The sequence below is a fragment of the Lepisma saccharinum genome, chromosome 8 (genome assembly GCF_977018435.1).
Source record: "Lepisma saccharinum chromosome 8, izLepSacc3.1, whole genome shotgun sequence".
In the NCBI taxonomy this organism is placed as follows: Eukaryota; Metazoa; Arthropoda; class Insecta; order Zygentoma; family Lepismatidae; genus Lepisma; species Lepisma saccharinum.
In genome coordinates, this window is record NC_139236.1 from 91,869,616 (window position 1) to 91,941,704 (window position 72,089).

General features: G+C 36.9%; 1 protein-coding gene across 1 annotated transcript; it reads left to right on the forward strand.

Annotated features, from left to right (window-relative positions):
• The first annotated feature begins 20,825 nt into the window (after positions 1-20,825).
• Positions 20,826-60,096, forward strand: LOC145991649 (apolipoprotein D-like). The gene is made up of 6 exons (XM_083127709.1): positions 20,826-20,998; positions 31,927-32,056; positions 33,862-33,992; positions 50,760-50,851; positions 52,404-52,499; positions 58,359-60,096. The coding sequence occupies exons 2-6, from the start codon at positions 31,934-31,936 to the stop codon at positions 58,496-58,498; spliced, it is 582 nt and encodes a 193-aa protein (XP_082983835.1). The 5' UTR covers positions 20,826-20,998; positions 31,927-31,933; the 3' UTR covers positions 58,499-60,096.
• The last annotated feature ends 11,993 nt before the right edge of the window (positions 60,097-72,089 follow it).

The following is a 72,089-nucleotide window of genomic DNA, read 5'->3' on the forward strand; positions in this document are numbered from 1 at the left end:
CGCCCTTGGAGCCTCCAAGTTTGAATTTTAACGGTTGGGTCTTTCTCGAGGTAGAGCCCCAGCTGGCAATCTCCTGGAAACGACCCCGGCTGATAACAATGACGGTGATGGATCGAACGATGTAATCGGGGTGCACGTTGCTTCACGCCTACAAATTTATGCCCGAATCACACGGAACTGCATTTCCAGTAGGAATACCGTAGTTGGCGCTGAACTGGCTACCCATTTGCTAGTTTTCGCCTCGCACGGTACCTGTTCCCGTACTTGTCGATAGATTTTCGTTCCCATAAGACCAGGTCCGTAACCAGCAATTATTTGTAGGGGGGGGGGGGCGAAGTCAATCCTAGAGGGGGAAATTTTTAATATATATTGTGTCGCATTGGCAGATATAGCAGGGTACACAAAGGCACTTGCCCCCTCCCCCAAAAGAGATAAGTAACAGAAAAGGGATGATATCTTGAAACTCCAACGAACAAAAAAAAACTTCGAGCAACAGCAAATAGCAATATTTCGATAATGACCTTTACAGATTGCCAAAGAATATAAAGTTTAACATAAATAGGCTAATAAGGACTGTATCTAGTACTTGATATTTACAGGTCGATAATGTTAATAGACGATTAATACGTACCAACAGCTTTGGGCCTCTCTGCAGAACTGATTAAGGGAGCCCTTTATAAATCATGCTTCATAATGTTTCCCTCTAGTTTCCAGTATGCAAGATTTTTACGCACAAAGGAATCTAACGAGAATCCAACAACACCATTGTGTTGTGTTATGCAAGAAAAATCGAATTAATTAAATAATAATGATTACATATTATCTACACTTTGATGAATTATGTAAAAAATTGTAATACTTTTTTGTACTTGCTAAAACATGGGTCCCTTACTTAGTCCACCACGGACTCTATTTCCTTCAAGGGAAACTCTTGCATCACTACAGACAATGTTTGCCTACTGGTTACGTTAACCATTTTACAAAATATTGTGTGACAATTATAGGTGAAATGCACGTGTTTGAAACCTGACAAACAAATAGGAATCCCTTGATTGATCAGTAAATTGTTTTAATAGGGCGCAAATAATTTCACGGAACGCCATGGCATTCTCTTTAACATTTTTTTCTTCATATAGATTGTTTGACTCCCAGAGCCGACTCCCGCCGCCCCATAGTTATGACTCCTAACTTGGGCTACAAGAATAGGAGAGATTGCGAGCGGAGCGAGCAAGAAAATTTTAAGCAATGTATTCTTATTTGTATAAAATTTGAAATCGAGGGATGCAATTGCCCCTCTGTGCCCCTTGCAAGTGTCCTTGGCCGTCTGGAAGAAAAATGCAAGGAACACGTGAAAACCATCATGAGTACCCAATTGTCCTGCTATTCTTAGATTCTCCTAGTCTTATTATTTTTACTTCGATGTTTGCTTCCCCTAATGGACTTCCGTCTGCTTCCCCTAATGGACTTCCGTCGAAGATCGGTAAGGGGGACAATGCCCCCTGTGGTTGAGTGTCTCTTCATCAATTTCACGTCATCACTCATTGTTGCGATTAGCTAGAAGTGGCAGAAAATACACTCCCTCTCTCTACCACATGAATTACTATTACCAAAAGGTAGACTTGGGAAACAAAAATTTAAGCAGTTCCAAGTTCATAGCAACACATCCAAGAAAAACATCCGAACACATTAGGCACCTTTAATACAAGACTACTCAAAATGTCACAACTGTTCTAGGTAGTGAAAATTGCGAAATCATTTCCCGAAGTTTGAATCTGGAAGGGAATTTTTTCCTCCAATCCTGATACGACATTATACGGAATCCCATACGCCCTAATAAATCACAAAATCAATAAGTGTCTTTGTTATGTTGCTAGAGTAACACATGATATAATTGTAAATATTAGTGAGAATTCCAGGTAGGAATGTGTTTTGTATTTTTTACAGGTGGCAAACAAGGCTCCCAGGGGTGGAAGTTGTCCCCTGCCCCCCCTCTAGCTACGGACCTGCATAAGACATTGCGCAGAGCAGACTATCTAAAAAGATGGACGAGCGATTTGAAGAACGGGGAAGAATTACTACTGCTGTATTCAAAATTAAAAAAAAGAGAAAAGCATGGACTAGAAATTGCTTCGAAAGGAAATATGGTAATCAATGCGTACTTAACAAGCTTTTTAACAAATCCGGGAATGCATATTCATTAACGATATTCGGTCATTCGGAGTATTCATTCATTAAAAAAAAAATGCAACTAAATACTATATCAAGCATTCAATGCACTTGTAATAATTACGATTTTCATTTACGGCTAATCATATTTGTCACGTATAAATCTCATCACTTTGCATAAATACCTAACGAACTGAACACGAATGCGAATCATGTCTTGCTACTTTTTCCTTCATCGAGAAACGAACAAAAACAAGCACTCGGAAACCACAGACAAAAACTTTCCTTCGGCAAACTCACAGATTATCTTCACATGGCCAAACTTCGTTCTGATTGGCTGTTCCACAGAAACCAGTCGAGGAAAGCCAGTTGCAATTAGAACATACCTTTTATGTTGGTGTCAAGGTTTCGGACATCGAAAATATCCTTAATCCGGAGATTTGGCCGGAAAACATTTTGTTTACCTATTTTCACGGTAAACTTAAAATGGAATATGTTCAAAAAGATGAAGTGCCCGAAAATAATTCTTCGGTGGATGATAAAATCCGAAACATAGGCTCTGACAGCCTGGAATTAACTGACTAGATAAATGGATGGATACTTCATCCTCCAATAAGTATTTAAGCTTATATTACCAGAACTTAAGAGGTCTTAATACAAAATATCTTACCATAGAACAGAACATCTTAGTTGATAATTATGATATTTATGCTTTTACTGAAACCTGGATGAAAGATAATCAAACTTATTTTGATAATCTAGTTGATGATTATGCAGTCTTAAGAAAAGATAGGTTAAAAGCTAAGGGTGGTGGCTGTGTCTTTCTTATCAGCTCGAATCTTAACTATGAATTAATAGATATTAAATTTGACAATATAGAGTGTTTCTGGATCAGGGTAACGATAGGTAATGGCATTCCTATAGTCATAGGCCTGCACTACGAGTATATCCCTCCTGGTTCAGATACGCAAATGTTCAATGACTATTTTGATATTATCATTGAGAAGTTTATAGGTAGAAAAGAAAAGGTAATTATACTTGGTGATTTTAACACTCATATCAACTGGGAGTTTGTTGGAAGGGGTATCCCACAGGTTAAGCCATCTTTAAATGATATGAAAATTTTAGAGTTGTGTGACTTTCTTGAATGTAAACAGTACTGTAAGCCTTACAATTCAAACAATCCATTTTCCACACTGGATCTCTTCATCACTGATATTGTAAATATTGAACTTAATTATTCAATTCCTCCTGTTTCCAAGGTTGATATATATCATCCTCCGTTTTTAGCGAATCTACCTTTTCATGCCCCTCACACAAGTTCTGATAAATCATCAGAATCAGGCCAGTTTTTTAGATACGATTTTAAGCAATGTAATTTTTTTCAACTTTATAAAGATCTTGAAAATAAGGTATCCTCCATAGATACCAGCCTAGATTTAGATTCATTAGTAGAACTTTTGCATTTATCTGTTGTGCAGGTCATTAATGATAATGTGCCAACTAGAAAGTCTATCAATCAAAAATTCGCATCCCCTTGGTTCACTACTGAAATTAAAAGATTGCTGAACAAAAAGAAAAAATATTATTATAAATATTTTGTGACAAAGAACATTTCATGGTTTTTGAAATTTGTGTCCACTAGGAAAGCAGTAAAGAAGAAGATAAGAAATGCGAAATTTAATTATTACAATGATTTAAATTTTTGTTTTATGCATGACAAATATTCATTTTGGAAAAAGTTAAATCTTCAACATCCAGTGATTCTTGTATCCTGGATCCTGTTAACGGAATTTTAACTGACAAACAAAATATAGCTGATACATTTTGTGAAATGTTCGAAAAGAATTTTTCTCTTCCTTCTAATGGTAATTATGCAAATAAAGAGTGGTCTACTATGCCAATATTTCCTCCAGTTATTGATGAAAAGGAAATCTTAGATGCTTTTCGTAAACTTAAACCCAGAAGTGATTCCGGCATTCAACGTATTCCTAATTATATTTTTAAGGGGTGCAGTAATTTGCTTGCTCCTGTTTTGTGCAGCATCTTCAACAGGTCTCTATCAAGTGGTACATACCCTAAAATGTGGAAAGAAGTAACAGTTATTCCTATCCCAAAAGCGAGAGGAAACACCAAGGTATCTAATTTTAGACCTATTTCAATTATTAATATTTTTAGTAAGTTGTTTGAACAAATTGTTTTCAAATCCCTCTATTTTAATTTTAAGAATAAGATTAGTATCAACCAACATGGATTTATGGCTGGTAGATCAATAAGTACAAATCATTCAATATTCTTAACTGAGATCTCTCAGGCTTTTAGCAATAGACACCAATTAGATGCTATTTACCTAGATCTGTCTAAGGCTTTTGATTCTGTGAACCATAAAGCATTGGTTGCTAAACTTAGCAACTATGGTTGTACACCGATTTATTGTAACTGGTTTAGTAATTATCTTAGGCGCAGATTATTTAGAGTCAGGTATCAAAATGCTCTCTCGAAACCTGGTTTTATCAACAATGGTGTACCTCAGGGGTCGCCCCTGGGTCCCCTTTTGTTTATTTTATTTCTAAATGACATAGAAGATGTCGTAAAGTATTCGAAATGTCTTTTTTATGCTGATGACTTTAAGCTGTATGCAGAGATTAATGATGTAAATGACCATTATAAACTACAAACGGACATTAATGCAATTAAGAAGTGGTTAGATAATAATCAACTCTCTATCAACTTGTCTAAGTCAGTTGCAATGACCTTCTCACGCAAGAGACAGCACTCCTGCTACAATTATAACATAGACAATGTGAATCTTAGTCTTGTAGAAGATGTTAAGGATCTTGGAGTTTTTCTTGACAGGAAACTTAGCATTAAGGTGCATCTTAATCATATGGTGTCAACAAGTAGAAAACTGACAGGTTGGATCATTAACAAATGGCAAGGTCTGAACAACCTCCACCTTCTCTTAGTTATGTACATGGCTTTTGTCAGACCCATTCTGGAATTCAGTTCTGTGACATGGAATTTTTCCTGTGGTGTTGAAAAATGTGACATCATTGAGAATATACAAAAGAAATTTCTTTCCTATTTATATTTAAACTGTTTAAATTATTTTATAGTTATGACAACCTATTGAACAAGTTAAAAGTTGAATACCTTTCAGCTAGAAGAAACAGAAATGATATAAAATTCGTTGAGAAAATTTTAGAAGGTTACTACTCTGTCCCTACGCTTTTATCGAGAATATCTATACGAGCTACGCCGTATCGAGTACGCACTAAAGGGCCGTTATTGACAACATCCACAGATTATAAATATAATGAGTTTTTAAACTCCATAGTCAGTAGTTATAATGAGTTCCAACGAGCCTAAAGATCAAATGTATTTTAATCATTCATCAGGCCTATTTTAATGACTTATCATGTATATTTTAATGTATATATCATTAATATTTTATTGTACCTCTTATTGTGTTTAGTATTTCTTTTGTACAGTCACAACTTTATCATTCAATCTTGTATTATAAATTTATGACTTTTTTGTTTTTACATGTATATGTACTGCTGTACTAAGGCCAGCCAGGTGTTTTTCAGCAGGATAATACTAGCATAAATAAATAAATAAATATTCCTCAAAAGCAGTCAGGCAGCCAGCCATCACATCCGGGAAGGTAGCCAGTTCAGCAGCAACTAACTGGAAATCCAGTTCCGTGTGATTCGGCCTTTATTTTCTGCATCAATTTTCATTAACAAATATTTTTGAAGTGGAAGTATTCTGATTAGCTTGAATTTTTCGGTGTCCGAAACGGACATGCCAGAACCACCAAACAAATTTAATGATATTGTCAACAGGAAACTAAAAGCTTCCATTAGACCCAGTAATTGTCAAATAATTTTAACCCAATTTTATATTTGTCAATAAGTCTATACATAATCGAACTAATACTCTATGATTATGCCATTATTTATTTATTAGTATTACATTTTAAGGGTACATATTAATTAACGAATAAAGTTTAAAATATAGAAACCTATTTACGAGTAAAATTGTTGGGATAGAGTAGTGGGTTTTACGGTACGGACAGGACGAGAAAGTACGAACCTCTCTCCAGCAGCTTTGGCCATACTTAAAACTTGGTCAACATGCCCATTTGAGTTTTTTTGCTCAAGTGTAGAGCTCTTATAATTTAAGATTTTTGTAAAAATGCCCTCGGGAATTTTTCAGAAAGTACGAACCCCTCCTCAAGCAGATTTGCTATACTTACAAAAGTTGCATTAGCCAGATTTTTGTCAAAAATTGATATATTTTTGGCCACACCAGAAATTAAGCTTATAGTATGTTTTTCTGTCAAAATCCCAGGAATCTTGAATTGATATCTATTGGGTTCTGAGACCGAGTGGAGTGTGGTGCATTGCCTTGTAATCAAAAGGTTCGGGTTTGAGTCCTCATAAAAATCTGATGGCAAAATGTTAATATTGTTGTTTTGTAAACAAAGGGGCTTTGGGTTAGAGTCCTGATAGATGTGGCATTCCATATGTGAGATTTTGCTCTGTTGATAGCTCCCAGATCTTAAATTTGGTAAAAAATGTTATATAACAGAGCAAAATTATTCTCTATTAAGAATCACCAGAGTTTTGTTATCTGGGAGCTCAACAATACGGGGGCAAAACTGCATAATCAATACAATAGAATGGAGGTCAAGTAAACATTGCATGTTCTTTCCAATCTTTAGATCAGTCCCCATGTTTCGGCCAACAATTAATTATGCATGGCCGGGGGTTGTATGCCAACAGATATAATCTATACTGCGTCTTTTCAGAGAGTTATTTATTATTAAAGAGTAATTGCCTTCATTCTGTTTGCCTGAGTGATTATATCTATTAATATTACCTCTATTGTGCCTTTTCCGAGGGGAAATTACATGTTATTTGTCATGGAACTCAAAGAGAAATTCTTATCTATACTATATACTCTTTCAGGGACCATCCATCATATTGAGGAAAATACTAATATTGTCTTCTGGATATTGTCATTGCAAACTGAATTGCATTTAGGTTTGATCTTGTCGCAACAGAATAATTCCAATGGCAAATGTGCTGTGTTAGTAGGTAAAAGCTTTTCTGCTCGTAAGCTATAAAATGGGTAGGTAATATATTTTCTGACGGTAAAGTATTGTTTTATATCCAAAGGGTTTCTGTGTTTAAATCGTGTTTCTAGTTCGAGTTGCTGTTTTAAGTCCATTTTATGCACAGTAAGGCTAATCGGGACTGGCCCTACAGTTTTAAAGTGGGATCCAAACTACTTGTGCCTCCACCGGGTATCGAACCCGGGACCTCTTGATTACAAGGCAATGATGCTACCACTGCGCCATGGGGGAAGCCCTGAATCGTGCTTCTAGAACTGCTCTGTGACTCTCTCATTTCTCACATCATAAATATATGATTTTTCACCTATGAGAATGACACTGCATATGGTATCATCGGGTAAAGCCTCGTGGAATTCACAGATAATTTTAATGTTTGTTCTGTCATTGACCACAACTTGTTTCCTTTTTGAAGTGTTAATTACAAACATGGGTCTCCGTTCCTTGAATTCATCTGGTGTGTAGTACAGGTCTGTATTCCCGGTAGTGACCCTTTTGAAAGCCGAAAAAGCCTCATATAATTTAAGAAAATCATTCTTGGACATGTCTAAATTATAATTTTCCCTAGGAAAGACTTCATTTCTGCCATTTTTAAGATATATGTTCTTGATGTTGCAGTTATCAAATCTACTTGAATTTTTTTCCTGATTATTGTGTCTCCCAGTCTGAAACAGTACCACCACAAAATCGGGCATGTCAAATTGTATGCTGGAGAATGAATTTGTTGCATCAAATTCATAATAGGTACCAGTAGCAACCTTCTGTACGCATTGATATGTGTAAAATTGCAGAGGAACCTGTGGATTTTTTAGGATATCTGCTTTGTATTTAAGAGCGTAACTGGCTTCATACTCAACAACGGGGATTCTTAACTCCATAGTCTGAATAATGCACTTGCCCTCATCAGGTAAGGTATTGGGCAGAGCTTCTCCTGTAGGGTTTAATGTGCTGTACCTCATCAAAGCATTATTATCATTTGCAGCTCTTCTAAATGTAATTCTTAAACCACCCTTCCACATAATATCTTTGTAATCTGAGAAGAATCCTGGCAACAGGCGCATGGGGAACAGCACAGTGTGGCTCTTAGAAATTATTTTATCACCAGCCTCAAATCCACCTATTTTGTAGTAAGAAGCCTCGGTTTTGGATAATTTTAGAGTGGCCAAAGCTGTGGAGGTAATGCCGGGATAATCCACTCTGTTTATAACAACGCCATGCTTTCTGATCTCAATTTCAGAGAACAGATGCGGCACAAAATTGTCTACAAGTCTTATATTTGTATTTGCCGGATAATCTGTTCCATCGAGCTTTACGACATCAAATTTGATGTATAGATCTGCTCTGTGGGGGTGTATAAAGCCATCCCCTACATCAAGATCCACCTCAACCTCCGTGTTGGGTTGATTTAAATTTGCAAATGTCCTCCTGTTTGGGGGGAATGATTGTAGCTCATAACTCTCAATATTTTCCATTGTATGTATTTTTATTTAAATGTTAATCTCTATGATAGCAGTTGTTGTGGCTCCAGCAAAATCAACTAATTCTTCTTTTTCATTAGTGACCATCAATTCAATGTAATCTATTCTATTATGGCACACAGGAAAATATAATGTTGGGGATGGATTGTAGATGATGGGCTCCATGAATTCAGAATTAGGTTTGAATGTTGCAATGATGCCGGTTTGTTTGTGAGTGCCTATGCCATTTGATTTGGTGATCATACCCTCAGCCACATTACAGTGAATATTCAGAGTCTCTATGGCTAAGAATTTGGGTATATTCATAGCAGTGTGTTTGATGGCCGGTTCAAGTTTTGTGCTGTTCTCAAAGCCTAGCAGCTCTCCTATAGTACCCAGATGCACTGTCTCCGTAGCAGATACAATCTCTACTCTGTGAGTGACAGAATTTTGACTTAACACTACACCTCTGGGTAATTGAGCATTTAGAGTGGACAGATTATATTGCCCTGGAGTGATGACAATTTTTTGATCCCCTACTGCAATTGTGTTGTTGTGGTGCGTAATATTAGGTATCAAGTACATGCCGTAAAATGCTCTGAGAGCTATTGTTTTGGGATACACTATGTCATCATGCAATTTGAGTTTCAATATTGAATTTTGGCTGGTGAGATGGAATACCCCCATGATGTTTCAGATACCACAAGGCCTTTTGAAAATTTTCAATTGATGGTTTATTTATTTGAGACATATATCTGAGAACAGATAAGCACAAATGTCCGCAATTAACATCTTTGAAGTTTTGTACACGGGCATTATTGTAATAAAGATTAGGTAATTTTAAATATTTTACTAAATTTTCAGGTGGAACACCTCCAAATGAATCAAACACAAATGCCTCATTGTTTAAATATTTAAGATAACAGATCCAGTGAGTGCCCTGATTTTTGTACTTATCCAAATTAACAATGCCACACTCTTTGTTGAGTGGTTGTTCCGGTAAAAAATCAGACATGTACACACCCCTAAAATTTTTGATGCCCAGTGGCTTGATCAAAGCTTCAATATCTTGGTTTGTAAGCGGCTCTTGTTTTTTTTAAACTTATTCATGGCTCTCTTAACACCTTTGCCTTTTTTCTCCATGGCCAGGTTATGGCGCCTCTGCTCATCTAATTCGGCCCTATTCTTCTTGGCATCTATTACTGTTTTTGCTATGGCAGCTGATCCCCCAGCCAAGCTCCCAACAGCCCCGAGAGCAGCTAAGATGGCAGGGATGGTAAATATGAATCCCCCCACATGTGATTTTTTCCTTGATTGCTGTAATTTTTTTAATTGGGGGGTACTAAGCAACAATTTCATACCATGCCCTTTTGCAATACAAGAATTTTTTTTCTTGCACTGCTTTTTGGTCAAAAGACTGTCAATAGTTTTAAGAGATTTGAGACCTGCATAAGGTATTTGATACATAACACCCTTGGCCTTCATCGTAGGTTTATTATATACATATTCACAGCCCCCACCCCAGTTTTTGTTTGGTGCTCATAGCTATGGTGGTTCCCAATGCTGCTATTTTTTCACTCAAAGAAGCATCTTTGCTTACAAATCTGCCAAATGCAGCCTCTTCTAATTTCTTGTCTGCAACATGTCTCTTGTCAAGATCGGAATGTGTGTTGTATGCTATGTCATGGTCTCTACAAGCAGCATCTAAGGGATTAACACCAGGGTCCCCTCTGTTTAATCTATGATCCAATTTTGTGCCTGGACCACAATATTGATAGCCTGGAATGTGTAGTTCAAATGGCAACTTGTTTATAATGTCATTAACCAGTCCCCGACCCTCAGAAATATTCCAAAATTTAGGTGGTAGAGTATTAATAATTTTTATGAGATATCCAATGCCCTTAGGGTCATTCACTATAAAATTAGACAATTTGGTGCTTATCATGTCCATAATTCCAACTTTTTCATTGTAAAAATTGTGGTTGCCAGCATTTTCCTCCCCAGCTATCACCAGCAACCTATCTACAAGTTTCCTGACATCATCAACCCACACAAATTCTTTGGGCAGGGTGTTGTATTGTTTGATTCCACTGCCAGTCTTGATCTGTGACCATATGGGCTTGATTAAATTATTGTATTTTGCCCCACTGCTCGACTTGACCCTTTTTTGTGTGGGATCATTGTTCTGGTACAGAGCATCTGATTTTATTAATATTTCTTTGTAATGCTCATAATCTTGATCTGTATAGCTGCCAGGCCTTTTCCTAGTCATCAGTTCCCACAATCCAGGTGTGCCAGGATACTTAACAAAAGCACCTTTTTCTCCGAGACGAGATTCTGAATAAACAATGATATCATCCCCCATAAAAGTTACTCTGAAATTACCGATTCTATGAATAATGCTGCCATCAAGCTCTGTGTCAGCATATAAGCCAAAGACCTCATCTTTGTTGTCTTTAGGTGTGGTTAAATATTTTTGAGCAAGAAGACCCAATTCAATAGGATCCAGAGTAGCTTCAATTCTTCTAGGAGCAACAGGACTAGGTGTATGAATGCTGGAAAGTGGGGTGAATGGATAATCTAATATGTTTCTTGCAGCTACAGGCACAAGCTCTGTGATCAAATCTTGATTCTGCTCTGTAACAGTTTTGATATTCTTACCTAAATTATTAATAGCATCAATGACAGGCTGTTCTGTTTGCTTGTGTTTTTCATAAATTCCACGGTTCTCTGATTTCCATCCCTTAAATCTTTTTACAAGATAATCTCTTAACTTAAGATCATCAATGACTGGTCGTTTCATGGTTGTTTATTTATGTCTCAACGTCTAGAAAATCGTTGATTTTATTTCTGTATTTGCCAGTATTGGGTGTTCTTGTCATATCAATTGTGACAAACCCATAACTGTCCTGGTTCCAGCACTTGCTGCAAAACTTGGAAAAATCATTGTAGCTCAAGTCCCCACCTACATATTCATCATGTATGTGTTTGAGGTTGGTATGGTCTTGATGAAACACACATATAAAATTGCTGTTGTCTCGGATCAGTTGCTTCGGTATTTTAGAAAAAGTCTGTGCCAGGTAGAAGCAGTCAATGTTTTTGTGCCGGCCCTGTGTAAAGAAATTTCTAACCTTGTTTTGATTATCCAGTATAATGTCATCAAACACAACAACAGAATTATCGAGACATTCATGGAGTGGCTTAACATCTGGTTCAAATGTGGCTATATCCAATCCATCATATAGCTTCATCAGCTGCTGATATTTTAATTGTTCCAAGCTCTTAGAGAAAACATACAAGTGCCTGTTTTTCCAGTCTAACCAGTTGGGTGCTAATAAAAAATTATCAACCATCAGTGTAGTTTTACCACAAGCAGATGGCCCAACAATAAGACATCTAATATTATCAGGCAGCAACTTGCCATTTCTCTTATTCTGCTGTTCAGGTTCTGGCAGCCTTTTTATAACATCCCAGGTGCTCATATTATCACTTTGTCTGCATCGATCCAGCTGTTTTCCGGATGACCCAGCCATTTGACAAATAACTTGTTGCCTTTTCTGCGGATGATTTTCTCTATGAGATATGTGTCGGGCTGTTTAGTTTTGCTGAGCTCTTGTTCATAGAATCGGCCTTTGAGAATTTCTCCTCGGTGATCTTTTATTATATAAGTGTTAAGGGTCCCGGGTTTAACTTGAACCACTGTAAATAATTCGGTGCTCCAGTTTCTTGTAAAGCCTCTTTTGAATAAGTGCTTATATTTGCTGATTCTTACTTGGTCGCCCACCCTGTATTTGGCCCTTCTTGTTGTTGGCTGGTATCTAGGATAATAAACAGTCCTGATCAATTTTTGCTCATCAGATGAAGTTACTTCAGAGGGTTTCATGTTGATTGTGGAATGGACAGAATTGTTATATTTATGTAGAAGTTCTGGAAGAATATTAAGCCATTTATAATTACCTTGAAGTGTAAATTGTTTATACATAAGATTTTTTAAGGTTCTGTTGAATCTCTCTACAATTGAGGCTTTGAGGTCACTGTAACTCGAGTAATGTTTTATTGACTGACTTTTAATAAATTGTTGAAACACTGAATTATAAAATTCTTTGCCATTATCTGTTTGCAAATAGCGCGGGGATCTTCCTGAATGATTGATGATTGTCCTGATGGCTTCTGTAACACATTTTCCAGTCTTGGATTTGAGTGGCACAGCCCAGGCAAATTTTGAAAATGTGTCTATTACAGTGAGTAGATACTTGTAGCCCTTGTTGATTTTGTCTAAGTTTTTCAACTGTCCAGTTGCTAACTCAATCAAGTCGCTCTGCCATAAATCATCTATGCCTTTTGTGACTACTGGGAGTCTCTTAAAATTATGTCTGGCTTGTCTGTGTAATTCATCAACAATAATTTGTCTAGACATAATACGAAAACAAGAATATTGCAACTATGGGGTGTTCAGCAGCTGATACTGCAGGATTTTCTAAATATAATTTGTCCCCTATTTGTATTTTAAATTCCAAAGAGCCATCATCTTCAGTATAGGCTGTTTCTAATGTATTGGGATCTGTAAAATCCTCTAATTCTACACTGGTGATTTTTGGTTTGTTGTCAGCATTTGTTATTGATAAGGTAGGGTAGTGGTGTGCCTGTGGCTGATGCCAATATTTGATCTTGATTGGTCTCAGTGTGCCTCCAACAAAAAACTGGTAATAAAATTGTGCAGGGGACAGCATATATATTTTGCCACCTGGTGTAAATGGTGAATCATATTCTTTGTTGGGGATGCTGTACAATTCAAGAATTACTGTATGTTTTGGATTCTCGATTATGCCCGTTATTTCTTTTTCTGCTGTAAGCAATCTGCTTGTTACAGATTCAAGGTGCTCATTGATGGTCCTAACAACATCATCATGGCCTGGCTTGATCTTTACGTCCACAGCAAGTCTCTTGTATTGTTGCACAATCTCTTGAAGCTGGGTGGCAAAAACAGACAGAGCATTTGCTTGATTGGATTCCATGGTCCCTAGCTGTTGCTTGATATTAGCTACAATTTGTTGCAAATTTTCAACAACTGCCAATTTTGAATTTTGAGCAGTGAGATCATGGACCTGTCTTCTGATATCCTCAAACAGGGCATGCAGTTCATTAATATGTTGATTGGTTGGAAGAGTGGCCACTGTCTGAGTGAGTTGTTTGATCTCTGCTTGGATATTCTTGATATCTTCTGATTTCAATATCCTATTTACAGCTCTCTTAATATTTTTAAGTTCCTGTGATGTGGGCAGATTTGATACTGTATTTTGCAAAAATTCAAGTGCCAATTTTACATTGTTTAATTCAGAAGCATCAGCCACATTTTGCATAGCATTTTGGAGCAGGGCTATATCTGCTATATCTATCTGATATCTGTCTCATCTTTTAACTTGCCAGGCACCTTTTTGTTGTGGGGTTGAATTCTTGTATGTTCACTGGTATCAAAGTATTGAAGCAATTCAGGCTGTGACATATCTTGATAAACATCTTCTGTTTGAATAACAAGAATAAAACTATCCGTGTCCATGTACAATAATTTTACACGATCACCATAAAAAGGTTTCAACACATCATAATACAATGTTAACATATGTAATTTGGACAATTCCAATATCACAGCCCCTACATAAATAGGTTTATCAAACTTAATCTTTGTTTTCATCATGTTGAAAAGTGCCATGTACTCATCATAAATTCTTCTGTAATTGAAGTTGGGCTTTGCAACCAATTTTTTGCTCCGGCTGGGGTCAGTAATTATTTTAACATCGGTATGTTTTCTGACATTTTCAATTGTTTTGCCATATACTGAATTCACCATCAATTTAAACAAGCCCTTATCAAATTGGCTCTTTGCAGATGTTCGAAGCTCCGTGTTTGTATCAATGTATGGTTTCAACCATCTTGAGTGCCTGAACCTCAAAACTTTGCCAACTTTGGTCACTTGGACACCATGTTTCATCAGGAACTGGAGGTTTTTGTAATATATGACATATCCCTGTTTCGGCTCCAGGGTCATCATGAGCTTCTTCTGTTTAGAACCAGGTGAGCACTGAACCTCGGGAATTGGGGGCAGATCAGAAAATTTGTTGTGTAAATGATCTGGAAATATCAGTTCAGTCTCTAAGAAGAGGCCATATTCACTGTCATCAAAATTCTGAAGATCTTCAATATTGAAATCTTCAACCCACTCAAGCCCTGCATATGGCAGTTTTTGCATCATGGCATGACCATAGAGGTTGTTTGCATCCACATAAAGTATATAATTTGATGGCCGTGCTGGATCATAATCAGGCATATACTTGTTATTTGCTCTGGCATATCTCTGGGAACATTGCACCATCCCCCCTCTTATACATTGCTCCATAAACAGATACATATCTTGATCGTGGATCAGATCCAATGGCTTTTTGGTATTGAAAAACGTTGCGGCCCATGCTAGGCCCGGGGCACTGTAAAAATACACTGGGTCCAGTCCATAATTTTGCATGGAAGATTTTCTGAATGCCTGTATTACATCAGCTGAGATGGTCACATCAAGTTTCAAATAAGCCATGTGATAATCACGAAATGTCTTGCATTTTAAACTCTTCCACATCAATTTGGCATGGTGATAATCTTCATCAGTGATTCCAGATCCTCTGATTTTGCTGTAAAATGCTTCTTGTGGTGGCAGGGAGCACTCATCAAATTTAGAAAAATCTGTAACATAGTCATATGGATATACACCCTTCCGCCTAATTAATTTCAGGTCCAGATTTGGAAACAATGCACGTGTGATTTTGAATTGATCATCAGGTAATTGATTTGCCAGTGTAGCCAGGCTAGCAGGTAAAAATCTGTAAGAATCAAGAAATCTTAATTGAATAGGAACACCATCAACTTTAATTATCTTGCTAATAGATATATATTTCTCGTCATTTTCAGCTAAAATATTTAAATTCTGCTTGTCAAACCCCTCGTACCTGATCAGATGATGGAAATCATAATTGGATGCGCCATGGCAAAATATGGGGATAAATCTTGGTCTCTTGATCTTAATATTACAGCTATTACACAGGGCCATTAAGAATTTACCATCTGTATGAGAATGGTGATGAACCTTGATATTTGTATCTGAAAATTCAGAATCACATACCGGGCATTTTTCTGCATTGTTGAAATCCTCAATCTGTTCCTCTGTTAAAGGCAACATAGGCTTTGATATTAATAAGGTGTTAGATGCTATGTCACGGCACACATTTTCTATTCTATGTGCAAATTCTTTGATGGCATCTTCTCCCATGTATGAATATTCTTTAATAACAACACCATCCCGTACAACCACACAACAAAAGCTGGAAGGTTCATGTTGCTGGTACGGTGTAATTGATGATTCTTCTGGATCTGGGCTACAGAATGCAATAGGTTTGAGGTTCGATTCGAAATCACAGGCAATATATGCTGGGTGTTCCAACAAGGCTTCATACTTTTTGAATTTGCAATTTTCACTTGGATTGGGCATCACCATATGAACAGGTTTATGGTTCCCACAGTATTTCAGATGCTCAATTAACTTGTTTTTAGCAATTTCTGCATTCTCTTCCCGAACCCCCTTCACCATTTTTTGACCATCAAATACAGTCAAACATCTTCTGCACAACTTGAATATTGTATGAGTTTTGTCTAGTTGTGTTCTCACTAAAGCTTCAAGATTATGTATCAGAGTATAATGGCATGTATCATCTCCTTCAATTAAGAGCAGATCAATCGGAATAGCAGATTCATCATCAATTGTACTGATTCTGAGAGGTGCTATCGGGCAATTGCCAGTGGAACAAATAAATATATTAATAGATAATTGTTTGCCATTGATGTGCTTGGCCCTTTTTTCAAATTTATCAATATTCGGAACTGACATTGGATATTCCAAACCCTCCATTACATCGTCAAAATCATGTTCATGCTGTTTGTAATAAATTATTCTCTCAGGATGGCTTGAAACTGGATACAAAGCAGCTAATATACACCACAGAAAACATTTCTGGTCGGCATTTTTTATATTGACCACGGCTCTTTTGTTTTTGATATTGGCAGGCAATGGTACATAAGTAGATCCTTGTAATGGGCTGAATTCAGAAATATTAACATATAACTTGTGTGATGAGCCGCATAGGCTCCATCCTGATTCTTTTGCCGCAAATTCAGAGTGTTTGATGTTCAGTTGATTTATCAAGCTGCTTATTATTGTGTCTGAATTTGCATTTGAATATACAGGTACAGTTTCTGTTATGTGGGGCTGTGTAAATTTTGTGCCGTTTGGCTTCTTATATTGTACAAACAATTTGAGGGACAGTTTATAAGAGCCATTTTGTGCATTAAGAATTGCCTGCAGATCAGAATTTATACTGTTCAAGAAATTCTCAATGCCACATCTTGGCTCTGATACAAACCGGTGATCCTTTAATTGGCCGTTAAAACTGCTACGGATAGGTGCATGGCGTAGCTGTTTTGCTGCTCTGGCATTAACAGGTGCTTCGTGCTTTCTTTTCAGACCAGATGTAGATGGTTGTACAGACCAAGTATCTTTATGTTTATATGTGAAATATTCCATGTTGTATTTTCTATTGCATTTGGGGCAAATTTTTGTGGGAGTTTTGTATTTGTCTGGATTACAAATTTTTTGATGCTTGGCCCAATTAGAGCTGGATATATTTTTATTGCACTGATTACAATATTTTTGATTCGGCATTTTTGCTGTTGTTTATTATATACAATTTCCTGGGTTTCAATTCAAAACTTTATACTGAATAAAAAATATCAGTTGGGTTCAGCACTGTGATTTGTATGTGTATATGTATATATGTATATATACACTTAATATTTTTGGCTTTGGTATTTATATAAAATTTCCTGGGATTCAAATCTAATCTCTATGGATTAATATTATTAATATTAATCTTATGACAGGTTGTAAAGCCAATAGCTTACAAGTGGAAAATCATTCACACTGACCCGGCACAAATGCCTGCACGAACATGCATGTATAGAATAGCAATGACCTTGTTATGTATAACCGGCTGGGGCAAATATAAGCTTGACTCTAAATATGAGTAGATTACAACAAATATCAGATTTTATATTGCTCAATATGAATTTAAACCAGTAAGTATGACAAGCACTGTATCAACACGTCTGTCCCCCTCAGTCAGTCTCACATAACTGGCTGATGCAATATTCAGGAATTTCTGTAAATACTGAGGAAAAAATCAATACTACCGTCTCGGGAATTGCGCACACTGACGCAGAGGAGAAACATGCAAACACGGAGCAATTCTAGAGGTAGGCTCTGCATATTGCATTGTTTTAATATTAGATAAGCAAATCCAATTGAACTTAAACCTGAAGTAAATATGTATAGGTGGGTATGGATACAAGTTTATAGACAAACTGATGCAATTTTTGTAAATCTGCTTGAGGGGGTTTGATATTTTCCAAATTATAAAATTGTTGGGTTAGGCAGGTGCTACACTTAAACAAATAAACATGTTGAGCAAGTTTTAAGTATAGCAAATCTGCTTGAGGAGGGGTTCGTACTTTCTGAAAAATTCCCGAGGGCATTTTTACAAAAATCTTAAATTATAAGAGCTCTACACTTGAGCAAAAAAACTCAAATGGGCATGTTGACCAAGTTTTAAGTATGGCCAAAGCTGCTGGAGAGAGGTTCGTACTTTCTCGTCCTGTCCGTACCGTAAAACCCACTACTGGATAGGCTCACGAAAGTTGAGAACCGATGCTCTAGATAAACTCTAATTTGTGATACGTTAATGCATGCTTCAACTACAAGTGGGCTATACTTTCACCCAGATGGCCCATTAATTTTTAAGCAATTGCAATAAACCATGTGTTTAATTACGGAAACACAGAGGTAAGAATTTCAAAGCAAGTTAAAAAAATTTCGCCACGTCAAACATTTCTGAAAAAAGAATGAAAAGCTACATGTAACATTTTGCTTCTGTTTTTTTCATTACAGCTGAAACGTACAGGAAGGTAACTTAATTTTGCCACTCGAAAAAAAGTACCTGCGTTGCAAGTAACTCTTTACTTCCAAACACCGGAATTGGTACGTCAACACCCTGAGGTTATTTGACCCCATCCTAAACAAGATAAACTACAACGAGCCATCGAATCAATCGAAATCCTGGGTGGGGGGGGGGATTTTTCCCACCAACAATCCTATCTTCCGAACTTACTTATCAACAATCTTCCGCCGAACGTAAAGACAAGTATAAGATTGGGATCATACAGCTTTGAAAACATTACAAAGAACACTTATACACACTACTACTTACAATAATATGCATAAAATATTGATCTGAAACTTTACTTTTCGTCAACTGGATCATTCCATGCCAAATCAACACAGATATGTGCAATTTCCAACCTGACCATCTCCGATTTTCATGAAATTTGGGGAGTTGAAACTATGCATGAAACTTAGTAACTATGAAAATTTTTAGTTTCGTTTGTCTTGTAATTGTTAAATTAGTCAAGGTCAAAGTTAGCACCCCTTTCCTTTGAAATTTTTCGTGGAATTCAATATGGCGGTCAACAATATGCCGGACCTGCGCTTGACACACACGGCTAGGGATCTATCTCCCTGTGCCTAAACTATTTCTTGCATGACCAATTATATCCAAGATAACTCATTTACATTTTGTAGGGGGTTGTTAAGGGAAATTTGACTCGTCATACTTCATGTAACGAGGCTTTTATCAGTCACATAGTTACACATATTATTTTGTATCTTCTGATCCCATTGCAGTCCCAGAATCATATTTTGATATGTTTTAGAGTATGGCATGAGGGACCAAATATATTTTTTTCATGATTTTTGGTGATGACATGTTTTGAGATATTAATGGTCAAAAGTCAAGGTCACGTGACAAAATTATATTTTTATCCAAAGGGAGGCTTGTTATATATCACTAGAATTCCCTGTACAATAAGCTTTATTTGATATTCCTAGGCGAAATAAGGGCGGAGTTACAGCACATTTAGTACAGCTAAGCGGGCTCAAAAAGAGCAATTTATGCTAACTTTGACCTTGACTAATTTAACAATTACAAGACAAACGAAACTAAAAATTTTCATAGTTACTAAGTTCCATGCATAGTTTCAACTCCCCAAATTTCATGAAAATCGGTAATGGTCAGGTTGGGGGCTGTGTTGATTTCGCATGGAATGACTCTTATTTAATAAATATTCTTTATCTATTTGACATTAATATCCTTGCTTTGTTCTTATACAAATTTTGACGATCTTAACTACTTCTAAAAGCTAGATAATGAATGCTTGCTGTTATATATCGAATCTCATACCGTATTTTTACCTATTCGTGTAATAATACAATGTTAATTAATTTACAAATTTTAATGAATTTTATTTTAATTTTAAAATATATTATTTTTAATTAAGAAACCTTGTTCGGACCCCCCGAAATATGTATATCTAGATACGTGCCTGATATAATCATATATTTAAATAATTAGTGATTTTGTTACACACAGACACATACACATGAGGAATATGTGTGTGTGTGTGCGCACCCTTGTTCGAACACTGCATACACCAAAGTTTCCACGTTTGGGAACTAAGTCACGGTCCAAGTGTGGCAAGCGAGCCTCGGTTTGGTCACCCCTGACGCGTATGGCCCACACGAGGAAAATTAGCCATCATCCTATCAAACGTTCTCCTTTTGGTCTCTTCCGAGAATCTCCAACGATTAAAGAGAATCCCTTGTCTCTGACGCGCTTTCACACAACTCTCACGAGAACACAACAGCCCACAGCGGTAACACAGCCTCCCAAACTAGGCCTTGCTATTGTCCAAAACGAGTTCCCCCACTTTTTTTTTTCCCTCGCGAGGAAATGGCCACATAAATTACCCATTCCTGGCAACGCCGATTTCAACATATCCCTCCCGTTCTCTTCGTAAAAGCCCTTTTTCTTGTCACCACTTACCTTCTTTTCATAATATTCATCCGAGATCCTTTTTTTTATTTCATTCAGCCTTGAAACCTCCTTCGCAGCTAGCGACTCCTGTCGGCGAAACCGAGAAGTGCAGAGGACATAGCGGATCTGTCAGAAGGTTCACTGTTGTTTCGACGTGAGGACAAAACGCAAAGAACTTCCGCTATTTTAGAAGATACCACGACGGGATATTGAAGGTAAGTGATGATTTATTTCGCTGTTCTTCTCGCCTCTGTGTACGTTATGAACGGATTCGATCTAGGTTCAACAACTACGCCATCTGTCGTGAGGATGGGTAATGACCGCGATTCATGGAGGTGCATGGTTAGATGCGGAAGTAGCCGGTGGTTCAGATAGGAGAATACGTTTGGGGTGTTTTAAGTCTATTTTATGCTCTGATACGCTAAGTACACCTGAGGCGGCAATCTAAAGTCGAGTCTGAATAACTGTGCAATATGACCCCACCGGGAATCGAACCCAACATCCCGTGATTACAAGGTTTGGGCTGAGTGGCACCTAGAAACGACACCGAAATATATTCACAGTGGAAGAATTTGACTTGAATTGGTGTTTTAAGTCCACTTTATGCACAGTAAGACTAATCGGAAGTGGACCTACAGTTTAACGTGGGATCCGAACCAGTATGTGCATCCACCGGGTATCGAACCCGGAACCCTTTCAAGACAAGACGACGACATTGCCACTACGCCATCGGGGAGGCCCAGGAAGAATGCGTTATGCACACAAGCCCTTGGAATGAAAATTTAGATGGAAGGGGGTGTTTACTCAATGTTCGAGTGTTCACTGATTTGGTTTAACTTACTTCGCTTTTCTGCCTTTTGGCTAATCGCGAAGATGAGGATTAGTGATGAAATTGGTGAAGGGACACTCACAGGGAACACCCACAGACCGAGATTCGAACCCGGGATCCCTGGCGTGATATCGCGCTGTGATAACCACTCTGCCATTGAGGACAGTGGGTGTTTTACTTAAGACCTGGAAGTTGTGGAAGCGGGGCCCTTGCACAAATAATTCTTCCTGGGGGTATATCATCAACCCTCTCTTCGAACACACTATCTACAGTCACCAGCAATAAAAACGCAACACCTATATCCTGAAATACTCACTTTCTTGCAAAGCGTTGTGTGTTGCCTAACTCTACGGCGATCGTAGAACTAGTCAGAGTTGGGGAACACACACAACGCTTTGCAGGGAAGAGAGTATTTCAGGATATAGGTGTCCCGTTTTTATTGCCGATCACTGTACATAAAAATTGCTTCTGGACAAGTGTCGTGTATATTTAATGAGCTTTGAAGATTCCTTATAAGGAAGGGCATCATCACTCTATGATGAAGCTCTATACCTTTCCATAATTCGCACACACCCCACCCCGTACATCCGAAGAGGTGAAATCAGATTTTCTAATTTGTAATTGCAATTTTACGTCGCTTTTATACCTGTCTAATGAAATCGCGACGATAAAAGTGGCGAAATAAAATAAATGAGTTTGTGTGTTTAAGTCCACTTTATGCACAGTATGGCTAACCGGGACTGGACTACAGTTTAAAGTGAGCTCCGAACCACTATGTGCCTCCACCGGGTATCGAACCTGGAATATTTTGATTACACCGAGCAACCAAGTTTCCGGACCGAGGTTCCTTGTCATATTGGTACTTGGGTCAGTCTCCATCCACCCTGCCAGTTTGATTCAAGGTCACGGAAACGTCCTGTGTATATTAGGGTGCAGCGAAAACACACCTCGCCTAATTTCCTACTCCATTATAACACAACAAATCTCGAGTCGATTACGTCACTCTTTCAGCCTTCTCTTTGAATTTGAAAGGCAGAATGAACCGACATGTTTTTCTGCGACTGTACGCATAATTTGATGGGTGTGTGCGCGGTGAACCAAATGTAAACTATAAAGGCGGCTTGAGGATCTTGTTGACGGCCTTCGTGGCGGAGTGGTAAGCACAGTGCGCTACGACGTCAAGGGTTCCGGGTTCGAATCCCGACATGAGCAGAAAGTCAGCAGTGTATATAGATGGAGAAGCCCCTTCCTTTCCAAGGAACCAGCTCCTGGTGCATCTGCCATGATTACAATGTCACTCTGCATTGTTATGAATCAGGTGAGGGGTTCCCCAGCACGAACGCGACCGACGAAGCCTCCTGCCTCGCTAGTTCTCGCTGCTCGCTCTGCAGCCCACACAAGCATACGATAACGTTCTTCCATAAATGCGGTGGGTTGCCCAGGCTCGCTATAAAGGCAGCGTACCGAGTTGTCAATAATTTCAAACTGCACGTATGTCCTTTTTCAGAGAAAATTGTTGACGATAACGTGCCACATGACCCATAAGAGCTTTATAAACAACTTTGTACACCAAGGGGAAATAACTGTACACTCAGTTTTCATGCTACAAGCCCTTGTAATTAAGATTTTTCTTTCCTGTATGTAAGGAACCACGCATGACACATCCATGGTTGCCAGTGACTTTTCAGTTGAACAGCGACACAATTTCTTTTTCTGACAGACTGGAATCTAGACAGTCGTCTGAAATGTGAAGTCATCGCTACAAAACATGTAAGGACATTCATAAATAGAGGAGAATTAAACACGAGATGTAGCATGTGCATGGCGACATACGGATAAAGTGAGAGAAGGTGATAAAGTCCGGTGACTACACCCTGCCATGAGTTTTCATGTAAGGAGTGACCCTCTTGAAAGGTAATCAAATCTTAACCTCTCTCTGTCGGCCCTTTATTCTGTCCTGTCCATGTCCTTATTCCTTACTAATTGTTTAAGAACTAATTCATTCATTCATTACTACTTAATAAGAACTGAAATCGTCTAACCTAGTTCAAAGCTGAGGCTGTAAAGCGGCACTCAGCACACACAAAGGCAACACAACCCCATTAAGGATTATCCTGGTCGTGGGTCCAGGCGCCAGTGTCTCGTTGACATGCAAGGAGCAGTTCCAACTATGTGGAAGTGAGGTTGACATGTGGGTCACCCCTTATACCCTTCGTACCATAATTATGCCCTAGACTCTGATGCAATTGGTCTAGGCTTTATCTGGCCCTGTGCGTCATGTCGTGTTGGACGTAAAGGTGACATTGTGGATTTACAAGCATCTAACACTTGGACGCTCCCTTTGTGAAATTATGTCACGAGAAATTGGTTCTCAAGCGGCGCTGGTGGACGTGATTTCTCATAAAATGTCCGTAACGCGTCGATAACTTTTGCATGTTCATTGAATGGTAATAAAAGAACGTGAGAGTGGACGAAAAGTTTCGTTTTGTTACGGTCGTGAAGGGAAAATTGGCCTTTTGACGCGTTGTCAAAGGAACAAAAGTTGGTGTTGCGTCATAGGACTTCCATACTTCCATATGGAAGTATATGGGGAATCAGGTACAAGTACAGTTTAACATACGTGCAGACAGGACAACTGGTAAGGTTGTTTGGTTCTTTTACAGATGCCTGGCAATATGTGAACAAGCTTGCTTTACGTACAATATAAGTCACGCCCGTAGCCAGGAATCTTTCAAGGGGAGGTGGTACATGCGAATATGTGGGACAAAGATATCAGAAATGCTGTAAGGTTGATGGAATTATGCTACTTTGTGTTGCTTTTCTGCCAAGTTTGTATAATCGCGACGATGAGGATGAGGGATTATATGATGAAATTGATGAAGGAACACACTCACAAAGAACACCTATCCCCAGGCTGGGATTCGAACCCGGAGCCCCTGGCTTCATAGCGCGCTGTGCTAATCACTCCTCCACGACTGCAGTTCGAAAAAGGTTGGGACAGGAATTAAAAGAAATGGACTGCCCGGGTAAATCTGCTAGCCTCGCACCAATGGTTATAAAACTAAACTTCTCCAGTAATGAAGGCTACATACTTCTGGAGCCTGCCTCTCTACATAACAAACACGTTCATGCAACTACAAAATTAAACTTTTTATAAAGTTGAAAAATCGTCGGTTATTTTCGCAACTTTTACAGGTTCATATTTAAAAAATTCCAGTTCGAAGGGGGCATGGGCCCTCCCCTGGTAGGGCCTGATATAACTAGCGTTATAGGGAGAATTTTAGCAGGAAATTTGATTCTTCGTTATTAAAATTAAGATGACACCGCCACAAAAGAGTTTGAAAACATCTTGGCACTAGCCAATGAAATCAACATGACAGATTCTCCTCCTTAATGCTAGTGGACAGTCTTTCGTATTCCATGTTTAACTATAGGCCCAGTCCCGATTAGCTAATGTGAGAAAGTGGACTTCAACTTTAGAAACCATAAAAGATATAAACAATAAGGAATTGGCCAAAAGAAAAGTTTCCAAAATAGGCGTAGCTACCGGCCGGGGTTTCAGGAGGTCTGGCCTTCGTGATTTACTAGCTAGGCTGATGCGTACGTGTGTACGGTTATGCAAGTTACACATAATTGATCTATAACGTCGACCTCCTTGACGGAGTGGTTAGCACAGCGCGCTACGACGCCAGGATCCCGGTTCGAATCCCGGGCTGGGAATAGGTGTTCTTTGCGAGTGCCCTCTCATCAATTTCATCACTCACCCTCATCTTCGCGAATAGCCAATAGTGACAGGAAAGCGAAGAACGCTAAAATCAATAAATAGAAAGTAAACCGTGGACAATTTCCTATTGCCTCCCCAGTGGCCATATTAGAACATTGTACTTTATCCATACAAAGTCTAAAATTTTCTCAAAAAATCTGAACGTACACAAGTACAACACTCGTATGCACAACTCCCTCCACCTTTCTACTGTCCGCACATCCAAAACACATAATGGTCTAGGATTTCAAGATGTAAAACTCTATAACAAGCTGCCAGAGGAATTCAAGAATCATAATCCAACCAAATTTAAAATAACAGTAAAAAGCTTGCTTACGAAGTATTTGTTTTATAGCACAGAGGAGTACGTAGATCATATTTTTCATTAATAGACATAACCTTTGATTTTTCTTCTATTTTTTATGTTATTCTATACTCTTCCATACTTTTTAATATGCATAAGTATGTGTTAATTCCTTTGTACTCAAAATTATGCATGTAATTGACCTATCCCATATAATAGTGCTATTTGTACTTATATGATCAAGTGGATGGAAATAAATCAAATCATATCATTGGCACGAATCCCAGTCCTGGTGAGCATAGATTGGACTTGAAATAAACTTCGGAAATTGCCTAGTGTGGTTTTTGCTGATGATTGTACATAAGAATAGGATCAATGTGGATCTCGCGAAAGTAAACCGTTGCCAATTTTTCGCATGGACAGTTTCAATGTCACTTCATGTTCAATGACAAGTTCTGCGACAGAATTTCGTCCTCGCCTTGCAGGCAATATGAGAAAGGTCAAAGACCTTGAGGGCCATTAGCTGTTCACGTAATACGTGTGTGCAGAGCATGTTCTGACTTCCTTCCTCCTATAACTGCATCTTCAAGCCCGGCGGCAAGTTCTAGATGTGCGCTACCTTTTACCAGGGTTGCCAGAGTTTATAGGTAACATTCAATGCTCTCACCACGGTTATAGGTGGCGACTGTGTCGTCTCCGGTGGACAATTCGAACAGTGTTTAGTTCGTTGGAAAAATATATAGTTACTTGATTAGGAAGGAGTAAACCTTACACCTTTGTACAACAAATTTTTTCACACTATTTCTGCTTTAGATGCATACGTGAGTAGGTTAGGCAGCCAGGTTAGGTGCTTTTAGCATGTATCTCCCAAGTTGATATAGCTGTTGCTAGCCGCTCGTGTTTTCCGTTTTATCTTCCACAATGAAGTACAGTAGTATATATTACGAGTTTTTAAGTCCACTTTATGCACAGATGAGCTAATCAGGACTGAATCTACAGCTTAAAGTAGGATCAGAACTATACTACGTTTGAATTTCAACTTTCAATTTTGGGTGCGTCAGCACTTAAGCCATTTTTCATCCGTCACGTTATACGGGGTCCAGCCCCTTACCTTAACTAAAATAACATAACTGTAATGTTGTATAACTAAAATTTTAAAATATTCTGACTTCCGTTAAAAGCTGAGACTCTAAAGGGGCACTCAGCACACACAAGGACAAAACACCGGCCAACATACACAGTCCTACGAAGATTATACTGCCCGTAGGTTCAGACGCCAGAGCCTCGTTAGTCTGCTAAATGAAGTTCAGGGTGTACTACGTGGAAGTGAGGTTGACTTTTTGGTGCCTTACCAGAAGGTCGTCCCTTACACCTCAGGAGAACCACTACGTGCCTCCGCTGGGCATCGAACCCGACACACCTTGATTACGAGGCGACGACACCACTACGACATCGGGGAGACACATTATGTTTGAAAATTAAGATTTTTTTGTGTGGTGATAGAAATTGTTGGCTTAAATTTAGCAGTAAGGTTATCTCAAATTATTTTGTGAAAGATGTTAGAGGATTTTTGGAAAGGTGTTAGAAAGGGGACGGGGGTAGATAGATAAATCACTTTATCCACTCGTTTCAAACTGAACTATTCAATATTATTAACGTATACAAAATAATTTTGCCTCTGGTTACATGGGGGGGGGGGTAAATGCGGTTAGGGGTGTGATGCTGATCACATCACCCCCACTCACGACCGGATCAAGAAAGTGTGGGGCGTTACCCCCACACCCCCTATACGCCTTCATGACGTGGTGTTAAGCACAGGGGAGCACTTTACTTTTTCTTTCTTTATGTAAAACTGCTTCTAGCAGGAACAGGAAAAATCTCATTATACGTATTTACTGTCAAATATCTGAGAAAAAGTTAAAGTTTAGTATTGAAGGATTTGACGGAAAGTTGACTTGTTAGTAGGCTGTTGTAACTCTAGAAAAAAGATTCCTTGCTCTAATTTAGAACTAATGCAATGTATAAAATTTGAATTGTTATGTATAATACTTTAGCACCAAAACATAAGATCCCCCCTTAAAGATTTTGTGATGCTATGAGTTTTGGAACAATCTATAATGATATTTCTAAAAGCTGGGTTGGCACCACTACTTGATGCAGACCAAAAAACACGAAATCGCATTCACCGTAACTCTTAATACGGAAGAGTGAGTCTGTCTTTAGAGTCGTTTGCACTAGGTGACGGTTTAATAGCTTTCGTGATCTACGGTACGTTGCTTGATGAAAGTACCAACGCAATTTGGAGAGGTATCACAATGCTGATGGCACTTAGAGGACTGTTGCACCACGAAGTATCGAAAACATGTAGCGAAATTGTATTCTTAAAAATTCCTTTAATATTTGTCAGGGAAGAGTATTATTAAGTAATGAAGTCCAGTTTTGGCATGTACTTACTTTTTTCTCTAGCGTTCATCACATCATGTGGCTTTCTCAGGAGATAAGACAAGAATAAAGCCCTCATCACACGGAACTGGATTTCCAGTAGGTATGCCCTAGTTTGCGCTGGACTGGCTACAAATTTGCAAGTTTTCGCCTCACACGATACTTATCAGCGTACCTGTCGATATACTTTTGTTCCCATACGAGGGAAGTTGTAATGGCGGCCGCGTGAGATGTAAACAATGTATCACTTCACATTTTTAAAAGCCGATAACTATTCAACCGAGAGGAATAACGTTTCGTATATAACGTTATTAGGTACAAAACAATGGCCCAGCTTAAATACATGCTTTACAACGTTTACTGTACACGTTTGGAAGAATATTTTAGTTGTTTCAAATGTAAACACCGTGCACTCAGCATAGATGGTGTGACTCAACGCGCCTTTCATGCTGTATAAGTTATACATTGCTGGAGTAACACTTGGAAACCACAGACAAAAACGCTCCTTTGCACACACACAGATTATCTTCACATGGCGAAACTTTGCTCTGATTGGCTGTTCCACAGAATCCAGTCGAGGAAAGCAAGTAGCAATTAGAACATGTCCTATTCCTCCAAAGCAGTCAGCCAGGCGGCCATGATTGCTACCTAGAAAGTTAGTTCAGCGCCAACTAGGGCATTCCTACTAGAAATCCAGTTCCGTGTGATAGGGGCTTAAGTAAAAGTTTAAAACATGGGGGAAGGTAAGTTAGGTTAAAAAGGTTAAAATGCCAAAAGACAATGCAGTTGCCAGCCAGAGATGGAGTAGGAAGGAGTAACAGTGCACTGCATTGTCTTTTGTCAATTTAACCTTTTTAACCTAACTTATCTTCCCATGTTTTAAACTTGGACTATTCTTGTCTTATCTCCTGAGGAAGCCATGATGTGATGAAAGCTAGAGGTAAAACCAAAACCAAAACTGGACTTCATTACTTAGTGAAATGATGGCATGTGGTGTAAGTTATGCCTTATCTAAAGAGTAATATCTCAGACGTTAATATCAGGAACATATTAAATAAAAAAAAATCGGATCATACTTAGGATTCCTACCAAAATGAATAGTTATTATTCAGATAACCAATTTATGCAATTGATAGCTGCTATCCTAATTAGTAGATCACTCTTTAAACTGTAGCCAGTCCCGATTAGCCTTTCTGTGCATAAAGTGAACTTAAAACAACAATTCAATGAATCATGAAACTTTGCTGCTGGTTTTAAATCCCCCCACCCTATTTTACTCCAAAGAGTGGGGACTTGTCACGATGCACAATACGTATTTTGAAATCAGCCCGTGATATGCAGGCTACAGGGAAAGAACCCTTCTTCAACGTGAAGTCCAAGAATTGGGCATTGACCTCATTTACCGACCCGATTTCACAGCGATGAGGGCTAGCAAGGACACGGCGACGTTACTTTGATCCAGAAGAATGCAAGGGACAGTGATTCGATTGCCCGCATGCTCCTCGGGTTGTGACAAATCGTACAGCTAATATCAGCTGGAATAGAATTCTCATCGTGAACTGAAGGTGAGTAGATTTAAGCCCAATAGCTAGGGAAGATTCAATTTTTGACATTTGGTGTTGCTTTTCTTCCACTTTTTGCTAATCGCGACGATGATATGATGAAGGCACATTCACAAAGAACACCCATGTTCAGGGCGCGATTCGAACTCGAGACCAAAGGCGTCGTAGTGCGCTGTACTAACCACTCTGCCGACGAAGGTCGGCATATACAGTGCGGCAATTTGAAATCGAAACTGGTGCTGTAAAAAATAAACAAGTCTTCATAGAAAATTACTTACCAGGGATAATTCAAAGTAGGACACTCCTGCATCAACACATTGTAGCGCAATGCCTACCAGTGCATGGAAGGATTACTGGAATTTATTTTGTGTAACGCTGTTTAAAATCAATGTCGTAGCCTTTTTGATTGTTGGTACATCATAAAAGTAGGAACCTTTCAGTGCAGATTTTGGTTTAGGAAATAAAAAATAATCACACGGAGCCAGATCCGGTGAGTAGGCAGGGTGAGACAACACACACAGAGTCGGTTTAGGGCGAAAACGTTCTTTGCAATCAGTCTTGTGACTTGGGGCACTGTCATGAAGCAGACGCAAGCTGCCACCATCCCAATACTCGGGCCTCACACGTGTTATTCCATGCATCAAATGTTTCAGTACCTCAAGATAAAATGCAACAGTAACAGTCTGTCTGAGATTTCAGTCTTCAGTAATGATTGTCCTCACTTTCTCAACCAATTTTGGTGTTCTCACCGTCCCTGCTACACCTGGATGCTCGTCATGTTCAATTGGCTCCCGTACTTCACTGAAACGCCTGAGACATTCAAATACATGCAAGTGTACATGTACATTTCTTAAAATTACACAATATAAAGCAATTGCTTTATTGCAATTATTGGATAGAAGTTATGCAGAATAATATAAAAAGCTATGTTAAAAAAATATGGAATTTTTAAAATTAAAACTAATTTGCAAGATATTTTAAATGATCCTTAAAATATTAGTTCTGTAGCTTTTGAAAAAAGTTTAGCTCACTAATTTAAGCATGGCCTAGTAATAGGTAATTAGTGTAAGTACCGCTAAGTAAGCGGGCTTCGGCTATGGTTTGGGTCTCCCCAGAGAAGCGTAACAACTTTTCTCCTGAGATTTCGGCCTGTGTATGGGATCGGTGGCCACCTACCATTCGTGAGGAAACTGGGGAGCTATGAATGAGTAGCGTAACCCAGTCATGAAAACCTACAACAATGACTGGGGGTTTGTCGTGCTGACCATCCAGCCACTTCATAACTGGTTGAATGATCTCCCACCTCGGCAGGTGGAAGTGTGACCAGCAGAGGGTAGGTAGGCCCTGGCACTCGCGGGCTCTTGCGCCACTGGTTATGCTATTTTTATGTTAATATTTTAATAACCTTGTACAAATTGAAGGAACATTCCCTCTTTAACAGTATATAACTAAAGAAAAGAGAACTTAAAGTATCTAAGACTGTTTACCATTTGAGAAGCAGCATTGGCTCACTGGTTGTATGGGGTCTTGCATGATAGCCAGTGGTTTGTGTCTAGTTAGGGCTCTGTGGTCATTTTGTTATTTTCCACTAGGAGATTATATTAAAACTAAATTCTACAGAGCATTCCCTGACATTCGCTACAAGACTCGGCGACAAGCTGCCCGGCATCAGCGCTTGTCTTTCCCGGTGAACGGGTCAGCGACAGTCGCTAGAGTCGGCTATTAAAATTACAGTTTTCATATTGTGTACTAACCTTGACTACAGAAGGTGTTGAAAATGATGTCCCTCTGGTGCAACACATTCCTGGCATCTCCGAAGGAAATTGGCATTTACACGTGCAACTTTTTCTACTGTAATTCTCCCGATTTTTCGTGCAATACTATCTTTTAACTCACGGATGGTGTGCGGATTGTCTTTGTATACTTTATTTTTTTAGATTTCCCCATTTTTCTTTCCACTTTTATTCAGAACTGACCCTGTTACTCTAAACTTTTTTACGAGGTTTAATATAAGCAACTGTTGCGGACCCGTTCATCGGGAAAGACAAGCGCTGATGCCGGGTCGCTTGCCACTGAGTCTCGTAGCGAATGTCAGGGAATGCTCTGTAGTATAATCCAGTTCAGTTAATGAACTTAATATGCAAAGTTCGTTAATGTTATTGATTTTTGTTATGATTCAATTGTTTTGTTTGAGGAAAACTTTTGACCTGTTTCTTAAATAAGTAATTTTATTCTCTTCACAGTGGAACCATGGTTAACTTCAGAGTTTTTGTGATCTTAACATCAGGTGCCATCATCTTAGCCAATGCACAGGTTCCTTATCTAGTTTCCTGTCCTAGCTTAAAGACAGTGGAAGACTTTGATCTAGACAGGGTAAGTTGCATAGCATGGTGATGGAGAAATGGTTCATTTTTGGATCATGGTAGCCTGTTAATTTAACAATAATACGTACTCTTTTAAATATACTGTATATTTAGAAAAGATTAGTTTCTAAAATATAAATAAAGATATCTATATTTACAAGTAGTGCAAATTCTATTATTTGCCCACATTTCCACAACAATCTGTGCTAACTTTCTAAATGGAAAAAAGCAGGATAATATCTGTATCTGAGCAGAAAACTATTTGAAGGCAAAAGCTACAGAAAACTCTTTACAATTTTACAATTAAATGGCAGTATGTTAGTTGTATAAATATATACCACATGCATTTTTTCATCAATAGCACAAACATAATACAACAAACATGTTGTGTTAGCTTTTAGGTAAATAGAGAATAAAAAAATGTATGTGAAATAAATTTAGGTATCTATCTTCTATTTACTATGTTCAGAATTTATACGTTAGTCATGAACTCATATTCATATCCAGAAAAATCTAAATATCCAATCAGTACTTAGCAGATAGGTTTTGACATCACTTTGATCTTCTGGATATACTACACCCAGAGGAGAAATCACAGATACATTAGCTGAAAAGTCATGTTATCAACTGATTCCAATAAAATTATTGTCAAAAACCCTAGAATAGTACTTAAAAAGTAATTCTTCTTTGAAACTGATGAGTGGTGAGTGCCATAAAAGCAGATCTGTCTGCCCTCAATGTGTTTGGTGACTACCTACATATGACCATATATCACATACACTACCTTGATTGATTGATTGATTTTCCCTCACTGCCCATCCTCCACTTTTGGATAATCATGAAGATATGAAATTGATGAAGGGACACTCACAAATAACATCTTGCCCAGGCTTGAATGCAAAACAAGGACCCCTGGCATTGTAACATGCTGTGATAACCACTCTGTCATGAAGGTTTGCAACCCCATACGGACTACCTACATGTAACCACATGTCACATACGCTGCCATGGAGATGGAGAGAGCACAAACACCTAAAACGTTGTCGTGTGTATGGTCAAGTACAGCGGTATAAAAAAAACACCCAAAAGAAATTAATATCCACAAAAGTTTGCATGAACTATGGCCTACTACTGGATATTAATTTTGAAAAGCATTAAACAACGCACCCTTTTAAGGAAATTTGGGAGCTACCTGTGAGTAGCTTAACCCTGTCACAGATATCTCCTATAAGGGCTGGGGATTCGAAGTGCTGATCGCACATCACCCCATTACTGGTTGAAGATCTCCACACCTCTAGGTATGATTGTGGGAGGGAAACTGGCAGTCTGAAGATAGGCCAAGGGTGTAGAGCCATGGGCTATCATTATACTAATTTCCTAAAGAACATTGGTATCATATGTTCAAGTAATCCACTAACTAGTCTTAGATGTTGACAAAACACACTTGCTCCAGCGATTGTACACTGGGAAAATACTGTAAAATCTGCAACTTGTAAACGTAATGTATCATCACTTAATGTAGACTACATGAAACAATGTGATTATTTTTAAAAGGATTAAATTAATGTTATATAAAATGTCTGGATATGTAGAAAGTAAATGTAAAGAATTTAGATAAGTTTTAAATTATGTAACTAGTGCATAGTCAAATTATAAATTTATGTTAATTTCATAGCAAGAATTCAGCACTCAAATATTTCTCATGACAATTATTTTTGGAAACCATGTCCAAAATTCTTGAAATGCTTATGATGTTGGTCCTTGAACATGAAGTTTGATTCTTTTCATGCTGTTTTGTGTTACATTTGCTTCCAGTACCTTGGAGTGTGGTATGAAGTGGAGAGGTACTTTGCACTCTTTCAATTTGGAGGACGCTGTGTAATGGCAAATTACACAGACATGGGTAATGGAAAGTTTGGAGTCATCAACAGGCAGATAAGTTCATTGTGAGTGATAAACATTCTTAGGGTTGGGAATACTGTCTGGATCAGCAGTGTTCGCTTTTTACATTTTAGTCTATCTTTTTTACGGGTTAATTGTGAAGCAGAAATGAGGTAATAGAAATTGAATTGCATTTGTAGTGATTAAACTTTTTCTTAGAACTTTCTAGCACATTTTACATGTGTCTTTCTCGAAGAATTATAAACAGAATGTCATGTCAATTATAACAAATGGTCCCACCACTAGATAAAATAATGAACTGCTTAACAGTTGCATTTTTACAAACTGCCAGTAAATAATAAATGTTCAAAATAGTTAAATTGGCACATTTACTTTTGGGATTTAATTGATTTGTGGAATATACAGGGACCAATACCCAGCATATTCCTTAATGGTTATGTATTCAGCAGACCATCCTTGAGGAATGGAATGAATGATTTATTGATTTTGTTTATTTTACTTTGCTTTCCTGCCACTTTTGGCTAATTGTGAAGATGAGGATGATTTGTGATAAGACGGAATGAATGAAAAGACACAAGGACAGCACACAACACGAGTCCCACGAAGGATTATAATGTCCATGAGTCCAGACGCCAGAGCCTTGCTAGTCTGCAAAATGAAGTCTTGGAAGTGAGTTTGACTTTTGGCAGGATTTTTAAAAGTCCAGGATTCAATTCCGGTCCAGGAGAGAAAATCAGCAAGTATAAATGGGTTCTGGCCAAGTTCCGCATTGACATGAACCAATACGCAACATGGGCCGAATTTAAATCGTGCGAGAAAAAAGATTCCGGTCCTGTTACGGAACCCAATGGAATGTATGTGTTCCTGGATCTTTAACAATCTCAGGGTTATTAAAGATCCAGGAATTGTAAATAAATTCAATTCCCGTCTGGGAAAGAAAAATCGGCAAGTGTAAATGGGTTTTGGTCCGAAAAGAATTTTTTTTAAGTTTAAAGTATTTCAATTCGGTCCAGGAACTTTTTTACCAAATGAACTTAAATACAGTCCAGGAGCCTTTCTTTCAGGATGAATTTAAATATAGTCCAGGAACACTTTTTCAATGAAACAGTATGCAACTTAGACCAAATTTAAATTGTACAAAAAAAAAAAAAAAAAATTCTGGTCCTGTTGCGGAACCCAAAAGAACCCATTAGAATTTATGGGTTCCTGGATCCACAACAACCCTGCCTTTGGGTGTCTTCATAAAGGGTAGTAGTGGTATTTGTGGTAGGGACAGGACCAGAAAGTATGAACCCCCCTCAAGCAGATTTGGCTATACTTAAAACAAGCTCAACATGCCCATATGAGCTTTTTGCTCAAGTGTGGAATCTTGTCTAATCCAAGATTTTTGTAAAAAATGCCCCTCAGAAAGTATGAACCCCCTCAGATTGATTTGCCTATACTTATAAAAGGCACTTCTGTGAGATTGTTGTCCATAAATTTGTTAAAAATTTGATATTTTTTTTGGCCATACTTAAAACTAGGCCACACCCACCTATACACACCTACACCCACCCACACCCACCCACACATATTTACTTCCGGTCCACTTCCGGTCCACTTCCGGTCCACTTCCGATCCACTTCCAGTCCACTTCCGGTCCACTTCCGGTTTGAGTTCAATTGGACACCAGGCTCATCTTGCATATCTAGTACTAAGACAATGCAATATGCAGAGACCCTCTAGAATTGCTCCGTGACTCTCTCATTTCTTACATCATAAACATATGATTTTTCCCCTATGAGAATAACACTACATATGGTGTCATCGGGTAATGCCTCATGGAATTCACAGATAATTTTAATGTTTGTCCTGTCATTAACCACAACTTGTTTTCTTTTTGAAGTGTTGATTACAAACATGGGTCTCTGTGCTTTGAATTCATCTGGTGTGTAATACATGTCAGTATTGCCAGTAGTGACCCTTTTGAATGCCGAAAATGCCTCATATAATTTGAGGAAATCATCCTTGGAAATATCTAAATTATAATTTTCCCTAGGAAATACCTCATTTCTGCCATTTTTAAGATAAATGTTCTTGATGTTGCAGTTATCAAATTTGCTTGAATTTTTTTCCTGATTGTTGTGTCTTCCAGTCTGAAACAGTACCACCACAAAATCAGGCATGTCATATTGTATGCTGGAGAATGAGTTTGTAGCATCAAACTCATAATAAGAACCAGATGCGGGCTTCTGTACGCATTGATATGTATAAAATTGCAGAGGAATTTGTGGATTTTTTATTATATCAGCTTTGTATTTAAGAGCATAACTGGCTTCATACTCAACAACAGGGATTCTTAGCTCCATAGTCTGAATAATGCATTTGCCTGCATCAGGTAGGGTATTAGGCAGAGCTTCTCCTGTAGAGTTTAATGTGCTGTACCTCATCAAAGCATTATTATCATTGGCAGCTCTTCTAAATGTAATTCTTAAACCACCCTTCCACATAATATCTTTGTAATCTGAGAAGAATCCTGGCAATAGGCGCATCGGGAACAGCACTGTGTGATTTTTAGATAATATCTTATCACCAGCTTCAAATCCGCCTATTTTGTAGTAAGAAGCCTCGGTTTTGGATAATTTTAGTGTGGCCAAAGCTGTGGAGGTAATGCCGGGATAATCTATTCTGTTTATAACAACACCATGCTTTCTGATCTCAATTTCAGAGAACAGATGTGGCACAAAATTATCTACCAATCTTATATTTGAATTTGCCGGATAATCTGTTCCATCGAGCTTTACAACATCAAATTTGATGTATAGATCTGCTCTGTGGGGGTGTATAAAGCCATCCCCTACATCAAGATCAACCTCAATCTCTGTGTTGGGTTGATTTAAATTTGCAAATGTCCTCCTGTTTGGGGAGAATGATTGTAGCTCATAACTCTCAATATTTTCCATTGTATGTATTTTTATTTAAATGTTAATCTCTATGATTGCAGTTGTTGTGGCTCCAGCAAAATCAACTAATTCTTCTTTTTCATTAGTGACCATCAATTCAATGTAATCTATTCTGTTGTGGCACACAGGAAAATATAATGTTGGGGATGGATTGTAGATGATTGGCTCCATAAATTCAGAATTAGGTTTGAATGTTGCAATGATGCCAGTTTGTTTGTGAGTGCCTATGCCATTTGATTTGGTGATCATACCCTCAGCCACATTACAGTGAATATTCAGAGTCTCTATGGCCAAGAATTTGGGTATATTCATAGCAGTGTGTTTGATGCCTGGTTCAAGTTTTGTGTTGTTCTCAAAGCCTAACAGCTCTCCTATAGTACCCAGATCCACTGTTTCTGTGGCAGATACAATCTCTACTCTGTGAGTGACAGAATTTTGACTTAACACTACACCTCTGGGTAATTGAGCATTTAAAGTGGACAGATTATATTGCCCTGGAGTGATGACAATTTTTTGATCCCCTACTGCAATTTTGTTGTTGTGGTGTGTAATATTAGGGATCAAGTACATGCCGTAAAATGCTCTGAGAGCTATTGTTTTGGGATACACTATGTCATCATGTAATTTGAGTTTCAATATTGAATTTTGGCTGGTGAGATGGAATACCCCCATGATGTTTCAGATACAACAGGGCTTTTTGAAAATTTTCAATTGATGGTTTATTTATTTGAGACATATATCTAAGAACAGATAAACACAAATGTCCGCAATTAACATCTTTGAAATTGAATTGAAAACACGGGCATTATTGTAATAAAGATTAGCTGATTTTAGATATTTTACTAAATTTTCAGGTGGAACACCTCCAAATGAATCAAACACAAATGCCTCATTTTTTAAATATTTAAGATAACAAATCCAGTGAGTGCCCTGATTTTTGTACTTATCCAAATTAACAATGCCACACTCTTTGTTGAGTGGTTGTTCTGGTAAAGAATCAGACATGTACACACCTCTAAAATTTTTGATGCCCAGTGGCTTGATTAAAGCTTCAATATCTTGGTTTGTAAGCGGCTCTTGTTTTTTTAAACTTATTCATGGCTCTCTTAACACCTTTGCCTTGTTTCTCCATGGCCAGGTTATGGCGCCTCTGCTCATCTAATTCTGCCCTATTTTTCTTGGCATCTATTACTGTTTTTGCTATGGCGGCTGATCCCCCGGCCAAGCTCCCAACAGCCCCGAGAGCTGCTAAGATGGCAGGGATAGTAAATATGAATCCCCCCACATGTGATTTTTTTCTTGATTGCTGTAATTTTTTTAATTGGGGGGTACTAAGCAACAATTTCATACCATGGCCCTTGGCAATACAAGAGCTTTTTTTCTTGCGCTGCTTCTTGGTCAAAAGGCTATCAATAGGCCCAAGAGATTTGAGACCTGCATAAGGTATTTGATACATAACACCCTTGGCCTTCATTGTAGGTTTATTATATACATATTCACAAACCCCACCCCAGTTTTTGTTTGGTGCTCATAGCTATGGTGGTTCCCAATGCTGCTATTTTTTCACTCAAAGAAGCATCTTTGCTTACAAATCTACCAAATGCAGCCTCTTCTAATTTCTTGTCTGCAACATGTCTCTTGTCAAGATCAGAATGTGTGTTGTATGCTATGTCATGGTCTCTACAAGCAGCATCTAGGGGATTTATACCAGGATCACCTCTGTTTAATCTGTGATCCAATTTTGTACCGGGACCACAATACTGATAGCCTGGAATGTGTAGTTCAAATGGCAGCTTGTTTATGATGTCATTAACCAACCCCCGACCCTCAGAAATATTCCAAAATTTGGGGGGTAGAGTATTAATAATTTTTATGAGATATCCAATCCCCTTAGTGTCATTCACTATAAAATTAGATAATTTGGTGCTTATCATGTCCATAATTCCAACCTTTTCATTGTAAAAATTGTGGTTGCCAGCATTTTCCTCCCCAGCTATCACCAATAACCTATCTACAAGTTTCCTGACATCATCAACCCACACAAATTCTTTAGGCAGGGTGTTGTATTGTTTGATTCCACTGCCAGTCTTGATCTGTGACCATATGGGCTTGATTAAATTATTGTATTTTGCCCCACTGCTAGACTTGACTCTTTTTTGTGTGGGATCATTGTTCTGGTATAGAGCATCTGATTTTATTAATATTTCTTTGTAATATTCATAATCTTGATCTGTATAGCTGCCAGGCCTTTTCCTAGTCATCAGTTCCCACAATCCAGGTGTTCCGGGGTACTTAACAAAAGCACCTTTTTCTCCGAGACGAGATTCTGAATATACAATCAGATCATCTCCCATAAATGTTACTCTGAAATTGCCAATTCTATGTATGATGCTACCATCAAGCTCTGTGTCAGCATATAAGCCAAAGACCTCATCTTTGTTGTCTTTAGGTGTTGTTAAATATTTTTGAGCAAGAAGACCCAATTCAATAGGATCCTGAGTAGCTTCAATTCTTCTAGGAGCAATAGGACTAGGTGTATGAATACTAGAAAGTGGGGTGAATGGATAATCTAATATGTTCCTTGCAGCTACAGGTACAAGCTCTGTGATCAAATTTTGATTTTGCTCTGTAACAGTTTTGATATTTTTACCTAATTCACTAATAGCATCAATGATAGGCTGTTCTGTTTGTTTGTGTTGTTCATAAATTCCTCGGTTCTGTGATTTCCATCCCTTAAATCTTTTTACAAGATAATCTCTTAACTTAAGATCATCAATGATTGGCCTTTTCATGTTTATTTATTTATATTTCAATGTCTAGAAAATTGTTGATTTTATTTCTGTATTTGCCACTATTGGGTGTTCTTGTCATATCAATTGTGACAAACCCATAACTGTCCTGGTTCCAGCACCTGCTGCAAAACTTGGAAAAATCATTGTAGCTCAAGTCCCCACCTACATATTCATCATGTATGTGTTTGAGGTTGGTATGATCTTGATGAAACACACATATAAAATTGCTGTTGTCTCGGATCAGCTGCTTCGGTATTTTAGAAAAAGTCTGTGCCAGGTAGAAGCAATCAATGTTTTTGTGTCGCCCCTGTGTAAAGAAATTTCTAACCTTGTTTTGATTATCCAGTATAATGTCATCAAACACAACAACAGAATTATCGAGACATTCGTGAAGTGGCTTAACATCTGATTCAAAAGTGGCAATATCCAATCCATCATATAGCTTCATCAGCTGCTGATATTTTAATTGTTCCAAGCTCTTAGAGAAAACATACAAGTGCCTGTTTTTCCAGTCTAACCAGTTGGGTGCCAATAAAAAATTATCAACCATTAGTGTAGTTTTACCACAAGCAGATGGCCCAACAATAAGACACCTAATATTATCAGGCAGCAAGTTGCCATTTCTCTTATTTTGTTGTTCAGGTTCTGGCAGCCTTTTTATAACATCCCAGGTGCTCATATTATTATTTTGTTTGCATCGATCCAGCTGTGTTCTGGGAGTCCTAGCCATTTGACAAGTAACTTGTTGCCTTTTCTGCGGATGATTTTTTCTATGAGATATGTGTCAGGCTGTTTAGTTTTGCTGAGTTCTTGTTCATAGAACCTGCCTTTGAGAATTTCTCCTCGGTGATCTTTTATTATATATGTGTTAAGGGTCCCGGGTTTAACTTGAACCACTGTAAATAATTCAGTGCTCCAGTTTCTTGTAAAGCCTCTTTTGAATAAGTGCTTATATTTGCTGATTCTTACTTGATCACCCACCCTGTATTTGGCCTTTCTTGTTGTTAGCTGGTATCTAGGATAATAAACAGTCCTGATCAATTTTTGCTCATCAGATGAAGTTACTTCAGAGGGTTTCATGTTGATTGTGGAATGGACCGAGTTGTTATATTTATGTAGAAGTTCTGGAAGAATATTAATCCATTTATAATTACCTTGGAGGGTAAATTGTTTATACATAAGATTTTTTAAGGTTCTGTTGAATCTCTCTACAATTGAGGCTTTGAGATCACTGTAACTCAAATAATGTTTTATTGCCTGGCTTTTAATAAATTGTTGAAACACAGAATTATAAAATTCTTTGCCATTATCTGTTTGCAAATACCGCGGTGATCTTCCACTCTGATTGATGATTGTTCTGATGGCTTCTGTAACACATTTTCCAGTCTTGGATTTGAGTGGCACAGCCCAGGCAAATTTTGAAAATGTGTCTATTACAGTGAGTAGATACTTGTAGCCCTTGTTGATTTTGTCTAAGTTTTTCAACTTTCCACTTGACAACTCAATCAAGTCGCTTTGCCATAAATCATCTATGCCTTTTGTGACTACTGGGAGTCTCTTATAATTATGTCTGGCCTGTCTGTGTAATTCATCAACAATAATTTCTCTAGACATAATATGAAAACAAGAATATTGCAACTATGGGGTGTTCAGCAGCTGATACTACAGGATTTTCTAAATATAATTTGTCCCCTATTTGTATTTTAAATTCCAAAGTGCCATCATCTTCAGTATAGGCTGTTTCTAATGTATTGGGGTCTGTAAAATCCTCCAATTCTACACTGGTGATTTTTACTTTGTTCTCAGCATTTGTTATTGATAAGGTAGGGTAGTGGTGTGCCTGTGGTTGAAGCCAATATTTGATCTTGATTGGTCTCAATGTGCCCCCAACAAAAAATTGATAATAAAATTGTACAGGGGACAGCATATATATTTTGCCACCTGGTGTAAATGGAGAATCATATTCTTTGTTGGGGATGCTGTACAATTCAAGAATTACTGAATGTTTTGGATTCTCGATTATGCCGGTTATTTCTTTTTCTGCTGTAAGCAATCTGCTTGTTACAGATTCTAGGTGCTCATTGATGGTCCTAACAACATCATCATGGCCTGGCTTGATTTTTATGTCCACAACAAGTTTCTTGTATTGTTGCACAATTTCTTGAAGCTGGGTGGCAAAAACAGACAGAGCATTTGCTTGATTGGATTCCATGGTCCCTAGCTGTTGCTTGATATTAGCTACAATTTGTTGCAAATTTTCAACAACTGCCAATTTTGAATTTTGAGCAGTAAGATCATGGACCTGTCTTCTGATATCCTCAAACAGGGCATGCAGTTCATTAATATGTTGATTGGTTGGTAGAGTGGCCACTGTCTGAGTGAGATGTTTGATCTCTGCTTGGATATTCTTGATATCTTCTGATTTCAATATCCTATTCACTGCCCTCTTAATATTTTTAAGTTCCTGTGATGTAGGAAGATTTGATACTGTATTTTGCAAAGATCCAAGTGCCAATTTTACATTGTTTAATTCAGAAGCATCAGCCACATTTTGCATAGCATTTTGGAGCAGGGCTATATCTGCCTGAGTGGGTGTGGATTGTTGTAAAATTTCAAGTTTTGTTTGGATATCATCAATCAAGTGATGAAAATGAGACAGTTCAGATTCAGTGTTGAGGTTTTCAAGCTTTGTGATTTGGTGCTGGACACTGACAAGGGTATCTACAATACCGGGCAGGCGAGATTCTAGAGTTTCTTGTACATTTGCCAAATCACTTTGCACTGCTGCTATTGTACCTTCAAGATGGGTTATGGTACTTTGAATTTTTCCAAAATCTTCATATGTTTCAAGTTGCAGCTTAATGTTGGCAACACTCCGAGTTATTGCACTCAAAGCATCAGAAGATGGCAAATTGTTCATAAAATTTTCAAGTGTCTCAATTTTTTCTTTAACCTCGGCTATGGCATTGTTCAAGGGGTCCAGATTAGGTATTTGGAGTGATTGAATCTGTTCTTTTAGAGTGGAAATCACTAGATCAAAATCTTCTTGTGATTTTATGCTTTTGACAATTGTTTGGAGCTGTGCCTGGACATTATTTATCTGCTCTTCCAATTGTTGTTTCAATTGCTCAGAGTTGTTAGCCTGGGTCTTAAATTTGGCTTGAAGAGCTGCTACAGCTTCTTCTAAACTTTGAAAATTATCCAATGTGGCCAGATCAGTATATTTCTGAAGCAGCACTTTGAGTTCAGAATCAATTTTAAGAAGAGGGTCCATGCATTGTGATTGTAAATTTGTAATTTCTAATTGAAGACTGGCATTGAGTGTGGTTTGTAAAGCTTGTAAATCACTTCTTAATTTCTTGACTCTGACATCAAGCATCAGAATCTCATCACTGTGATCTTCATGTCTTGTATGGCCAAATATATCATTAGGCATTTTTGTTTTAGTGGTTATTTATTATAGAGTATCTGATTCTTAATTCTATAAAAAAGGGTATAAGCTTGTCATATGATCCCGGGACCTCAATATATAAGCAGTCACCAGCAGAAACAGTATATACGGTGCCAGAAATCATGTTTGAGTGCTTAATTCTATAAATATTTCTCCCTATTGAAATCTTGACATCACCCTCAGGGGTTGTAATAAATTGCAATTGCCCACCTACAGGTAATTGGTAATGATTTAAATTATTGTTAAATATGTACAATATTTTGCCTGTTTCATCATCAACATCTGTAAGTATGCTGTTCAGATGAATAATTAACAAGCCACTCAGTTTAGACAGCATATCAGAAGAGGGTTGTGGTGTTGGCAGCTCCATAATAGCCTGTTTTTTGAACCCAAATAAGTTCATAGGCATGTTTATTTATTTCAAATCATGCTCTGTAATTGGGCATTGATTTCCATTTTTCAAATCACAATGCCCCCATGGTAAAGTATGTATGCCACATGATAAAATGCATCTCTTATCATCATGTGGGTCCAGGGCCACTTTTCTTACAATATTTGAAGTCAATAAGTGATCCATACTCTGAATTCTGGATTCTGATGTTTTGATTAAATTCTGGGATTTGAGGCAATATTTATAATCTTCAAATACAAGCTCTTTTTCAACAGTTACTTTGCCAATACCCTTGGCCTTTTTGGCAGCAACACCACTACATGTTTCAAAAGTGTACACCTTGGCACTTAACCCAGCAAATTTCACAATAACATCACCAAGTGTCTCATCTTTTAACTTGCCAGGCACCTTTTTGTTGTGGGGTTGAATTATTGTATGTTCACTGGTATCAAAGTATTGAAACAATTCAGGCTGTGCAATATCTTGATAAACATCTTCTGTTTGAATATCAAGAACAAAACTATCAGTGTCCATGTACATCAATTTTACACGATCCTCATAAAAAGGTTTCAACACATCATAATCCAATGTTAACATATGTAATTTGGACGATTCCAATATCCCAGCCCCTACATAAATAGGTTTATCAAACTTAATCTTTGTTTTCTTCATGTTGAAAAGTGCCATGTGCTCATCATAAATTCTTCTATAATTGAAATTAGGCTTTGCAACCAATTTTTTGCTCAGGCTGGGGTCAGTAATTATTTTAACATCGGTATGTTTTCTGACATTTTCAATAGTTTTGCCATACACTGAATTCACCATCAATTTAAACAAGCCCTTATCAAATTGGCTCTTTGCAGATGTTCGAAGCTCTGTGTTTGTATCAATGTATGGTTTCAACCATTCTGAGTGCCTGAACCTTAAGACTTTGCCAACTTTGGTCACTTGAACACCATGATTCATCAGGAACTGGAGGTTTTTGTAATATATGACATAATCCTGTTTTGGCTCCAGGGTCATCATGAGCTTCTTCTGTTTAGAGCCAGGTGAGCACTGAACCTCGGGAATTGGGGGCAGATCAGAAAATTTATTGTGCAAATCATCAGGAATTGTCAGATCAACCTCTAAGAAGAGGCCATAGTCACTGTCATCAAAATCCTTAAGATCTTCAATATTAAAATCTTCAACCCACTCAAGCCCTGCATATGGCAGTTTTTGCATCATGGCATGACCATAGAGGCTGTTGGCATCTACATACACTATATAATTTGATGGCCGTGCTGGATCATAATCAGGCATATATTTGTTATTTGCTCTGGCATATCTCTGGGAACATTGCACCATCCCCCCTCTTATACATTTCTCCATAAACAGATACTTATCTTGATCGTGGATCAGATCCAAATGCATGTTAGTGTTCAAAAACGTTGCAGACCATGCTAGGCTCGGGGCACTGAAAAAATATATTGGATCCAGTCTATAATTTTGCATAGAAGATTTTCTGAATGCCTGCAATATATCAGCTAAGAGGGTCACATCAAGTTTCAAATATGCCATGTGATAATCACCAAATGTCTGGCATTTTAAATTGTTCCACATCAACTGAGCATGGTGATAATCTTCATCAGTGATTCCAGATCCTCTGATTTTGCTGTAAAACTCTTCTTGTGGTGGCAGAGAACACTCATCAAATTTAGAAAAATCTGTAACATAGTCATATGGATATACACCCTTCCGCCTAATTAATTTCAGGTCCTGATTTGGAAACAAGGCACGTGTGATTTTGAATTGATCATCAGGTAATTGAGTGGCCAGTGTAGCCAGGCTAGCAGATAAAAATCTGTAAGAATCAAGAAATCTTATGTGAATAGGAACACCATCAACTTTAATTATCTTGCTAATAGATATATATTTCTCATCATTTTCAGCTAAAATATTTAAATTCTGCTTGTCAAACCCCTCGTACCTGATCAGATGATGGAAATCATAATTGGATGCTCCATGGCAAAATATGGGGACAAATCTTGGTCTCTTGATCTTAATATTACAGCTATTACACAGGGCCATTAAGAATTTACCATCTGTATGAGAATGGTGTTTCACCTTGATATTTGTATCTGAAAATTCAGAATCACATACCGGGCATTTTTCTGCATTGTTGAAATCTTCAATCTGTTCCTCTGTTAAAGGCAACATAGGCTTTGATTTTAATAAGATGTTAGATGCTATGTCACGGCACTCATTTTCTATTCTATGTGCAAATATTTTGATGGCATTTGGTCCCATGTATAAGTGTGGCTTACTAGCTACACCACCCCGTATAACTATATAACAAAAGCTGGAAGGTTCATGTAGCTGGTATGGTGTAATTGAAGATTCTTTAGGATCTGGATTGCAGAATGCAAGTGGTTTGAGGTTCGATTCAAAATCACAGACAATATATGCTGGGTGTTCCAACAAGGCTTCAAACTTTTTGAATTTGCAATTTTCACTTGGATTAGGCATCACCATATGAACAGGTTTATGGTTGCCACAATATTTCAGATGCTCAATTAACTTGTTTTTAGCAATTTCTGCATTCTCTTCACAAACACCATTCACCATTTTTCTACCATTAAATACACTTAAACATCTTCTACACAACTTGAATATTGTATTGGATTTGTCTAGTTGTTTTCTGACTAAAGCTTCAAGATTATGTATCAGAGTGTAATGATATGTGCCATCCTTTTCAATTAAGAGCAGATCAATCGGAACAGCAGAATCATCATCAAATGTACTGATTCTGAGAGGTTCTATCGTGCAATTGCCAGTGGAACAAATAAATACATTAATAGATAATTGTTTGCCATTAATATCCCGGGCCTTTTTTTCAAATTTATCAATATTCTGAACAGACATTGGATATTCTAAACCCTCCATTGCATCATCAAATTTGTGTTCATGTTGTTTATAATAAGTTATTCTCTCAGGATGCCTTGAAACTGGATACAAAGCAGCTAATATACACCACAAAAAGCATTTCTGGTCGGTATTTTTTATATTAACCACGGCTCTTTTGTTTTTAATATTTGCAGGTAATGGCACATATGTAGATCCTTGTAATGAGCTGAATTCAGAAATATTAACATATAACTTGTGTGGAGAGCCGCATAGGCTCCATCCAGACTCTTTTGCTGCAAATTCAGAGTGTTTAATATTCAATTGATTTATCAAGCTGCTTATTATTGTGTCTGAATTTGCGTTTGAATATACCGGTACAGTTTCTGTTATGTGGGGCTGTGTAAATGTTGTGCCATTTGGTTTCTTATATTGTGCAAACAATTTAAGGGACAGTTTATAAGAGCCATTTTGTGCATTAAGAATTGCCTGCAGATCAGAATTTATACTGTTCAAAAAATTATTAATACCACATCTTGGCTCTGATACAAAACGGTGATCTCTTAATTGGCCGTTAAAACTGCTATGGATAGGTTCATAGCGTGGCTGCTTTGCAGGTGAAGCATTAACAGGTGCTTCGTGCTTCCTTTTCAGACCAGATGTAGATGGTTGTGTTGATAACTGTACAGAGCAAGTATCTTTATGTGCATATGTGAAGTATTGCATGTTATATTTTCTATGGCATTTGGGGCAAATTTTTGTGGGAGTTCTGTATTTGTCCGGGTTACAAATCTTTTGGTGCTTGGCCCAATTAGGGCTGGATATATTCTTATTGCATTGATTACAATGTTTTTGACTTGCCATTTTTGTTGTTGTTTATTATATACAATTTCTTGGGGTTCAAATCAAAACTCTATGCTGGATAAAAATATCAGTTGGGTTCAACACTGTGCTTTGTGTGTGTGTGTGTGTGTGTGTATGTGTGTATACACTTAATATTTTTGGCTTTGGTATTTATATACAATTTCTTGGGATTCAAATCAAAACTCTATGCTGGATAAAAATATCAGCTGGGTTCAACACTGTGCTTTGTGTGTGTGTGTGTGTGTGTATGTGTGTATACACTTAATATTTTTGGCTTTGGTATTTATATACAATTTCTTGGGATTCAAATCAAAACTCTATGCTGGATAAAAATATCAGCTGGGTTCAACACTGTGTTTTGTGTGTGTGTGTGTGTGTGTGTGTATGTGTGTATACACTTAATATTTTTGGCTTTGGTATTTATATACAATTTCTTGGGATTCAAATCAAAACTCTATGCTGGATAAAAATATCAGCTGGGTTCAACACTGTGCTTTGTGTGTGTGTGTGTGTGTGTATGTGTGTATACACTTAATATTTTTGGCTTTGGTATTTATATACAATTTCTTGGGGTTCAAATCAAAACTCTATGCTGGATAAAAATATCAGCTGGGTTCAACACTGTGCTTTGTGTGTGTGTGTGTGTGTGTATGTGTGTGTGTGTGTTGATATTTTTATCATTGGTATTTATATACAATTTCTTGGGATTCAAATCAAAACTCTATGCTGGATAAAAAAAGCAGAAATAGGCCACAACTTGGCCACAAGTGGACCGGAAGTGGACCGGAAGTAGGCAAACCGGAAGTGGACCGGAAGTGGACCGGAAGTAGACCGGAAGTGGACCGGAAGTAGACCGGAAGTGGACCGGAAGTGGACCGGAAGTGGACCGGAAGTAAATATGTGTGGGTGGGTGTGGGTGGGTGTAGGTGTGTATAGGTGGGTGTGGCCTAGTTTTAAGTATGGCCAAAAAAAATATCAAATTTTTAACAAATTTATGGACAACAATCTCACAGAAGTGCCTTTTATAAGTATAGGCAAATCAATCTGAGGGGGTTCATACTTTCTGAGGGGCATTTTTTACAAAAATCTTGGATTAGACAAGATTCCACACTTGAGCAAAAAGCTCATATGGGCATGTTGAGCTTGTTTTAAGTATAGCCAAATCTGCTTGAGGGGGGTTCATACTTTCTGGTCCTGTCCCTACCACAAATACCACTACTAAGGGTCACCTCTTACACCCCTAAGAAATGGAATGAACAAGCACCGATGAATTTATAACATTAAATTAGGTGGTTCCAGACATGAAGCGTAAGATGTAAAATTGGAAAGTCTGGAGTTTGCAGTACCTATTAAGGCTGAGAATGGTGAATAAATGAAATTAAGATGAATGAAAAACTGCTGAAGCCCGATTTATTGCCAATTTTAGAACTAGTTGATAAATATGCATGATGACAAAGATGGATGGTTTAGCACAAATGTAATTTGGTAAATTTTATTCATGTACACACAGGGAGTCTGAAACTATCAAACAGTCTAACAGTTTTGCAACAAATCACACAAATTTGCTGTTACCTCACCTAAAATGAGGCGAGTTAAGAGTCAGGAATCTGACTGAATGCATGTGTGCTATCCTAGGGAGATACCTTGAATTTTTTTAATGATAAAGTGGCTTCAGTGATATTGTTTGATATATCTCAATCTCTAGCAACTTTTGTACAAAACATTTTTTGGTATAGGTTACCATATTCAAATTGGGGCCCATTTTTTCCCCATTTTTAATATTACTGTACAGAAAGATGATCAGGGTATATGTTAATGAAGTAGATCACCACCAGAACTGCACGTGCATGAGATAACATATTTGGCTGCAAGTGGTACATCAGTCTGTGTGTGAATGCAAGAGAGGAATATAATTTGATTTTTGTTAATTAGAGTTGCTTTTCTGCCACACTGCCACTTTTGGATAATGGCGCCAATGAGGGAGGTTGAATGATGATATGATGAAATTGATGAGGGGACACTCACAAAGAGCAGCTATGCCCAAGCAGATTCCAAAGTGAAACACTTGCATCGTACTGCACTGTGCTAACCACTGCACTAGGAATAGAAGATTGTAGCAGTACAATGTACCCGAAAGTAATCAGTTATTGAGAAGGATATAAAATAGCCCTCTTCCATGTACAGTACAGCTATAACAGAATTGTGAAACAATGTCACTACAATGAATTATCAGTTGGAAACACGATTGTGCATGCCATTGTGAAGCTATACACACAAGAAAGGCCACAGGGAAAGCATCACCAACAAAACGTACTTGGCAGAGGATCCCGCAGAAAAGTGATGGTTGTTGTCCACAATGGTGGTGTTCCCATCAAACACAACTAATGATGGAGAAAAGTCCTACATTAAGGTGTGTACTGTTTCGTTACCATTCACATATCCCCTGATAAGCCTTCTATAATTCTGTAAGAGATGGAGGTACGAACAGTTTAAGATGCATTTGTAAAAGCATAGAGAATGGGACTAGATATCAGAATCCTTTTTTCAGACAGAGTAGAAGTTTGTTACGAATTTAAACATGCAAAGAAATTCGACATCAATTTTCAGATATGATATGGCCCTTTAGAAAAAATGTTTTGCTACAAAAGTTGCTTGAAATTAAGAAATTCCAACAAGATGTAAACTTGAAACATTTTCCTATTTGAAATTTACGAGGAACCACCAATGAAGTCTCCCTATGATAGCACCAAGAATTTCAAAACATCACCATTAGTTTCGCCATATGTATCTTCATGTGAAAACTGGCAGAAATGTTTGAGTGTTGAATATACTATCATGTTGCAAAGTTAGAGACTCATTGAAACTGTAAAATCGTTTTGGGGCATCAATTTGAAAACAACTGATCAAACCCAAAAAAAACTTGTTCTGAAATTAAGAGAACAATCAAATGTTCGACTCCCATAACATTCAAATTGCCACCTCTTGATTTGTCCCATGGAGGAAACGTTTGTGTATCTTATCCAATTTGGAACTATTGGCTTTGTTATGAAGTTACAGACTCTCCATACACATATGATGTTAATAATTTAATACAATTAATTCAACTGTGACAGTTAAAGTTTTTGAACATTTGCTCTGAATTCTTATAGAGCATTCCTGCCAACGAGTCACATGGACACCATTGCTGATTCATTACCTGTTGTTGTGAGGTGAAGGCAACCAAGTCATGTCTAATCTTCTATAATTCATTAATAAATTGTTACTGACATTACATTTCATTCTGTTTATAAGTCTTGCGATATAATAGATAGAATAGGCAATGGAGGATTTTAACAAAAACAAACAAAACAAGATCCAGGAAAAATAAAATTTAAGACTGTGTAAAATAGCAATATTAAAAGTTTTTGGGAATTGAAAACAGCATGCACAGCATTACTTTTAATTTCATCATGATTAACATAGCTAAATTTTCCTTTTTGCAATTTCAGAACAGGAATCAGATCTACCATAGAAGGGGAAATCAGACCAGTGGGAAGGCTAGATGAGGCTAAATTAAGTGTGAAATTTCCAACACTACCAGGTAATCATGGGCGTCCGGAAGGGGGGGCAAGGGGGGGCCGTGCCCCCCCCTGGAAAACGAAAGTCAACCAAAAATTACATATTTCACACATATAATTTAATTTCAGCCACAATAATGTGGGTTAATTATTGCATGAACATGATAAATTCAAATTTAAGCAATGTTTTTTGAGGGATGAACACTATTATTGGGGAAAATATGCCATGTAGGGCCCCCCCTGGAAAAAAATACCTTCCTTGCCCCTCCCTGGAAAAAATCCTGCAGACGTCCATGCAGGTAATATACCCATTATGTTGCTCATGCTTATCATAAATACACTTAAATGACATAACATGACCTAAAGCCAGGGTGGATAAAAATCATGATTTTTTAAAAATATATATTTTTGATGATTTTTTAAAAAAAATATATTTTTGATGATTTTTTAAAATTTAAATTGATTCTTTTTATTTAAAGGAAAAAAAAAACATGCTTAAAATTGCTTGTATGGTTTTTGTCACCATACACATAGATACATTTTTTTATAGGAAGTTTTTTTCCTAGTAAATGGCCCTGTAAAATATTTCAACAGTTTCATTAAAGCAAATAAGAAATTATTTGTAAATATACATTTTTCTGTTTCTGATACTGTATATGTGAACCTACTATGGAAATGTTTTTAGTGTGTGTTAATGAAACTATAATCATTTCAGTAACTGTTCTTCCAGTGAAAATAAACCATTACAATATTTTTTATAGTCTTGTAGCTGAATTTTGTCAATAATTTAAATGATAGTTTGCAAAATATCAGCTAACACGTTTATTTACAGTTGAATGATAGTGACACTATTTAAGGTTTAACATGATTGGTATTTTGTATATTTTTCTACCCAAAATGTTTGCTATTTTTGCCTCTAAAAATTTGTTGACTTTGTGTTAATTTTAGTTATTAAACCTCAGAGTATCTCAATTTCACCGAAGAAACATTGACCATGTGACAAGAAACTGTTGTACACCTTATGCTGGAAAATACATTGCACTCCCTATTAAGAATGAAAAAGGTAAGAAGAGAGCTCAAATTTACATGAGGTTTCAGCTGTTGCTTACAGCAAAACATCTGGAAAAACTACATCACTGGTCACCTGGGCTGCAAAATGCCATTTTCTCATTTTAAAAATGGCGGCTCGACTAAGCACTTGCATCATTGGAGACCTGAGACTTCAGGCCCTCTGGCAGCTTCAACACTATATAATTTTTCAGTGAATGAATATGCGAGAAAAGAATAAAACAAATTAAGGTTTGCATTTGTCTCAGCCTCATATATAAACACCACAATGAACAATATCCCAAAATAAGTAAAACAAAAAATAAATAAATGTCATGACACTATCAGCGAAGGAGGATTAATTGATAAAAAAATATTATGCCTATCTAGGATGGATATTGAACAGCATTTCCCTTATATCGAATTTGTGTTTTTTCACTTAATTTAGACCACAATGTGCACTGTGGCAAACTGCAAAGAATTTACGACTTTTGATTATTCACTACTTTCATTATATATATTTTTCAGTATCAGTGGATGCTCCATACTGGGTCCTGGATACAGATTATGGAAACTATTCCGTTGTGTGGTCATGCACTAGTTTCAGCAGCTTTTTTAGTACACGTAAGTATGAATGTCTTAAATGTTATTCACTTTAAGAGCGATAATGTATTTCTATCTAAAAGCATGAGGTAGAAGAATTTGACTTCCAACTTGAAAAAGTTTTGAGATAACATGACCAATAAGAATGTAAAATTAGAAATGAACTCAAACAGGTAGATATTTGAAAAAAATCTTTGAAGATAGAAGGGGGACAAATGGTTCCAGAGATTATTTTCTAAGTATCAGGATGATTTTATGGACTGCATATGCATATATGAGCTGCAATGGTCTGGTTGGTATGGTATTTGACTGCCATGCAGGAGACCCGGATTCACTTTCCAGGATGGCGAGGTAAAGTGAGAACTTTTCCAGGCTTGTGTGTTCTCACAGCCTCAAATACCTGGGGACAACCCTTGGGGTAAAGGCAGTCAGAGTGTGGTGATCATCACATTACCTTCAAAATGGCAGAGATCGAGAATGTGCGAGGTCCTATCCACACATCCCCTAAATGTGTCTATATGACAGGGTGCAATATGAATGAGGAACTTTAAGTCTTTGTGTCTGCTAGAAGGGATGTAGGGAGTACCTTGCCAATCTAAAATTATGTTTTAAGTTTTACTTAACTTCAAAAAAAGGATTGTACAAAACATGTTTTTAAAATATGGGCAATCTTTATTTTTTTAAATAGTTGCTGAAAATTGCAGATTAAAATTTGTTCCTGGACAAAAAAGTTAAAAGCCACTTTACGAACAGAACAACTAATCGAGACTAGTCCTACAGTTTAAAGTAAGATTGACACTTTTATTTATTTATTTAACACAAATAATTTGCACTAAAGTATATATTTTGCCTCACAATAAATTATATATATATATCATAAGACCAGTGGTGTGCGGTGATAAATCACGCAGGGGAACAGGTCACCTGCACTTGCTCCCCATCGCATGGGTGTCTTAATATAATACAATAGATCAAGTAAAATTCAACCCTTATTGAAATGTCAGAAGTGACAAACATGAGGCACGTTAAAAATTATATGACAATAATAATTTTAAAGCAAATGTGATATAATATAAAGAAAACATTAAAAATAAAATTGTTGATCCGCAACAAAGAAAAATTTGATAATATAAATTTATGAGTCATCAGAGAAAGAAAATAATATTTTGTCATGACCTGTTTCATTTCTTTATTCGTAGATTAAGTTGACGTTTTTTCATAGAGTTGAGTATTCTTGTAATTCAAACTTTCTCAATCCAATAATGGCACACAGATGGTGGAGTTTTTCATGACGTTCGCTAGATTAGTCAGGGTGGCTACTGTAGGACCATAGTAAAATTCAAGTATAATTCCCGGTTTTCAAAGCGAACTTTACAAAAATTCAAGCAGATGTTTTCTCTATTTCCAACTAAGGTTTTACAGTCTCTCACCACCCACACACATACACACAAACAAATACTTATATTAACAATATATGGTTTGTGCGATTCCAATGAATCCAATAATTCTAATTCACTTGGACAGTACATATATATAATTTAAGGTGCGGAGTTTACATTTGTCATTTCACATAGCTACTCAGCAGTGGCGTGCCCAAGGGGGGGTTGGTAGGTTATACCCCCCCCCCCCCCTTTGGCCCAATATTCCTAAGAAAAGAACGTCAATGGTAGGAAAATATGACAAAATGAGGGCGGACTACCGAGAAAAAGTATAGGTAACCCCTCCCTTACAAAAATCCTGGGCACGCCACTGCTACTCGGGACTATAAATACATCTACAAACACAAGTCACATATGTTATGGGAAATAGTAATCTACGAAAAATTGTTAATTCTATAAGAATTTTAAATTTACCTAATCAACTTCAAGATATTTTATCTTGCAATAATCTTCAGTCTATCAGATGGATTGTTCTTCAAAGAACACTAACAAAGCAAATGGATTGAGATAATTCTGTTTTATTTTCCACGCAGCTTTATTTACCTTCCTCAATAAAAATAAAACCTAAACTGTGAAAAACTTGTTTCAGGTCATTAATAAATATGTATAAATTCAATGGAATTGGGATTTTAAAAAGTTGCAATTTTTCATGTCTACAGAGAAAATTTCAAGCAGAATTCACGCACAATTCCCGGAGCCAATAATTCACGCATAATTCCCGGAATTCAAGAAATTCCCAGTGAGTAGCCACCCTGTTAGTAGAAGTTGTTAATGTGACAAAACCCGACCTGTTCCAGACTCCCTTCTCAGGATCAAACAAGGACAACAATATAATTTGCCACTGGAAGAATATCCAGTTAATAATTTTACAGAGTTGTAGTAATTCGTTTGAAAATGCCCTGTGTATGATTTCGTTTTAGTTTTTAATTCAGTTAGAATATGTGTTGGTTTGTTGTATTTTCTGCAAAGTTGAATGAACTAAAGGCTTTCGTCCTCAGCCGGTCGATCATACAACACTCGCAACATTCGCTTCTTGTCCTGCCACTGCATGCCTTGAAACTTTGGTCTTGGGGCTGGTGGAACAGGTGGATGTGAGCTGTTCCCTCGGAAGCTATTTCACAGCGTTTAGCCAAGGCATTTAGCAGACGCTTAGACTGTAGAAGATTTTTCCAGTTCGTTATTAATGTCAGACGCAAGTTCTCAACGAGATTAGGAAGTTATAGACTTTCTACACTCAAATGTATCACTTGTGACACGATTAAACTTCAGCACATAGCAAAAACTGGAAGAAAAGCGAATCCGCAATATCTCTCTGAGGGAACAGCTAGAGTGTTCAGCTTCCGTGGTGCCGTGGGGATCGTTTATCTTCGGGCGTGGTCGGAAATACTCGGCTTCAGACAGTAGAGGGCATGATACTAAGAGACCATGGTAGAGCATGGGGTGAGAACCATGATGCGTTGGGGGTAGATGACGTCAACAAACGTCCAGCCACGGTGAAAGATTTTCTTCAGCGTTACTTTTGGAAACGTTGATTTCGAGAGAAAAGTGTTCTTATTATGTTAATATAAATAATTTAAATAGCCCAAAGCGCAGTAAGTAGGAGGGAACAGCCTGTTCCCTCTGTTCCATGGAGGGACCGCCACTGCATAAGACAAACCTTTCTATACTTTAGTTTTCAGTATGCTTGCCCAATGTAAAAAACACACATTGGAACAGCAGCCAAAATTACCATTGCCCAACGGTATGTTCTTACATTTGGCCAACCATTTTTAGTATGGTTAGCCCAACGTTGGGCCAACCACTTTTGGTTACTTGGGCTACCTTACCTTTACCATATGCAAAAATGAATTAAAGGACCAATCCAAGTCAGTTCCTGAAATTCACTTAATTGTGCAAATTTAAGCTTAAATTTACCAATTTTGATATGGTACAACTCAATTGCCCACCTGTCACAGCTATAGATGGCAGTACACATGTGTGTATGTGTGTGTGTGTGTGTGTGAAAAATAACCTCATTAACAAACCAGCCACCACCAATGCCAAAGCTTGCTTGCTCTATCCCTGTTGATATAAGTCAATTCCTCTGCATGTTTTGCTAGCATGCCAGAGCTTTCTTGCTTGCTTCTATGGTGAAGTAGACGATGCGAGTATGACAATATTCATGTGACATAGCATCAAATTTTGGGAAGACCATAGGTATCCCTAATGCCACATAATTCACTTTAATCATTATGCAAGACAAAAGAACTGCTGATCATTCTCAGAGAGAGAAGGGTTGGGGAGGAGGAGGGTCTCCATATCCTAGACAACCAACACATGAACTTACAGGAAGTTATGATCACAGAGAATAAAAAGATAATAGAAGATATTACTAGGCATAGGTCTCAAGAGCAGGAATGCAAAATGGCTGCCACCCTGCACTAATCCAGAAACCAATATAAGAAATATGACAAAAACTAGCCAGTAACAAAGACATTTTATGTGGCCCAGGATGATAGTAAACCAAAAACAAATTCCGGTTTTAAAATTTCTAAAGATATGAATTTGAACTGATTAGAAGTAAATTTACCACTGTGAACTGTTGTTAAGTGCTGAAAAGCCCTTGCAAACAATAGACTTAACTATACAACTCTTGTGCCACTAATGGACTGAGAGTTGGGATAATACCTGCATCATATGGGTAACATCAGGTTCAGCAGAAGTTTGGGACAACTGAAGTAAAAAGAAATTTCATGTCCTGTTGACTTCAATCTCCAAAATATGTTATATAAACACTTTAAAACGTTTCTGCTAATGAGACACTGTGCATACGCTAAATGTGTCCTGCACCACGGCTGTACTATTTTTCCAAACATTTTCTGCATTCTTGTTCAGTTAGGAGTGCTGCTAAGTTTGATGGTGAGATCTTTTCCACATGTTCATTAGCTGTTTGAGTGTGCATACAACCAGTTTTTACTAATAAAAAGTGACAAAAGTACTCCCAGAAGGCAGGTTTTTCCTTAGGTGGCCATACTTTGGGATCAAATATCTCGTGTTTTCCACACGCTTGGATGAATTTTATATTTCATGAACATCGAAATCTGTTAATTTTAAAAAAAAATCAAGGTAATTCTTGAAGGATTGCAGTGGATCAATGGCCTCTACATCTCTACGTGGGAAAAGCTAGGCCACTGTTGACATCAACTGTGCCCCAAAGGCAACAGATCCCGTTGAGGTAGCACTGATAGACAATTCCATGCAGGCACAACAGCAAGAGCGAAACATGAGTCGAGACGAAGGCTGGCTCGGTAGCTCAATTGGTAGATCAATGGCTCAGAATGCCATAGACCCAGGTTCAAGTTGTGGTCAGGCCTGTATTTTTCGATAACATTTCTACATAGTACATCTCCTGTTTGTGCCAAACAGTAAAGAAACCTAACTCAAGTACAAATTGCACCATGATATGAGATTGATCAATTACATTAATGTCTAATTTTTAATAAAAAGGAATTAACACACTTATATCCACGGGTAGAAAATACTAAAAATTATTCAGGTGCCAGGATTTTTATTTTCAAATTAGGTCTAAGAAAGCCATTAATCCAAATAGCATAAAGTACACATTTTGAAATATGATTGTAAAACATTTAATTTATTAATTAATACAAGACTGAATAAAAAGTAATTAAGTCTTGCACTGGAGTGCCCTTCCGAAAGAAGGTTCTACCGGTAACAGCATACATTCCAATATATGGCTGACTCTACCATATCACCGCAGATTTTAAAATTGGGCTAGCAACAGTGCAAAAATTGATTATGGTAGGTTTAATATTCTGATTTAATGATGCAGAAAAACAAATTTTGTACTCGTTATATTATTTAAAAAAAGTAATGGAAATTTCCATAAGTGAACTCGAAATATAAAAAAATATATATACATATTTTCTAGAACTGAATTTGAAAAATTCATGCACCAGGTGAAAACTTTCAGGCACCATGGCGATCAGGCACCCTGTATTTTTCTACCCCTGCCTATATCTATTAAATAGTAAATCAATAATGTATGTGTATGAAATGGAATACTAAAAACATTATTGTCTATTAACAGAAAGTGTGACCTAAGTAAGCTTCCGTACCATAAAACATGTTTCATTAGCAAGCTCTCTTCACTGGTTCTATCTCGAAGCCCCGTCTAGTGTGAGGTCATGGATCCTACTATAGAATCTAGCATACATGCATGAAGTCCTTCACAAATGTATCAAAGCTTGTCTGACTTCACTTCTTGCTCAGATAGGTAAATTGGGGCTGGACCTACAGTTTAAAGCAATATCCGAACCACTGCAAAATGTGTCTCCACCACTGATCAAAGCTGTAACCTTGTTATTATAACAATATATGAATTCGTTTCAATGTGATACTTAAGTTTTAGCAGTAAGTTTTTTTATTATTTGTTCCTCAATAGGTAACGTGTGGATATTAGCCCGTGAGAGAGTTCCGCCATTGGACGTGATGCAAAAAGCATATTCTGTGCTCGACAAGAATGACATAAACAGAGCTTACTTCATCAGGACAGATCAGAAGAATTGCCCTGACATTTATTAACCTTATGCCAAGCTTCAAATGTTTATCACATAAATGCAGGGTGGAGAAGATGCCATGTATAATTGTAAACACCACAGGCCAGGTAAAAATTTTTAGTGTACTTTGGTTGTACACATATCACATCATATTATGGGGAAGTTTGTTTCTCCGTTTGTGCATATTACTGAAAATTTACCCATGCCCATCTGAAGGCTGAAAATGGGCAAGTAATTACATGTGGAAACTCAAGTTATGTACTGCTATGCATAAATATTTTCTAGCTTATTGAGTTTGATGACTGGTGGATGGTTGCGGGGTATCATGAGACTCATTATGAGAGAAAATTATTTTTCAATGCAATGTAAAACATTTATTCTCACATGTGAGAATCTACGTTCATCAATTACCTTCTGAGCACACAGTAAAATGTACCTTGAAATAATTTTGTTTTAAAATTAAATTAGGTACAGAGTTTCAAAAGAAAACAAGGAATAATAGGAAACATTGAATAGTAACTATTTCATAATATTAACTAAAATTGGCTCTTTAATTTGACGTGTGTGGATATAAAATAAAAGGGTACCATGTTTCTCCTGAGACAACCATTCACATCCAATAGCTGGTAAAGAAATAGTACGGTACATTAATTGTGAATGCCACACATTTCACTATGCTTCTAACTTATATGAATAATGAAGGTATGACCAGATTCGTAAAATTATTCCCTCATTGAGTCATGTGCATTTAGGAGTCTTCAATAGTTGTGTTCATGTTAGTTCCTGAACTTTTATAAGCAGTATTGTTAATTTCTTTGCACAGAAATGATTAATTTTAATGAGTGAATGTTTGATAATGCAAAACTTTTCAGTAAAAATCAGAGATTGTGGAGTAATCAAATTAACAATCCCTTAGATCAAAAAGTCTTCTAAAATGTGCACATTAAACTTAAGTTGTTTAAGGCTATTTGCAATGTAAGGAATATAAGAAGGTATGAAATAATTAGCTGTACATTGCCATAATCTGAAATCAAAAAAACTTATTATTTACTTTTGTGAACGAGCAACAAATAATTTATAGGAGATATAAGTATCAAATCTACTTTCAGAAGTGCAACACTAAATTTTATGCTTTAAGTTAGGTATGAGTCACTTGTAAAACTTTGTGTGTACAGTTGGCATGACGTCAAATGATCATACGTCATGGAGTATTTATGTTTGAACTGAATGCAATGTTTATATGAAATTGTAATGAATGAGTTATATTTGAGTCAAGAGTTCTAGGAATTTCTCTATGTACACTGGTGACTTTCACTATAAGAATAATGTTCCTACCAACAATTCCAGCAGTATATTTGTGTCCAAAAGAACTGAAGTTCATAAAATATTGAGAAAAATTGCAACACCGATAATAACTGAAGTTTGTAATCTATTCGCAAATCAGTAAGGCAACAATTCAGAAGTTAATTGGTGCTACAAACTCTCAGCTCTCAAATTGAGCTATGTGGATTGAGTGAGTGCTCGTGTGTGAAATTATTTATTTATTTAATTATTTATTCACAATGGTCTTAATTTATTTATTATATGTAAGTGTGTAAAATTGAATAAAACATTATAGTTGTTAAGAAATTAGTTTGTGCATAATTTTTACATACATTGATGTATTGTCTAGAAGGAGCAGACTGTAAATATCAACAGTTTCCTCCACGAAGAAGAACAAGAAAGTTCTACATGGCACTGTGATGTACAGACAAGGGTAGGGTGACCCAGGTGACTGTCGAGGGTGCCAGACTGGGGTGTCCCCCTTGATTAGCACCAAAACCTTATATCTGATTGAGTTTATTTTCTAAGTCCATTTTATACACACAAAGGCTAATCGGGACTCAACTAAACCACTATGTGCCTCCACCAGGTGTGTAGCTATTGGTTTTAAAAAGAGTGGATTGATTTGCTTTTTGTGCCACTTTTGGCTAATTTGCAAAGATGAGGATGAGTGATGACATGATGAAATTGATTGGATTGAATTCAATTGATTTGGTGTTTTAAGTCCACTTTATGCACAGTAAGGTTAATCTGGACTGGACCTACAGTTTAAAGTGGGAACCGAAACCACTATGTGCTTCCACCGGGATGATGAAACATCGTCACAAACATCCATGTTCAAGCCGGGATTCGAACCTGAGACCTGTAGTGTCGTAGCACGATGTGCTAACCACTCCAATAAAATTAATTGAAGTTACTGCTTCATAACCAAATAAGGATTTTGCAAAATTATGTAGCAATTTAAGCTAAAAGACTATTGAATACAGAGAAACTGGGACTAACGTTATCTGCGAAACTGTTATTTCGTTCCAACGAGGATGGTGTCAGTGGCCACTGAAATTAATAAAACAAAGAAAAGACAGTTTTTCTGTATTTATCTAGTACTGCATAACTCATTCCCCAAAATAAAAGACTATTGTTGTTTTATATGTCATTACGCAGTATTAAATAAACACATACCAGCAGTAAGCATGTTCCTTAACAATAACACTTAAAGTATTTTTAAAATAATACTATATTTTCTTTTCATTATGTCCGTAAATATATAACATTGTAATATTTTTTATTGGAGGAAGGTGGAATGTAGGAGGACCAGGGTAGAAAGATGGGAGGTGAGCACCGGGTGAAAATTTTATCTTGAGCCATCCCTAGGTACAGAAGCTGCATTTTTAATTTTTAATTAATTGATTTGTTGTTTTAAGTACACTTTATGCACAGTAAAGCTAATTGGGACTGGACCTACAGTTTAAAGTGGGATCCAAACTACTATGTGCCTCCACCGGGAATCAAACCTGGGACCCCTTGATTACAAGGCGACGACGCTACCACTGCAACCTTTTTAATTCTTTAAAAAAATATTTTTGTGCATACAGAGATTCGTTAACTATTTGAACATGACCAGGCCTGGCTCAACAAAAATCATATATTCAAGAATGAATATGCAATGCTGTTATTTTTTTTTTTCAAATGGGGAATCCATTATGAAAGATGAGGTAAATACAGCATTACAAATTTAAATTGTTTATAGCTACTTTGAGCAACATCACAATGTGCATATCATATCTTGATCAAGTTTTAAAAATGTCTTAAACACTGTTGGCATGTCAAGCATTGTGTCACAATAATTAAAATGAGCAAGTGCTCACAAGTACATACTCCAGTAGATGAAGTCCATGCTCAAGAAGTGTACATCTCTTCCATTTTTCCACGAATAAATTTTGATGATTTTAAGCGCACACATATTCGGGCACAAGTTAAATTAAAGTTCAGTTAATTTTTATTCCAGAAGACTAACCAAAGGGGAAAAAATGAGTTAGGTCAAGAAATTAAATGTAAATGCAGATAGGAGTCCAGAACTTCATGTTTTTACTATTCTACTGCTTAATCCAAGGAATAAAATATTGCTCATGTGAAAATTTCCAGCTTGCCACACTTCAAAATTTATTCAGAAAATTAGTTATTCCTCTTCCTCTGAAATAAATTTATTTTTGCAATATCTAGTGTAGTTCTGAATTCGTAAGCAGTAGACTAATAATCAATTTAGCACATATGTAACTAAAGTTTAAGACTGGAGTTCATTTTAAAAGTTTGTGCAATTTTGGTAAGATTGCAAAATGCTCCCAAGTTCAACATAAAAAAGAACTATCGAGTTGATAAATGAATGACATATGGTTACATTATAAGAACAAACTTCTCCCTATAATTTTATCGTACTGATTGAAAATATTCTGATAATGCCATTCTGAAGATTCTCAACTAATAACTAATATAAATTCATTTCATTCATGTGTTTCGAAAATCCAAAATCTATCACGATTTTAAGTTTCTGCTCCCTGTTCGTGTTCACTTATTTTGTTTAGAATGACAGTAGAGCCAGAGTCATAGATTTTGATGCCTCTTGCTTGAGGAAAACATTATTCTCGTAAGTTACACTTCTTTTTCATAATCACTCCTATAAGGGATCCGTAGAGGATAAAAAATATTGTCTCAAGTTCACATGCTACTCTACAACAAAAACATAAGTTTTAAGGTCTACCCTTGACAAAAGTTATGAAATGAAAATTTTTGTTATTACATATTTCTGTCCCATTGGGAAATTTACAATGTATTATTATGAAGTGGAGAGGATTTCACTAGCTTCTCTTGAAGCATCAATATTAGTAACCAGAAACTTCAAATACCACCGTGGAAAGACATACATGATGACATTGTCAGAACAAAGCTTCTTCCTATAATCTTGTACAGATCTCCCTAAGTCCCAATATTAGTAACCAGAAACTTCAAATACCACCCTGGAAAGACATACATGATGACATTGTCAGAACAAAGCTTCTTCCTATAATCTTGTTATCGTTTTGATTGAAAATATTCTTATAAATACTGTTCTGAAGATTTCCAACTAATATAAAAATTCATTTCATTTCTGCATTTGGGAAATCCAAAATCTATCACAATCTGCTTCCCTGGTTGTGCAAAACATTGAGATTGTACAATATGTTGATCTGTCGTCGATTACACAAAAATATAATACTTTTTTTTTTTACTAGAAAAAGTTTTAATTATATCACCAAATCCATCCTAAATTTAATACCTCTTCTTTATTTTGTTATTTAACGACTACATTTTCAGTTACAATAGAACAAGAGCTGGCATCTGTGGATGCATGGCCTTCATCATGTGCTATTAAGTTAGAGATCCCAGTTTTGAACCTTGAGTAAGGCATAAATGTATCATTGCATGAATGAATTAAAATTGTTGGCTGCTTCGGCACATAAGGTCATTTGCACCCTTCAGCATTACGGGTATATAGCCCCTTATCTAAGAGTTTAAAAAAAGGGGTGTGAAAAGCCAATTGGGAAAAGTTAAAAGTGCAAGGTTGTAAAGGGAACTGCCCAGGACGAACAACACATAAAGAAGGTAATAATACATTAAAAACTTCCTCACAGACAGTGGGAGAGACCAGCTCTTCTCAAAAAAGATAAAAACATTCCTTAAAACACTGTCATCATCTTCCAACAGAGATGATAAACCATTGAGAAGATTAAAAGTCTGCCTGAAGAAATCAAAATTGGCGCATTTAATAAGAATATACAGAACACTTTGTATTTCTTCATTCATACTCATTATTGCCAGTTAACCTAAGAGGTAGAAAAGCAATTTAAAGTAATAACTGAAAAGCAATAAACTAGGATTAAGAGTTAAGCAAAAAATCTGGATTCATCACCTCACCAAACCTTCATACGAACAATTTCTAAAAACACATTCTTTAAAAAAAAAAAAATGTTTGTAGCCAACTCTCTCTTGCATTATGCTGACCACTCCATCACAGAGGCCAGCTCTGCATTCTCACATTTAAATTAGCATTTGAAACATTCTCTGGCCTACCTTCAGCAAACTCCAATTCTCATTCACATAGACAAACTTGCAGCAAAATCAGAACCATCTGGTGGGAAAGAAAACTGGAATTAAGCAACTATAAGCAATAATTTAAAAAGAAGATAGTGGTTTAATTCATTAACATGCTGATTTCAGAAATAATGGGACTGGAACTTTTCAACTCTACCTAAGTTAGTAACCAAGGACATTTAGGGGATGGGTAAAAAAGGTAAAAAAAGGTAAAGTGTTCCCCGGTGCATAGCACCATGCCATGAAGGCGTATAGGGGTGTGGGGGTAACGCCCCACACTTTCTTGATCCGGTCGTGAGTAGGGGTGATGTGATCAGCATCACGCCCCTGACCGCCTTTACCCCCCAGGGTTTCCCCCAGGTACCCATGTTATTCGATGCTGGGTGGGCGCCGGGGCCGCTTCCACCGTTAGAAAAGTTCCCGGATTTGAACCGGCCGGGGATCAAACCCGGGACCTTGAGCATGGTAGTCAGACGCGTTACCGACTGAGCCACCGCGGCCACCTATTTAGGGGATGGGTGGGTAATCAATCATGCTTAGAAGAGAAAATAATAATAGAGGTTTTTTTTTAAAAGTTCAGAAGCAGTAAGATGAGAACAAGTTATTTTATTTGTCATCTGGCAATTATAAAATGAACAATGTAGAAATTCCAGGCAGCCTCGACCAGGAGTCGAACCTGGGTGTCTGGTATATCATTCCATTGTTATACCAGTTGAACTACAAAGCCGGCTCTGGCTTCATCTGATTTTTTTGCTGTCGATGTTTTACCTGTGTGGAGAGACCCAGGTTCAAGTCCAGGTCGAGGCTGCATTTTTCGCTGAAATTTCTCCATAGCACATCTTCCTGTGTGTGTCAAATCTTAGCAAAATGAGCAAGTTTTTTTTTTTTTAAATCTACAAATCAATGTCCATTATTTTAAGGAATTGCAATTTAGTCGAGCTCTGATGATTTCTAATAACCTTGGTGTTGCCTACAAATAGGACTGACCATTTTTCTCATATGTCAATACAGAACAGGAATTAAAAAGTAACATTTATATAACAGAAGACAAGATATTTTGACATCAGTGAAAAAATGAAAATTGAATTTTATTAAATGTAGTATTTGAGTCTCTTGCAAACTGAACACTTTTTCATGAGACTATGAAGCCATTACAAAGTTCCTGATAACTAGACCTCGGATTTTAGGTTTAACCAATTTTTTCCTTTGCAGGTAACTAAGAAATAACAAATTACATCAGCGTTTCATTAAATAATGCAACAACTGATGAATTTTGGTGCTTAAAAAAAACCTACTCTGCTTGTTAGAACATATTTTAGGTTTATGTGCCTAAATCAAAACTTTTTTTTTTAGGTTTTGCAAAAAATTTTAATCACACAAGTAATGTTTGGTGTTGAAAAATTCAATGACGAACATGATTAAAACATGCTCCCTGTCGATTTACCTTCCCCCAAGTCCATGATGTTTTTTCAAAGTTCTAAACAAAATATCTGGCACCACTGCTACCTACACAGTCCAAAGTGCAAACTTCAAAAAAACAAATCTAATTTGCGCTACTGACAATGCTTCTGTTGAAAGGTCATTTTCAGCAAATAAGATGATCCTTACAGATAAAAGGCAGAGTTTGACTGGATAACATGAAAAATATTGTTCTGTAGTCGTGATGGCAGATACAAGCAAATGTTTTATCTATTTCAACCTCTTGTATTACCACCTCTCACCACCTGCACACAGTCTCACATGAATATATTAACATAAAGGGACCATCTGATTCCAATGCATCCAAAATTTCTAATTTAATTCAATTAAACGGTATATACATTTAAAATATTTAATGTAAGGATAGAGTTTAAATTTGCATTACATTACATTTGCCCACCCCCCCAGCCCATGATGCACTCCCCACAAAAAGGTAGAACATTTGCCCGCTCCCCCATTTATGCCGAAATAATTACTCAAATTAGTTTGGTCAGACAAAATTTGCAGACAATATAATACCAGAGGTGCAACCACGAATTTTTGTCGGGGGGGGGGGGGGCAAGTACCAGGATAAACGTAATAACAATAACAACATTAATAATGGTTTTATTATTATTAATAGTAATACTACTAGTAGTACTAGTAGCATCAAAGACGATATTATCCTCATAAATTATGCAAAAGGGGGTAGAAGTCTGCGCTAAGGCATTTGTTTGGAACAAACGATTTCAAATATTTTCTCTACACGGTCAATTTCACATTAGCTAATAATGGAAAACAAGCACACAAGCTGAATTTTTGAATGGCAGAAAATGAATAATAAATGCATTCCGAAGATACATGTGTAATTTTCATGTACAACATATGTTTTACACACATATGCAACATGGAGCGACGTAAAATAAGAAAATACATATGCAACAAGCTAACACTAAATTGTGTACATATTCAAAGCTTATATTCAATACAAATATACAACACATATTATTTAAAAAACATTGCATCACGGAAAACAAGTATATTGTGAATGAAGCAAACAAGAAATTTTTTAGATCCAACTTTTGCAATTGAAAACAATATTGATTCATTATTTTCCTGTAGTTTACTGTTATTACAAGTATAAGAAAACAGTTTTTCATTGTGACGTTTCAGGAGAACACACACTCCTTTCATCAGACATTTATTTTCATTTTGACTAAAGATACAGTTATAACAATGGTTAGTAATTTTTTAAACAAAAAGAATCCCTTATATAATGGATGTTGTCAATGTTACATTGTTGTAATATAGCAACTTAACTGTGAAAAGAAGCAGTCTGTTTTATTTTTATTTCAGATTTTTTTTAAATTTATGAATCCCAAATATCATCAGGTAATTCAAATTCATCATTGTTTTCACAAACTCTCTTGATGTTTTCTGTTACATTAAATTTTAAAGATGGTGGCTTACTCCATTTGTGAAAAAGAAAACTCCATACTGGATCTATGTTACTATTTTCATTATTTAATTTATTCCAGTGTTCTTCTGCAATGAACGAAGCTTCCCAAACATTCAACTCTGTGTTTCCCGTTAATCTTTTTAAAACCCTTCTCTTTTTAATCAAATGCTTCTCTTCGATGATATGAGTTGACAAACCTGTTCTTGGGTTTAGATTTATAATGTCCAAATCGTGTTCGTGCCATCTTATTGCCATTTTCCTTGCTGTTTGTCCCACATAATCCTTTGAACATGAACAACTTATATTATATATTCCTGTGGTTTCCACATCTGGTAGAGAGTTTCTCATTTTGAATTCATTAAATGTACATTCCAAACTTCTTGGTGATTTAAAAACAATTTTGAAATTATAACTTCTGAAAATTTTTGCAATTTTATGTGAGAATACCTTGTGGAATGGAATGCACACAAATTTCTTTTCAACAGATTTTTCATCTTTGTCTGTATTTCTCTTTTCCTTTAGTTTTCTTGCGACTTGTTTTTTGATTTGGTTTATTCTGTTAGTGTGAAAGCCATTTTCTTTTGCTATATTAAAAAGCCTTTCTTCTTCATTTTTGATATCCTTATTATTAGAACATAGTCTTTGTGCTCTCAGGAAAAAATTAAAAATATGTTATCCATTGTTATATGCGAATGTAACATCATATAACGGATTCTTTTTGTTTAAAAAATTACTAACCATTGTTATAACTGTATCTTTAGTCAAAATGAAAATAAATGTGTGATGAAAGGAGCGTGTGTTCTCCTGAAATGTCACAATGAAAAACTGTTTTCTTATGCTTGTAATAACCGTAAACTACAGGAAAATAATTCGATAATGCAAGCAATGCATACATACAAGAAAAACTAATATTGATTCAGTAGGGCGCAAATAATTTCACTGAAGGCCATGGCATTATCCCTTTTTAAAAAAAAAAAATCATTTATCATCCGGCGCCCATGGCCGACTCCCGCTGCCCCCCTCCCCCCCCCCGAACTTGACGAAAATGAGGAAAGCGGACAGTGCGAGCAAAGCGAGTAAGAAAATCTTACAAATTTATTTTTATTTACATAAAATTTGAAATCGAAGGGGTAATTGCTCCTCTGTGTCCTCCCTGCAGGTGGCCTTGGCCGTCAATGTTTGCCCCCCATTGCACCCCTAGAATTGGCTTCCGTCGAAGTCAATGCCACCTGCTTCCCTTTTGGTTGTGCAACTGTATAATAGACATATTTAAGCAATATAAGTTTACTTTAGATACTTTACGCTCACTTTCATGTTTGCTAACATAAAACGTACAAAACTGCTCAGGCCAATGCCATTGTTAGTGTACTGAACCTTATTCTTCACAGTTTGTCAGCTCAACTAACCTTGTATTAATGTGAATAGCACATACCCCCCCTCCATCCAAACAGATTCTAAAGGCATAAGAAGTGATGTTTCATTGCAACCCTATCGCTGCGATCACCCACAGGTAGGTAGGAAAACTATACTTAATTACCACAACTAAAAATCAATAACAAGCCAATCAAACTAAATGATCCCCCCATTTTTGTGTGAAGATATATAGAATTGGTATAAAATTTTGTCCCCCCCAAAAATTCCCATGACGCAGGCACGTCATGAAACCCCACTGTGGGCACCCCTGCATACATAATTAATTGTGCTAACAGCACAAGTATAGTATTACAATAGTTTGTGGATAATTTTAAAAATGGTGTATACAAATGTAAATTTTGTAAGAAAATGATATTGATTTTTTAACATAGCATGTTTATTCTTTCTATATGTCACCTTCATCAATATGAGATGCCATTTTGTTACAGAGCGTAATTTGTCATGATTCCCAGTCATTGCCATGTAAAAAAATAATAACTCTTTTCTGTGGATGTAAATTTTCCTTTGTGTACAAAAGAGAGTTTGGACTTTCTTTTTCCAATCAAGAAAAAATACCTAGCAACATGAACAGTAAGCATAATGGACTCTTTCATAAAATCAGCTATACTCTGTCCACAAAGCAGTACACGCTGCTGCAAAGGCTGGTAACTACAGTCCCTTTCCTCCCCTCTGTGCAATCCCATTCACTCTCATGTGTTCATTGGTGAAGCTATCTTACGTCACTACTTGCGCAGAGACTTGTTTTCGTTCGCCTACTCCAGAGATAGACATGGAATTGCGCAATCACACTGTAAGTGTAGGGATGTGACGACCCCATCACCCAGTGGATTGTTCACTGCAGTTAGTCAACCAACAGAGTGAAATGGTCAACATTTTGCTCTGTTGGGATTTATAGAGCTGTCCTGTCATGGCTCTATGAGCGTCCCACAATTGGCAGAGGTTGGTGGACTACTATGTGGTTCTCCCAGCTAGATCCCAGGGATCCGCTGACCAACGACAGGTGCGGTCCTCCATTCATATTGGGGGTTAGGCATAGAGCTGACAACTCTGCACTGTAAAAAGCCATGTCAAGTATCAGCAATATGAGGCCATGGATGTTCCCAAGGTAAAATATTCTAGAGGTAAAATAGTCTCCCATTCAGATATCCGGGCAGGGACTACTTTGGGAGATCCCTGGACTAAGATCTGCACTAGGAATAAGGATATTAAATTAGGAACTTGGAATGTTCTGAGTCTTTACCGGCCTGGGGCATTTCAGTGTACAGTTAATGAGACAGTAGCTGTCCAGGAAGTAAGGGGGCCAGGAGAAGGGAATTGTAAAACTAAAAATTATATTTTTTTCTATGGTGGTATTGAAAATCATAATTTTGGAACAGGCTTCTTCATAAATAATAGAATTATCTCGGCCCTTAAAACAGTAGAATTTATTAATGATAGGATATATGCAGTTTTACAAGGTAGGTGGTGCTAAATTATTTTAATAAACATCCATGCACCAACGGAAGATAAAGATGATAATACTAAAGATGATATTTATGCAGAATTAGAACAGGTCTTTGATAAATTTTCCCAATATGATATGAAAATTCTGTTAGGTGACTGTAATGCACAGATTGGCAAAGAAGAGGCATTTAAACCTACTATTAGTAAAGAAAGTCTTCATGAATTAAATAATGATAATGGTATAAGATTAATTACTTTTGCAACCTCAAGAATTTAATTGTGAAAAGTACCACTTTTATACATAAATATATCAATAAATATACCTGGTCTTCTCCAGATGGTAAAACTCATAATCAGATAGATCATATTCTCATTGATAAAAGAAAGCATACTAGTATATTTGACGTTCATTCACATAGAGGTGCTGACTGTGCCAGTGACCATTATTTAGTAATTGCTAAATTAAGAGAAAGACTCTCAGTGATAAATCACAAGCAACAAAATCTAAAAGTTCTAAAATTTAATACAAGAAAATTTGCTGATGATAGCATTAAGAAAGATTACCAAGTTAAACTGTAAAATAAATTTCATATGATAAATGATTATAAAATTATAAATGAAACAGATGTGAATAAGAATTGGGAGCACATACGTAATGCAATAGAATCAGCAGCTGAAGAAAGTATAGGATACCATAAACCAAGAAAAATTAATCCATGGTTTGATAATGAATGTGATAACCTAAAAATAAGAAATCAGGCCATGGACGTCCGCAGGATTTTTTCCAGGGAGGGGCAAGGAAGGTATTTTTTTCCAGGGGGGGCAAAAAAGTCACATTTTCCCCCAAAAGAGTGTTGTTCCCTAAAAAAACATTGCTTAAATTTGAATTTATGGTGTTCATGCAATAATTAACACATATTATTGTGGCTAAAATGAAATTTTATGTGTGAAATACATAATTTTTGGTTCACTTTCATTTTCCAGGGGGGGGGGGGGCATGGCCCCCCCTTGCCCCCCCTTCCGGACGCCCATGAATCAGGCTAGACTTAGGTGGTTAAATAACTCTGATGATACAAATCTAAGCAATTATAATAGAATAAAGCGAGAAGTTAACTGCACGTTTAGAAGTAAAAAAAGAGATTACTTGAAAAGTAAAATTAACGATATTAAAACAAACAACAAAAATAAGAATATCAGAGATTTATATAAAGGTGTAAATGAATTTAGAAAGGGATGGCAACCTAAAGTAAACTTGTTAAAAGATAAAAATGGCAATTTTTTGGCTGACCCAAGCGATATTTTAAATAGATGGAAGAACTACTTTAATGACCTCTTAAATGTTCATGTAGGAGATAAATCAGAAGTAAATGAAGTACACACAGCAGAACCTTTAGTTCCAGAACCTAACTTGACTGAAGTTAAAGATGCTATTAAAAGGCTAAAGAATAACAAAGCACCTGGCATTGATTTAATACCAGCTGAGTTAATTAAATATGGTGGAAATTCGTTAATATGTCAAATTCATAAATTATTTTTCTAATATGGATTAAAGAAGAAATCCCTCAACATTGGAAAGAATCCATAATTGTTCCAGGGTTTAAGAAAGGTGATTATCAATTTGGATTTAAATTTAACAGATCAACAACAGACCAAATTTTTCACATCCGACAGACACTTGAGATAAAGTGGGAATATAAACAAAATGTCCATCAGCTATTCAATGATTTTAAAAAAACATATGATTCAGTCAAAAGAGATAAATTATATATAATATATTAGTCGACTTTGGAATATCTGAGAAGCTTTTGTTAATATAATAAAAGTATGCACCAGTGAAACTGAAAGTAAAAATCGTGTGGATATTAATATGTCTGACAAATTTACAATTCATGATGGGTTAAAACAATGAGATGCATTATCTCCATTGCTCTTTAATTGTGCCTTAGAACATGCTGTTAGGAAAGTAAATGTAGACTTACTGGGGGATGATGTAAATACAATTAAGAATAATGCTAAAATATTTTTCAAAGCAGCTAAAGAGATAGGTTTAGAAGTTAGCAAAGAGAAAACTAAATATATGCTTAAAGTCCGAAACCAAGTGTTAGGTAATAATCAAAATCTAATTATTGAGTGGAGAAGGTTACATAATTTAGAAGTACATAATTTGTATTCATTTCCAGATATTATTAGAATCATTAAATCAAGAAGACTTAGGTGGTCAGGCCATGTGACACGAATGGGAGAGGAAAGAGGAGTTTACAGGATTCTTGTTGGGAAACCTGATAATAAGAGACGAAGATGGAGGGATAATGTTGAAATGGACCTAAAGGAAATTGGTAGGGATGGAAAAGAGTATATAGATCTTGCTCAGGAT

Coding starts and splice junctions, on each gene's coding strand:
- LOC145991649 (XM_083127709.1), top strand. CDS start 31,934: ATGGTTAACTTCAGAGTTTTTGTGATCTTAACATCAGGTGCCATCATC. Junction 32,057..33,861: donor AAGACTTTGATCTAGACAGG/GTAAGTTGCATA, acceptor ATTTGCTTCCAG/TACCTTGGAGTGTGGTATGA. Junction 52,500..58,358: donor CAGCAGCTTTTTTAGTACAC/GTAAGTATGAAT, acceptor GTTCCTCAATAG/GTAACGTGTGGATATTAGCC.